The 72,089-nt window shown below is 44.8% G+C and overlaps 1 protein-coding gene across 1 annotated transcript; it reads right to left on the bottom strand.

The window, feature by feature from the left end:
- Positions 1-12,186: 12,186 nt before the first annotated feature.
- Positions 12,187-38,479, bottom strand: LOC141082430 (uncharacterized). The gene is made up of 10 exons (XM_073566373.1): positions 38,420-38,479; positions 28,241-28,420; positions 28,035-28,158; positions 27,854-27,951; positions 24,681-24,830; positions 24,372-24,551; positions 24,166-24,289; positions 23,985-24,082; positions 23,696-23,786; positions 12,187-13,668 (listed from the first exon to the last, which is right to left on the bottom strand). The coding sequence occupies exons 1-10, from the start codon at positions 38,477-38,479 to the stop codon at positions 12,311-12,313; spliced, it is 2,463 nt and encodes an 820-aa protein (XP_073422474.1). The 3' UTR covers positions 12,187-12,310.
- Between the last annotated feature and the right edge of the window lie 33,610 nt (positions 38,480-72,089).

The following is a 72,089-nucleotide window of genomic DNA, read 5'->3' as shown; positions in this document are numbered from 1 at the left end:
GTCAAAAAGTTTTTTCTAATATCTAATCTGTGTCTCCTTCCATTCAGTTTCATCCCATTGCTTCTAGTCTTTCCTTGTGCAAATGAGAATAAAGATGATCCTTCTACAATGTGACAGCCCTTGAGATATTTGTAGACAGCTATTAAGTCTCCACTCAGTCTTCTCTTTTGCAAGCTAAACATTCCCAAATCCTGCAACCTTTCGTCATAAGACAGGGTTTGCAGACCGGTCACCATTCTGGTCGCTCTTTTCTGAACTTGCTCCAGTTTGTTGATGTCTTTTTTAAAATGTGGCGCCCAGAACTGGACACAGTATTCCAGATGAGGTCTGACCAAAGAGGAGTCGAGGGCAATAATAACTTCATGTGATCTAGACTGTATGCTTCTGTTAATACATCCAGAATTGCGTTTGCCTTTTTTGCTGCTGCATCACACTGTTGACTCATATTCAGTCTGTGATCTATTAGTATACCCAAGTCTGTTTCACATGTGCTGTTGCTTAACCCTATTCCTCCCATTCTGTATATGCTTTTTTCATTTTTATTGCCCAGATGTAACAAAGTAACATAGTTTCATAGTTTTGAAGGCTGAAGGAAGACCTTATGTCCATCTAGTTCAGCCTATTTTTAGTGCAGCTGTTCTGCATTGTTGATCCTGGGGAAGGCAAAAAACCCACAGAGTAGAAGCCAATTTTCTCCATAGGGAAAAAAATTCCTTCCCCTAAGCTGGGTCAACCATCTACCTATAATATTATATTATTCGTAACCTTCTATACTACTGTTACTCACAAGAAAAGCATCCATTCCTTTCTTACATTCATTCAGTGAGTTGGCCATCACCACTTCCTCAGGAAGAGAATTCCAGAGCCTCACTGCTCTTACCGTGAAGAACCCTCTTCTATGATGGTGCAGAAATTGTCTTTCCTCCAAACGAAGAGAATGCCCCCTTGCTCTTGTCACAGTCCTTGGTACAAACAGTTCATTGGAGAGATCTCTGTATTGCCCTCTGATATGCTTGTACATATATATTAAGTTTCTCTTTTCTCTTTTCTTTTCTAGAGTAAATAGACCTAATTTTGATAACCTTTCTGGGTATTGTAGTGAACCAACTCCATTTATCATTTTAGTAGCCCGCCTTTGAACCCTTTCTAGTTCAGTAATGTCTTAATTACATTTCTATTATGCACTATATATATATACACAGTACAGACCAAAAGTTTGGACACACCTTCTCATTCAAAGAGCTTTCTTCACCTTCATGACTATGAACATCGCAGATTCACTCCGAAGGCACCAAAACTACGAATCAACACACGTGGAACTACACAATCAACAAAAAAGTGTGAAACAACTGAAAATACTGTGTGTCCTATATTCTAGGTTCTCCAAAGCAGCCACGTCTCGCCCCGACCACCGCCCTGCACACTCTCGGCACTCTCCCGATGAGCCCCAAGAGGCAGTCACCGGAAATGGTCTTCACTTCACAGGTGTGCCCTGTCAGGTTTAATAAGTGGGATTTCTTGCCTTATAATTGGGGTTGGGACCATCAGTTGTGTTGTGCAGAAGTCTGGTGGATACACAGCTGATAGTCCTACTGAATAGACTGTTAGAATTTGTATTATGGCAAGAAAAAAGCAGCTAAGTAAAGAAAAACGTGTGGCCATCATTACTTTAAGAAATGAAGGTCAGTCAGTCTGAAAAATTGGGAAAACTTTGAAAGTGTCCTCAAGTGCAGTGGCAAAAACCATCAAGCGCTACATAGAAACTGGCTCACATGAGGACAGCCCCAGGAAAGGAAGACCAAGAGTCACCTCTGCTGTGGAGGATAAGTTCATCCGAGTCACCAGCCTCAGAAATCGCAGGTTAACAGCAGCTCAGATTAGATACCAGGTCAATGCCACACAGAGTTCTAGCAGCAGAACTCTGCAGATACCAGGTCAATGCCACACAGAGTTCTAGCACCAGAACTTCTTGAGCACCGGCGTCCAAAATTGCACACAATACTCCAAGTGTGTTCTGATGAGTGATTTGTACAGAGGGAGAATTGTGTTTTCATCTCGTGTCCCCAGACCTCTTCTATGTAGTACTTGGCATTTTTCCCTGTTAAAAACCATTCCATTAGTTGCTGCCCACTGCTCCAGTTTATTTATATCTTTTTGAATCCTCTCTCTTCTCTAGTATTAGCTATCCCTCCTAGCTTTGTGTCATCAGCAAATTTAATCAGTTTACCCTCAATTCCTTCATCTAAATCGTTGAAAAAGATGTTGAACAATACAGGGCCCAGGACAGAGCCCTGTGGTACCCCACTTGAAACATTCTTCCAACTGGATGTGCAGCCATTTATGACCACTCTTTGGGTCCGATCACTAAGCCAGTTATGAATCCACCTAACAGTTGCCGTGTCCATTCCATACCAATTCATTTTTTCAATAAGGAATGTGTGAGATACTTTGTCAAATGCTTTGCTGAAGTCAAGATATACTATATCTACAGCATTTCCCTGATCCACCCAATCAGTGATTCCGTCATAGAAGGAAATTAAGTTAGTCTGACATGACTTATTAGTAACAAACCCTTGCTGACTCTGTTTAATCATTTCATTCTTATCCAGGTACTGACATACATGTTGTTTAATAATTTGTTCAAAGATCTTTCCTGGTATAGAAGTCAGACTCACCGGCCTATAGTTGCCTGCGTCCACCTTCTTCCCCTTTTTGAAGATAGGAACATTTGCTCTTCTCCAGTCTTCTGGGACTTCTCCTGTACTCCAAGAATTTTCAAATATTATGGAGAGGGGTTCAAAAATTTCTTCTGCTATCTCCTTCAGTACTCTTGGGTGTAGTTCATCTGGACCTGGAGACTTGAATTCATTTAGGTTAGCTAAGTGTTTCCTCACTATCTTTCTGTTTATAGATATCCTGGATTCCTCTATTCCCTTAATAGGACAGTGAAGAACAGTTGATGTTACATTTCCTTTCTGAGAGAAAACAGATGCAAAATAGGAATTTAAAAGTTCGGCCTTCTCAACATCCTTTCTTACCATTTCATCATTTTCATCCGGTAAAAATCCTATAGCATCTTTGACTTTTCTTTTACTTTTGACATATCCCCAAAATCCTTTATTTTTGCTTTTGACGTCTCTTGCAAGCCTCAATTCATTGTCAGCTTTAGTAATCTGATTTGTGCCCTGCAAGTTCTGCAGACAGCATTATATTCTTTAGATATGCCTCCCTCTTTCCATTTTATAAACATTTTTTTCTTCCTTTTTAGCATGTGCTTAAGTTCTGTGTTCATCCATCCTGGTTTCCTGAAATGCTTCCTATTCTTCCCTCTTTTTGGAATTGTTAACAATTGTGCTTTGAGAATGTCATTTTTCAAGATTTCCCATCCTTCCTGGACATTTTTGTCCTTAAGGATATCCAGCCATTGGATCCCTCCAATTCTCTTTCTGAATCCCTTAAAATCTGCCTTTCTGAAATCTAACCTTGACGTCTGAGTCTTCACAGGTCTTCCTCCTCTAGTGATCCAAAATTCTAAAATAGCATGGTCGCTACCTTCTAGGGTCCCAGCCACTTTTACCTCCTCAACCATTTCCTCCCTGTTTATAAGGATTAGATCCAAGGTAGCAGTTCCCCTTGTTTTCTCCCCTACCTTTTGGAAGATAAAGTTGTCAGCAAGAGAGGATAAGAATTTCCTTGACCTGTTAGTTTTGCCTGAGAGAGATTCCCAACAAATGTCTGGATAGTTGAAATCTCCCATGACAACTATGTCATATTTTTTGGAGAACTTGGCCATTTGATGCATGAAGAGTTCATCCATATCTTCAGCTTGCACAGGCGGCCTGTAGTAAATGCCTACAATGGTGTCCTTTCCATTGTTCTGTCCTTGTATTCTTACCCAAACAGTAAGTAAGTCCTTGTATTCTTACTCTCAACAGGTAATCCCCCATGACCACCACTCTCCGTTTCTTCTTCACATTTTTCTTTCTCCATCCAGGAGGATTCTGAAGGCGTACAAGGTTGCTGTTTGTGGACAAAGTCTTATCCTGATGTATTGCTTCATCATTCTCCTGCGTAAGAGCCTGGTACTGGCTCCTGAGCAGTATGGGGGCTGACTGCCTCCTGATCCTCCTGCTTCTCTGGGTCACATGTTTCTATTCCTCGGTTTCTTCAGGTGCACTTTGAATTTCTTCTCTTTTTGTAACATGAAGAGATAATTCTGCTCTGTCTAAGAACTCTTCACCTTCCTTAATGATCTTTAATGTAGCTAACCTCTCCTCGAGATTTTGCAACATTTCCTCCAACAGGGACACAAGCTTGCATTTGTGGCATGTGAAGTTTGGTTTTTCCACTGGTAAGTCTGTGAACATGTAGCAAGAAATGCAGCTCACCAAATGGCACCTGGCCTCTTCCATATTGTTATTGTTAAAGAGATTTCAAAGCGATGAAAAATGAGCCAAAATTTACTGATTTCCTTTTTTCAGCTGCAACGGCCAAAATCCAGTGATCGTTGAGCTCGCGTAGACTCTTCACTTATGCTAAAATTTTTACCGCTTTGTTTCCTTGACAGTAATATTTGGCTTTACTTTTCCGTAGATTGTGCTCATATTTGGGTTGGAGCAGTTGGTATAGTTCATACCTTAGTTTCTGTAATGTTTGGAGGATTGTTTGTGTGGCTACGTTTGTGAGCCTCTTCTAGTGCGGCTATGTTTTGATTAATTTCCTCTATTTGGTGTAGTGTTTTTTTTTATTCTGGGACGCTATTTTACCCTGGATGTTGGCCTTGTGGGCGCACCATACTGTAGATACGGACACATCGGGTGTGTTATTAATTGTGAACTATTCTGATAATGATTCCTGCAATTGGGGCCTAATTTTATGGGATGTGATTCAGTAGTTATTTACTCTCCATGGGGAATATGTCGGATAGTTGTGTCCCTCTGTAATTTGACAGGAGAACGGGGCGTGGTCCGACCAGGTTATGTTCCCTATCGTGGCCTTTTGGATGTCCTGTAATAACCTGTAAGTCACCTCTATGGGAGTGTGAATAGAAGATGTAATCCCGCTCGGAGGCGTGTAGAACCCGCCTGACATCATAGAGTTCTTCCGCTAGAAGGGTCTGAGAGTGACCGGGGATTTTCTTTCTTTTGAGGGGATACTGATTTATCAATGTTAGGACAGGGGTGATGGTAAAGTCCCCGCAGACTAACAGAGCGCCTTTTTTAACCTTTGCTACTACCACCAGGGTACCTTTAAGAAATTAAATCTGCTTGGCGTTAGGGGCATAGCTACAGACAATTGTGTAGGTCTCGTTATTTATGGTGCAGACTAGGATGACGTATCTGCCCTCGTCGTCCACTACGCTGGTGATTAGCTGGAAGGCGACGGTGTTCTTTATCATGATTACTACTCCTCTTTTTTTATCAATTGCATGGGAATGAAAGACATTTGGGAAATTTCTATTCTGCAGTCTTGGGGCGTCAGTGCTATATAGGTGGGTTTCCTGAACACACAATACATCTGATTTTAGGGATTTGGCCTCTTTCCATAGAAGGGATCTTCTCAATGGACTATTCAGTCCCTCTACATAAATGCTAGAAATGTGAAGAACCATGTACAGATTACAGATAAAATCTATGTATCACCACTACACAGTTAGAAAAAATGGGGGAATAACAAAAAACAAACTTTAATTTTGTGAAAAAACTGTAGCTTCAAAAATAGAGTTTGGTTCTAAGTGAACCTCCTGGATATGCTCCTCTATCCAGTATATAGTGGGGGCATTGGGGGCTGATATGCTCCTCTGTCCAGTATATAGTGGGGGGCATTGGGGGCTGATATGCTCCTCTATCCAGTATATAGTGGAGGGTATTGGGAGCTGATATGCTCCTCTATCCAGTATATAGAGGGGGTATTGGGGGCTGCTATGCTCCTCTATCCAGTATATAGTGGGGGCATTGGGGCTGATATGCTCCTCTATCCAGTATATAGTGGGGGGTATTGGGGGCTGATATGCTCCTCTATCCAGTATATAGTGGGGGCATTGGGGGCTGATATGCTCCTCTATCCAGAATATAGTGAGGGGGTGAAGAGAAAGAAAAAACCTCTCCTCTCGTGCCTCCGCAGACCACGGTGAAAAATAGTCTTGTATTCTCTTCTCTTGTTCATGTCCACTCCTTCATCAGGGTGGGCAGCATCTTCTTCTTCAGCGGGGAGCTGGTATCCTCGTCCACCGTCACCAGCGACCACTTCTGCAGAAGAGGCATGGCCTCTCGGGGGGAAGTCAGGAGCTGCGTGGCTCCATTCTTGGTGACGATCACCGTGTAGCCCCACTTGTACATGATCCCGTTGTCCTGTAGGATCTTGGTGGCTGTGGAAATCTCCCGCCTTCTGTTCAGGGTCATGGCGGATAGGTCGGTGAACACCATGATGCTCTAGAACCTCTGGGAGCTCCGGTCCACTCGCTGCAGCTTTGCTAATGGCTTATTTAAAATGATAAAAATAGAGCCTGCAATTACATCCCTGAGCACAGAGGCGGGGGCACTTTTGGGTTTTGGGATCCTGTGCGCTCTATTATGAGGTCTCGCTGCTCCGCCTCAGGGACTAGTGCGGTAAAGAAATCTGTTAGGAACTCCTACAACGCACCCTGTTGTGAGTTCATTTTCCCCTTCGTCACTGAGGTCTGGTGAACTCCCTATTCTGGTAAGGGAAGGTAATGAGCCTGATTATCAGGCACCTGAGCCTAATGAGGATGACTGGCTGAGTGGAGTCACGGACTGGATATAAGGCTGCCGACGCCCTTCTGCCCTGCGGGTGATTTCTCTGTGGACTTCTAGGACACCAGTCTGATTCCTGCTCCTCTAAAGCTAAGTTTTCTGCTTTGCCTGTCAGCATTTGTGTTTTGTTTTTGTTTTCCTTGCTTTTCTGGATTCTGCCATTCCCTGCTGGGGTGAGCTGAACCTCCTTTTGCCTGTTGCTCTGTCTTCAGAATATTCCTGAGTACTGACATAGCTTTTTTGAAGCCTAGCGTCTTCAGGGCCTTTTTCACTGTCAGTCTGTTGGCTCTTATTTTCATAGGGTTTTTCACGGATTGCAGACAGCAGCCTTCCTGTACTTTCCTATCTAGTTAGCTTGGGCCCCGTCTTTGCTCAGTCTATCTTTCTGTCTGTGTTAGTGTTTTCATCTTGCTTCACCGTCATTATATGTTGGGGGCTGCCTATTGCTTTGGGGTCTGCTCTGGGGCAGTTTAGATTTCCCCTTTCTTTCTTTAGGCCTATTTAATTCTCCGGCTGTGATCGAGGGGTCTAGGGCATCGTAGGAACCCCCCACGGCTACTGTTAGTTGTGTGGATAGGATCAGGGGTCTGCAATCCGATAGCTGCCAACCTCTCTGGTTTTCTGGACTTAGCATTTCTGTTTTTGCCTCCTACGGTGACTCAATCATAACAGAATCACCCGCCATACCGCAGATCCTAGGGTACTCAATAGCAGGAAAGAATTGTGATTAAAAAAAAAGTGTGTATATTCTTTCCTCTATATCTCTGAGGCCGTAGGGGGAATTTTTTTTTCTCTCAATGGAGATAAAGCAATTGTCTGATCGTGTGGAGCAGCTCGCTGCGGAAGTGCGGGGAATTTCCGCCTACCTTGCTCGTTCGCATGCTGTTGAACCAAAGATCCCTACACCTGATGTATTTTTTGGGGATCGATCTAAATTTTTGAGTTTCAAAAATAATTGTAAATTATTTTTTGCCTTGAAGCCTAATTCGTCAGGGAGCTCTGCGCAGCAGGTTAAAATTGTCATCTTTTTGCTGCGTGGCGATCCCCAGGATTGGGCGTTTTCTTTGAAACCAGATGATCCTATTCTGACTAATGTGAACGCATTCTTTCAAGCTTTGGGGTTGTTGTATGACGAACCTAATGCTATTGATCAGGCTGAAAAGACCCTGTTGGCATTGAACCAGGGTTGAGATTCTGCAGAGTTGTACTGTCAAAAGTTCCGAAAGTGGGCGGTCCTTACTACCTGGAATGATAATGCCTTGGCTGCTTTCTTTCGGAAGGATTTGTCAGAAGCCGTAAAAGATACTATGGTGGGATTTCCTGTTCCCTCTGGTCTGGACAATTCTATGTCATTAGCCATTCAGGTTGATCAGCGTTTACGTGAACGCAGGATTGCACGAGAGGTGTTGTCACGGTTGAACAGACATCTGAACCTATGCAATGTGATAGAGTTTTGTCTAAGGCGCAACGTCTGGAGTTCAGAAGGCGTAATAAGCTGTGTTTTTTCTGTGGAGATGCCTCGCATATTATTTCTGTTTGTCCTAAACGAGAGAAACGCTTTGCACACACGTTTTCTGTTAGATTGAACACCACCAAGTTTCTTCTGGCAATTACTCTGATCTGCTCCCTGTCCACATTTTCCGCCAAGGCTATTGTGGATTCGGGAGCAGCGCTAAACCTAATGGACTTGGATTTTGCTAAACGTTGTGGATTTCCGATGACACCTCTGCAGACGCCTATCCCTTTGAGGGGGATCGATGCTACTCCTTTGGCTAAAAGTAAACCTCAGTTTTGGACCCAGGTGGTCATGCGGGTCGCCCCAGACCATCAAGAAAATTGCAGATTTTTGGTGTTGCATGGTCTGCATGATGCCGTTGTTCTGGGGTTTCCCTGGTTGCAAATTCATAATCCAGTTTTGGATTGGAAATTAGTGTCTGTGGTGAGTTGGGGTTGTCGGTGTGCCTTTAGTGAGGCTCCGTTTTTTTCCACCTCTCCTCAGTCGCATGATGTTCCTGACTATTTGGCGGACTTTTATGATGTATTTAGTGAGAATGAGTCTGCGTCCTTGCCTCCTCACAGGAGTTATGACTGTGCAATTGAACTAAGCCCGGGGTGTAAATTTCCCAAGAGTCGGCTCTTCAATTTATCTGTACCCGAGCACGAGGCTATGCGGTCCTATATTAAGGAGGCGTTGGAGAAGGGTCATATTAGACCATCCTCTTCACCCTTAGGTGCCGTTTTTTTTTTTGTGGCCAAAAAGGATGGTTCTTTAAGGCTTTGTATTGATTATCGTGCCCTCAATAAAATTACTATTAAATATCAGTATCCGTTACCCCTGATTTTGGATCTATTCTCTAGAGTTAGAGGTGCTTGCTGGTTTACCAAGCTTGACCTCAGGGGGGCGTATAATCTTATCTGCATTAAGCAGGGGGATGAATGGAAGACGGCGTTTAATACTCCGGAGGGACACTTTGAGTACCTGGTGATGCCTTTTGGGCTCACTAATGCCCCTTCTGTCTTCCAGTGCTTCATGAACGATATTTTCCGAGACTTTGTCGATAAATTTTTGATTATCTATCTGGATGATATTTTGATCTTCTCCAAGGATTGGGATTCTCATGTGGAACATATTCGGACTGTGTTCCGGATCTTGAGGGAGAAGTCCCTGTATGTCAAAGGATCGAAATGCCTTTTTGGAGTACAGAGGATTTCATTTTTGGGATTCATTTTGTCTCCGTCAACTATTGAAATGGACCCGGCCAAGGTACAGGCCATTTATGATTGGGTTCAGCCCACTTCTTTGAAGGCCCTCCAGAAGTTTTTGGGTTTTGCTAATTTTTATCGGAAATTTATAGCAAAATTTTCTAGTATTGCCAAGCCATTGACTGATCTGACTAAGAAGGGTGCTGATGTGTTGAATTGGTCTCCGGAGGCTGTTGCTTCCTTTCAGGAGCTGAAGCGAAGATTTACCTCCGCCCCGGTTTTGTGGCAACCTGATGTCTCACTCCCGTTCCAGGTAGAGGTGGATGCTTCTGAGATTGGTGCAGGAGCTGTTTTGTCCCAAAAGGATCATGTAACATCTAAAATGAATCCCTGTGCTTTCTTTTCCCAAAAGTTCTCTCCATCTGAACGTAACTATGATGTGGGGAATCGGGAACTGTTGGCCATGAAATGGGCATTTGAGGAGTGGAGACATTGGTTGGAGGGAGCTAAACATCAAGTTGTGGTCCTCACTGACCACAAGAATTTGATTTACCTAGAGTCGGCCAAACGCTTGAACCCTAGACAGGCTAGGTGGGCCTTGTTTTTTACACGTTTTGATTTTGTGGTCTCTTTTCTTCCTGGAACTAAGAATGTTAAGGCAGACGTCCTCTCTAGGAGTTTCTTTGCTGATTCTCCTGTGGTGACCAAGCCTGCTACCATCTTAGGCGAAGGGGTAGTTCTTTCTGCCATCTCGCCCGATTTGAGACTTGCTCTGCAAGAGTTCCAGGAGGACAAACCTGAGCGCTGTCCCAGTGGAAAGTTGTATGTTCCTGACCAGTGGAAGAAGAGAGTGATGTCTGAAGTTCATTGCTCTGCATTGGCTGGTCATCCAGGTATTTTTGGTACTAGAGATATGGTGAGTCGCTCTTTTTGGTGGCCCACCTTGTCTCATGATGTCAGGAATTTTATGCAGTCATGTGGGACTTGCTCCCGGTCTAAATCTTGTTCTCGCTCTAGTGGGTTGTTGATGCCTTTGCCGGTCCCCAGGAGGCCATGGACCCATATTTCAATGGATTTCATCTCTGATATGCCGGTGTCTCAAAGAATGACTTTTATTTGGGTGATTTGTGATAGGTTCTCTAAGATGGTTCATCTTGTACCACTCCCTAAGTTGCCATCTTCCTCTGAGTTGGTGCCCCTGTTTTTGCAACAGGTGGTTTGCTTACACGGGATTCCTGAGAACATTGTATCTGACAGAGGAGTTCAGTTTGTGTCTAGATTTTGGAGGACCTTCTGTTCCAAGCTGGGAATTCAGTTGTCCTTCTCCTCTGCTTTTCACCCTCAGACCAATGGGCAGACAGAGAGAACAAACCAGACCTTGGAGTCGTATTTGAGATGTTTTATTTCCGCTGATCAGGATGATTGGGTTTCATTTTTGCCCTTGGCCGAATTTGCTTTAAATAATAGAGCTAGTTCTGCCACTTTGATGTCACCTTTTTTTTGTAACTTTGGGTTTCATTTCATTACTAGCGATATCTCTTAGTGTGACATGCCCTTAACACAATGCATAATTAGCATATCAGCAAATATCACCAGTGATCAAGGATAAGCGCACAATAAAAGTCAATATTACCGGCTTACACAAACAAAAGTTTGCTTTCCTGACCAACCAGAAATCAACACTTAAATTTAAAGCCAACATACATTTAACATTCTATTATTCTTCGTTTGCTAAAAAATAGTCATCTGGTTAATTAAGATACAATGCTGTATGTCTTTACAATGCCAAAAGTAAACAAAGAAATGTTTTTAAAAATATTAAAAAAAATAAAAACGTTCAAATTACCCCCCTTTCAAAATAAAATAAAAAAAATCAAACATACACATAGTTGTTGTAGCGGCGTTCAGAATCGCCCGATCTATCAATATAAAAAAGAATTAACCCTATCGCTACATGGCGTAATGAGATAAAACGTAAAAAATGCCAGAATTACTTTTATTTGGTCGCCACAACATTGCATTGAAATGCAATAAAGGATGACCAAAAGATCATATCAGCACCAAAAAGGTATCTCCATTAATAACGTCAGCTCGGCACACAAAAAATAAACCTTCACCCAACCCAAGATCATGAAAAATGGAGATGCGACGGGTATCGGAAAATGGTGCAATTCTTTTATACTTAACCTAATAAAGAGGAGTTATTTTTACTGATACAGTGGGTATGGAAAGTATTCAGACCCCTTTAAATTTTTCACTCTTTGTTTCATTGCAGCCATTTGGTAAATTCAAATTCATACTATCTATTCCTGACACTGGAGTGGCTTATAAACTTCCGAAGTATATAGTTTGATGTTTGGGATCTGCCAATATGGGGCTAGTTTTCTGACTGTTTCGAATAACATGATACATGATTTTATTTTATTTTTTTTCGTTTAGTCTCGCTTGAATAAAGGTCAATATTACATAGTCTCCTGATGAGTCGTCTTTGGTGAGGACGATGAAACCTGTAGAAATGAGAGGCTTGGAGAGTGAGTGTGTAAATGTCACCTCACCCTATATACTGAGATGTGGGGTACATGTTTTTTCTATTAGTCACTTTCCAACTAACCTTCAGGGGGTGAATTATGGGTATAGTTTTACATTTGCAATAAATAAGGTTAAGTTTTTTCCTTTCATCAGCAAACATGAGGAATGACAAGAGACAACCCATTTAAGAAGGTGCAATTTTGGTTAAAACTATTCTAACATTATAAACATATAAAAGTATACTCCGCTAAGTGACATCTAAGATGTTTATTAACAGTTGATTTCCAAGTAAAATATTTCCCACATTAAGGAAATGAAAATGGCTTTTCCTCTGTGTGACTGCTCTGATGGCGTTCAAGAAGCGCTTTCTGGTTAAAATATTTCCCACATTCTGAACTGGAAGAAGGCTTCTCCTCTGTGTGAGTTCTCTGGTGGATAAGAAAACGTGATTTCTGTGCAAAATATTTCCCACATTTTAAACATGAAAAAGGTTTCTCTCCTGTGTGAGTTCTCTGATGCCTAACACAATGTGATTTAGTATTAAAACATTTCCCACATTCTGAACATGAAAAAGGTTTCTCCCCTGTGTGGATTCTCTGGTGCTTAACACAATCTGATTTAGTGTTAAAACATTTCCCACATTCTGAACAGGGAAAAGGCTTCTCCCTTGTGTGAATTCTCTGGTGGACAACAAAATGTGCTTTCTGTGCAAAATATTTCCCACATTCTGAACAAGAAAAGGGTTTCTCCCCTGTGTGAATTCTTTGATGGGTAACAAAATGTGATTTATGTGCAAAACATTTCCCACATTCTGAACATGAAAAAGGCTTCTCCCCTGTGTGAGTTCTATGGTGCATAACACAATCTGATTTATTCCTAAAACATTTCCCACATTCTGAACATGAAAAAGGCTTCTCCCCTGTGTGAGTTCTCTTGTGGGAAAGAAAACGTGATTTGTGTCCAAAACATTTCCCACATTCTAAACATGAAAATGGCTTCTCTCCTGTGTGGATTCTCTGGTGCTTAACACAATCTGATTTAGTGTTAAAACATTTCCCACATTCTGAACAGAAAAAAGGCTTCTCCCCTGTGTGGATTCTCTGGTGCTTAACACAATCTGATTTATTGTTAAAACATTTCCCACATTCTGAACAGGAAAAAGGCTTCTCCCCTGTGTGAGCTCTCTGGTGTCTAACAAAATGTGATTTCTGTGCAAAATATTTCCCACATTCTGAACAGTAAAAAGGCTTCTCCCCTGTGTGAGTTCTCTGGTGCCTAACAAAATGTGATTTAAGTGCAAAATTTTTTCCACATTCTGAACAGTAAAAAGGCTTCTCCCCTGTATGAATTCTCTGGTGAATAATAAAATGTGATTTCCATGTAAAACATTTCCCACATTCTGAACATGAAAATGACTTCTTTGCTTTAGGAGCAGTTTGTTTTTTAATGCCTCTTTTGTGACTTTGATTTTCCTTAGTAATCGGTAATGAATCAGAAGATGGGACCTGTTTCATAGGATCAGATGACATATCTTTGCTGTAAATGGATGATGGTATATCTGGAGTAATAGCATTCACTTTAGTTGTATCTTGTAGCATCTCAAGATCATCAGATTTAAAAATTGACGATGTCATCCGTCCCTCTGATCTCCTGCTACAGTCATCTGCTAAGATAAAAACAATTATTTTTTAATAAAATATCACTGAGTTTTATAATTTTGAGCATTTCTACTTAAACTGTCCATAAAAATGGCAAGCTATGTAAAAGCTTTAATTATTTACCAAGACAATGACAGTTCACACTCTAATAGAAAACTTTGTTGGATGAACCAGTAGTGTGCAGTGTTCAACTGTTTGTTCATTCTGCCTCTCAAATATCGAATAAAAAGAAACCAATCAATGTTATGTAGGTGAAAATAATACCAATTCTCATCTCACAAAAACAAGTCCCAACTCAGGTCCATCATCTGTCAATAGAAAACCAGAGGTTCCCACACTATTAGTGGCTCAAAGGCTGTTGAAAAGCAACAAGGTTTCCATAAACTAATCCAGCAAAATCCACTCTCACTTCGGAGTCTTGCAGTGTGCGCAAACAACATTTAGGATCCCTGTATTTAGCAATATTATAGTGAGAAGAACCCACTTAATTTGCGGTGTCTCCTGGAGCACAATCTGGGCACTATGTGCTGGGTAAGAAAATGGCAAATGTGTAATTTTCACTCTCCAACATCCACTGCGGATTAATTTCCGGAAAGTGGCTGTGGAGTCAAAATATTCACTCCTCCTAAGGATTATAACCCTCAGTGAATTAATTAATAACATGGAATTACTTTCTGAGGATTTCGACTATTCTGGTTTTCTGTCATTTAGTTATATTAGGGCTTCTGCATATGGTGTGTCCAATCTCATCTGGGATCTGTTCCTGCTGTCCAGCTGGAGTAATCTGCTCCCTACTTCAGCCAATTGGAAAGTACCACACCCTACTAAAGCGCAAAGCACATGGCCGGAATCTGCCAGATACAGCGCTGTTCTCCTCTGGTTCAGTCCTCTGTGCTCAGCTTGTGGCTTGTGTATTTGTTTCCTGCTGTGACCGTGGCCCGTTTACTGACTACTCTTGTGTCTTCTGATTCTGTCCTTCTGGTTCTGACCCAGCTACCTGACTATTTTTCTTGCCATCTAACACCACAAAATAGCAGGTAACGCCATGGTCCAAGCCTAGGGGTCCCAGTGTAAGTCCAGATTCCATGTAAGGGTGTTAAAGGGCGATGAGGAAGGCAATCCTTGGGATATGGGAAGCAGAGAAGATAGAGCCAAGCATGTTCATGGTGGACATCTTTTGAGCTGCCAGGTGACTATGAACAGTGCTCCCAATACATTGTGTCTGCAAACTATTCCAGCTAGATCTGCATTCATATAGCTAAATGGCGCTCCTTCCCTTCTGAACACTGCCATGTGCCCAGACAGTAGCGTACAATCGTATATAGGGTACAGTGCGAAGCTGGAAAATAATTTGTAAGATCCATTTGTTTTCTATTATCCTTTGTGAAGAATTCCAAACTTACCACCACATAAAGTGACACACGTTAGATATTAATAATGGGGCCTGATTAGGAACTACTAAAATGATCAAACTCCACAGTCTTCATCAATAATAAATGAGAAACTAGTGGTGAAACCTCTCTGGTGTAATTAGCGTATGGGTCTCGGAGACTTCACAATCTATACTATCGTAAGGTCAAATATTTTCTGTCAGATGAGTTTCAAGAAGAAATATATCATTTAAAGAGAACTGTGTATAAGGCCGGTTTCACACGTCCTGATATTTCCGGTACCGGAGATGTCCATGTGTGTAATACTCGTGGCACACGTGTGACAACTATGTCAGCATCCGTACCACATGGACGGCCGGCAGGGAAGTAGCGCTACATTAATCTCTGTTCCCCGGTGGCGGGTGCTGAAGACGCTCTCATCATTCTCCTCTACTCTGCCGGCAGGGAGAATGATGAGAGTTATATTAAAGTGAGAATGATGATAGTAGGTGCGGGCGTTTGGGACTATTACTCCCATCAACCTACACCTGCTGCTGCCAAGAACAGTGACAGCAGGAGCGGATGATGGGAGTATTCCTCACCCACTGCCTGCGTTATAACTAAATAAATGAATGAAAAAAACGGTGTGGGTTCCCCTGTATTTTCTATAACCAGTCTGGCAAAACTGACAACTGGGGGCTGCAACCCTCAGCTGTCAGCTTCAGCAAGGCTGGTTATCAAGAATAGAGGGGTCCTCACACTGTTTTTTTTAATTATATAAAGAAATAATTTAAAAACATGGCATGGAGTCCCCCCATTTTTGACAACCAGCCTTGCTAAAGCTGACAGTTGGGGGCTGGTATTCTCAGGCTTGTAATGGGTCATGGATATTGACCCCCCAGCCTAAAAATAGCAGCCTGCAGCTGCCCAGAAAAGGCACATCTATTAGATGCGCCAATTCTGGTGCTTTGCCCGGCTCTTCCCACTTGCCCTGTGTTTTGCTTTATTTCTAATAAAAGACTTTATTCTGGCTGCATCTTTATTTATCATATAACTATAGGATTAGTTATGGATAGGTGTCTTACTTTGATACCTGGTGATGAAATCTTTATTTGTAGCTTTCCGTTAATGAGATTCTCGTGCTCTGGGGCGGGGCTGTGGTGGCCTGTGGGCGGGGCTTTATGAGGTGTGCTGATTACATATTCATCTGTATTGGCTTGTGACAGGTCGCTGATCCCTCACTGACCTGCCCCCCATTATTACATAATACATATAATAGCATTGATATTATTGGTGATAATGCCTATAATATTGTGGCAATTGTGAGGCTTAGAAAAAAAATTACATCCAGCAAAATGTCACCAGCGGCCCCTGTGCAGTAGCCTCTATCTCTTACTTATAGATGCTACTGTGCAGGCGTCGCCATCGCCGGTGTCATTTTGCTGGATGTAATTTCTTTCTAAGCCTCACAATAGCCACAATATTATAGGCATTATCACCAATAATATCAACACTATTATATGCATTATGTAATAATGGGGGGCAGGTCAGTGAGGGATCAGCGACCTGTCATAAGCCAATACAGATGAATATGCAATCAGAGCACCACATAAAGCCCCGCCCACAGCCCCGCCCCAGAGCACGAGAATCTCTTTAACTGAAAACTACAAATAAAGATTAAACAACAACCACAAGACGGATTTCATCACCAGGTATCAATGTAATCAGTATAACGGCGCTGACCTGACAGTGTCTGTAGGTTACTGAGCACAATCCTGCTGACAGGGGCACTTTAAATTTAGATCTTAGGCATTTGGAAGAGGCAATGGAGAGATTTTTTGAAGACTATCAGAGAGTTACAGACTCACATTAGGCAGGAAGGCCGATCCCACCACAATCAAACTATCATACAGAAGGAACAGGTAAAAAAAAGACATAGATAAAAAAAAATATGTTACATCCCCAACAACAACGTATGTACAAGGGGAGAACACTAAACTAGAGCTGACCGGAAGAGTAGAGAAAGTATTAGTGCCCCCATTTCAGGAGAGATTGTGCAGTAATCTGAAATCCTTTGGCTGGAAAAGATAATGGAATTCATGACGTTTAGTAAATCTATGAAACCAGGGCTGGAGTCAACACATCTCCTGCAGGCGGGAATAAATGTATATTACAGCCATCAGCCACGCACAGCTTAGAGATCTATCATGGCACAGGTGGAATGTTTGTCCTGTAGATTATCACAATCCTCCTTGAAATTACTGTATTTTTTGGACTATAAGACGCACCTAGGTTTTAGAGGAAATTAGGAAAAAAAATTGAAGCAAAAAATGTGGTCAATTCTGTACTTAATATCCCCTATCCTGGTATATATGGCCCCCTCATCCTCATTCTGATACACATGGCCCCCTCATCCCTATCCTGGTATGCATGGATCCGTCATCCCTATCCTGGTATGCAGTGCCCCCTCCTTCCCATTCTGATACACATGGCCATCTCATCCCTATCCTGGTATCCATGGCCCCCTCATCCCTACCCTGGTATGCATGACCTCATCCCCATCCTGGTATGCATGGCCCCCTCATCCCTACCCTGGTATGCATGGCCCCCTCCTCCCCACCCTGATATGCATGGCCCCCTCCTCCCCACCCTGATATGCATGGCCCCCTCCAGCCCAACCTGGTATGCATGGCCCCCTCCTCCCCATTCTGATACACATGGCCCCCTCATCCCTATCCTGGTATGTATGGCCCCCTCATCCCTATCCTGGTATGCATGGCCACCTCATCCTTATCCTGGTATGCATGGCCCCATCCCTACCCTGGTATGCAGGGTCCCCATCTCATCCTAGTATGGATGGTCCCATCCCTATCCTGGTATGCATGGTCCCATCATCCCTATCCTGGTATGCATGGACCCATCCCTATCCTGGTATTCAGGGCCCCCATCTCGTCCTGGTATGCATGGCCCCATCTCGTCCTGCTATGCATGGCCCCAACAGAAAACATAAAAAACCCAAAACATTGCACTTTCCTACCCGGCGCTCCCTTGCAGCATCCTGCTCCGGTGCCAGCAACTGCTTTATGCTTGTAAGCAGCGCTGAGAACAGTGAGTATTCACAAATATTAATTTCTCTTAAGTAGTGGCACACGTGACCGCAGGTAGCAGCAGGAAGCCGGTGGCTGACACTGCGCCGTACTGAAGAGCAAAGAATACTCACTGCCCTTTGCGTACACAGTCCTGGCAGCTGTGCTCTGCTTGTGAGCAGCACATGACGTCCCTGCCATGCGCTGCTTACAAGCATATAGCAGTTGCTGGCACTGGAGCAGGACGCTGCGAGGGAGAGTGGGGTAGGTAAGTGTAATGGTTTGTTTTTTAACCTTTTCAGATGCGGCCATGCATACCAGGATGGGGATGGGGATGTGGGTCAATTATAAGGATGGGGCCATGCATACCAGGACCGGGGTTGGAGGCTAATCATATCAAGATACTATTATTAAAGAGAAATGAATATTCATTGCCCTCCAAGCCCATGGGAGTGGAATGCAGTGAATATTCATTTCTCTTTAGCAGCGGGAACAGGAGTTAGTCGCAGCCACCAGCTCCAGCCTCCTGTGACCCGCTGCTCCGCCGATTCCATTCCCCACCTCCCCACCACATCCAGAGCCGATGCATCCGGACTATAAGACGCACCCTCCATTTTCCTCCATATTTTTTAAGGAAAAAAGTGCATCTTATAGTCAGAAAAATACGGTAGTTTTAACACAAATTGAAAAGTCAGGAAAAAGGGAAACTCTGTTATTGTACAGAAATTCACACTTGGCCTCACTGCACATTTACTGTTGTCGATCATAAAAGGGAAGTTTGGCCAGAAAGACTGGACCTGGTCTTGTAGGGACCATGAGACATTCAGCAGCACAGAAGGGAGAGAAGATTCATCCGATAAGATCTCAGGGATCTAGGAAGCCAACAGCATCATTACCCTCCGCTTTCTCTTACAGGCCCAGCATATTTTTCTTCAAGTGATTTTCTAACTTGTCAGCACATTCTACGTACGCTGTCATTTGGCTTTATAGTTACAGATCTGGGCAGGTAACAGTCAGTGTCTCCTAATCCCAGGGGGTAGGTGGATCCTCCAGGTCGTAAGTTCTATATGGGCAGCACGGTGGCTCAGTGGTTAGCGCTGAAGCCTTGCAGCGCTGGAGTCCTGGGTTCGAGTCCACCAAGGACAACATCTGCAAGGAGTTTGTATGTTCTCCCCGTGTTTGCGTGGGTTTCCTCCGGGCACTCCGGTTTCCTCCCACACTCCAAAAAACATACTGATAGGGAATTTAGATTGTGAGCCCCATCAGGGACAGTGATGAAAATATGTGCAAACTGTAAAGCGCTGCAGAATATGTTAGCGCTATATAAAAATAAAGTATTATTATTATTATTATTATAGAAAAGGGCTTTCAATGCCCAAAGTCATGTGAACAGTTTTAGGTGGAGGAGAATGTTGTGGTCTAGAGGCAAAATGGTGATCATGGTAATAGGGCCGGACTACACCACCGATAAAGCAGCCACAGCCGGTGACTGAGAGGAATCTGTGACTTCTCTGTATTCAGTGGTTACTACTTGTGAAGGGTTAATACTAAAATCACAGCTGAAGTTTCGTTTTGTCCATTCTCTGAAGGTTTCGTTTCTTCATTTTTGTTGCTGTAAGATAAATTTTTGTAATTGGCAAGGGTTGTCATGAAACCAGACTGTTCCCATCAGGTGAAAGATAAGGGAACCGGGGGTGTAAAACTCTGAAGAATATGCCATTATACTACTTTCTATGATGGACATATATGTAGTTTCCGGTTTTCTTGCAATATTATTGGCTTATAAAGTGAAATGATGCTATTGGTACTTGAGAACCTTGCATAATTAAGCAAAAGATTATAAAATATGTGACTAAAATAAAGGGGCTTAGTGATCTGCCTCGATCCTCCTGTACAGAGACCCCCATCTCCGTGTGGTCATTTGAGTTGCTAACAACACTGCAATAATTTGGACATCACTGGCTCAACCGTGAAGGGTTAATTAGCCCTCTCTAAATAGCTACCTCGACAGCTTGGTGCGCAACGTGGGGCCCCCGAACAGGGACGCCTCTGCCCCCGGAGGACAACAACACAAAGGACCCTCGGAGCGGACACAGGTGCTGGAAAATTGGGACTGATCACGCCCCACGACAACCACAGTAAGTTGGCAGTTATACTGTTCAGACTGACCCTTGGTGTGGTTTTCCTGTGCTTGTTGCTGCAAAGAGGATCTGAGGTTTATCCCCTGGTGGGGTGATTCATGGGTGAAATCATATAGAGGTGTAGTCCCGTTGGGGGCCCAGTGCTCGAACCGTACCTCATAAGGGACGGACACCCCGGATTGACCAGTGATTGTGACTCTCTTTATAGTCAAAATATCCTGAAATTCCCGATCATTATTAGTATTGGGGGTGGTGATGTGATCGAAGATGGGTAGGATACGTAACTCAGGTATATATAGAAAGATATATATAACCAGAGGTGTCCGGAGGGATAGTCTGAGACGCCCTCCTCCTTTCACTGAGTACCGCAAATTTTGGGCAATCCCAGAGGGGGATTATTGACCCGGTGGAACAGAGACTGAAACGGCCGCCAGATCTGTGCACAATTTAAGTCAGGGTATTTAGCTCTAAAGGAAAGAATTATGTTTCTGTGGAAGAAAAAGAAAAGTTTGGAATTGTGCGAAGGATCAGATACTGTTAGTCTTATGATTCAAAGACGATATGCAAATAAAATGAAAAAAAACCAGACAATGTGATTTTCTGGATTTTTTTTTCTCAGTTTGTCTCCCATAGTTGAGGTCTACCTATGATGTAAATTACAGACGCCTCTCATCTTTTTAAGTGGTGGAACTTGCACTATTGCTGACTGACTAAATACTTTTTTTCCTCACTGTATTTGCATTCACTTAGCAGGGCCAACAGTTAACATGGACAGTTATGCCACAAGGGGCCCAAAACAGTCCCAACCAGTTTGCAAAAAAATATGAGCAGGTGTCTTTTGCCATTGTTGCCACTGTTAGCCTCCTTAAGTATCTGGCAGCACTGAACTGTCGGGTTTCGGCCTCGAGACTTCAGTTCTGCCTTGGTCAAGTGATATTCTTGGGTCACTGTCTCCTTCAGGGTGTCAGACACCTCGCAGAAGAAAGAAAAATAGCTGTCAGCTCCCTTCCTTTCCCAAAAGATGAAACTGAACTCCTTTTTCTTGGACTATGCACTTATTGTTGTCAGTGGATACCGGATGCATCCCGCATAATGCATCCTCTTTACAATGCCTTGAAAGACGCATAATGAACTATAAGGAAAGATGGCAGTGATGAGGATTACCTCCAATATGATTGTTCCCAATTTCTGATAGAAGAAACAGCTACTCCACCAAATGTCAGTGAGAATTCACTCCCAAATCCTGATCTGGTGTTATACACGGATGGTTCAAGATATGCTGATGGGTTTGGTAGATTGCACACGAGATATGCTGTTACCACAGAGGACACTGTAGTGCACACAGCTGCACTCCCGCCCTCACAGTCAGCACAAGAAGCAGAACTCCAGGCTCTGTCTACTGCATGTACTTTGGCCAAGAACAGACGGGTTGATATATACACGGACTCACGGTATGCATTTGGTATTGCTCACGATTTTGGGGCTCTATGGACCAATCGAGGGTTTATTACTACTGCTGGAACCCTAGTGAAAAATGCTGAAGCTGTTAAAACCCTCATGGACTCGATCAAATTACCTACTCAGGTGGCTATTATCAAAGTTAAGGCGCACGGTCCTAGGACCAGTCCACAGACTGTTGGCAACGCGTTTGCGGATATGCAAGCAAAAGCCGCCGCTCTCTTACCCGTTGAACCAACCACACCAACTATGGTGACCACACGCTCTCAGCGTAAACAGTTACAAGAAGCATTGACTCTACAAGAACCTGATGATCTACAACAGACTGAAGTTTTCTGTCAGACCGCTTAATGACGATGCAGAGAATGTCTCCAAAGGAAGAGGTGAAGCAATGGAAGACTGATGGGGAACGAATGGATAATGGTCTCTGGAAAAAGGACCAACTCGTGTGTCTCCCTAAGCGGATGTACCCTGCTATTGCCATATGGGCACATGGACCTACACATTGAGGAAAGAATGAGGCCCTCGCACTGGTGCAAAAATTCTACTGGGCCCCAGGTTCTCCAGTTGGCCGGAAGCATTCCCTGTTACCAACATGACTGCAAAGACCACAGCGAAGAAACTGGTGATGGAAGTTATATGCAGATATGGGGTTCCAGAAGTTATCAGAAGAAACTGACCGTGCTGTTCAATGTGTTATTCAGCTTAGTAAACATCTTACTAACACCTATGTTCTAGTTTTCTTTTCTTTTTTCCAGATTCAGCAGAAACCGACACCTGTTATAACCTGAAACCTGGTGATTTGGTAGTCATGAAAAGGCATGTCAGAAACCACAGACTAGAACCCTTGTATGACGGTCCCTATCAAGTCCTCCTCATCACCCAACAAGCCAATTGCAAATGAAGGGGCATAATGTTTTGGTTTTCCCGCATTTTCCATATTATTATTGGTAGAAGTTAAGAGTTAAAGTTAGAAGATACTCAATGACTCAGAGATCAATACGATAAAGACAATGATTGTAATAGGGACAGTTGGTGGTCAGACACTTTCTCCTTTCTCAATCTAGCCAATTGATTTAAGGGAATAGGGGGCTGGATAACTGGGATCTTACAAAGCTTGTTACACATTGCTGCTTGTATCCTTGTTGTATATGTGATACTAAAACTTGTTCTTTGGTGTATTTCTGTATATATTAGGAAATTCTACACTAAGACAGCTAATGATGATACCAAAAGTGTTGTTGCCCCTGCTCTTCTCTACACCGATCTCAAAAGGCTACTTGATGAAGATGTTGAAGCCAAGCACATGCCTACCTAAAAAAGATCCCCACCACCGTCATCAAAAATTGTTATTCATGAACTGCAGTATACAGGGGGGATGGGTGCGCCGCGACAGCCATGACTGATAACACGGCATCAGCCATGTAAAGACCAGTACCCCTCAAGCTGTTAGCTTGGGATAGCACCTCTGATGCTGCATATGTGTTTAAAAAAAATTTATCTAGGGGGGAATGTGAAGGGTTAATACTAAAATCAGAGCTGAAGTTTCATTTTGTCCATTCTCTGAAGGTTTTGTTTCTTCATTTTTGTAATTGGCAAGGGCTGTCATGAAACCAGACTGTTCTCATCAGGTGCAAAGATAAGGGAGGCGGGGGTGTAAAACTCTGAAGAATATGCCATTATACTACTTTCTATGACGGATATATATGTAGTTTCCGGTTTTCTTGCAATATTATTGGCTTATAAAGTGAAATGATGCTATTGGTACTTGAGAACCTTGCATAATTAAGCAAAAGATTATAAAATATGTGACTAAAATAAAGGGGCTTAGTGATCTGCCTCGATCCTCCCGTACAGAGACCCCCGTCTCCGTGTGGTCATTTGAGTTGTTAGCAACACTGCAATAATTTGGACATCACTGGCTCAACCGTGAAAGGTTAATTAGCCCTCCCTAAATAGCTACCTCGACATACTCACCTGGGTAGTCATATGTGGGAATCTCCTCTTTACACCACTCATCACCCCTCACATATGTCTCTGTAGTATAAATATGGGTCAGATCTTCACCCTGAAACAAATATTGTAAAAGTCACTGACAGATGGAAAAGTCCCATCTATGATCAGCTCTAATCCTGCCATCTCCACCGTTCTCATTACACAAGTATAAAACATATAATACTGGTGGATAAAACAAGACTGAGCACAAGACCTTCACAGCCATCTACACATCATAGGGGAGATCTCCTGACACCTTCTCTCCATCTACCTGATGATCCTGAGGAGCACTGGGATCTTCTTGTTTACAGTCCTGTGGAAGAAGAGGACGGGGACATCTCTCTGGTGTTGACCTCTTACTGGAGAGATCTGGAGGAAACACATACAGGGACTGAATTCATTCTCTACATACAGATAATTATAGGCCGTGCGCATTTAGTCCTGTCTATTACCTGGTGATGTGAGGGGCTGGGGAACCTCCATTATGATGTTCTTGTACAGATCTCTGTGTCCTTCTAAGTAATCCAACTCCTCCATGGAGAAATAGACAGCGACATCCTGACACCTTATAGGAACCTGACACATACAATGATACCGTCATCCCCCGATCCCTTCATAGTGTTACTGTATAATGTCCCAGCATTCCCAGCAGTGTCACCTCTCCAGTCAGCAGCTCAATCATCTTGTAGATGAGTTCTAGGATCTTCTGGTCATTGATGTCCTCATGGATCAGGGGGTGAAGTGGAGGCCCCGTGATTGGGCTCAGGGGTCTTCCCCATCCCTCAGACACAGGGTCTTGACAGGGATCACTAGAGGTCTTCTTCACCACTGTGTAATCCTGGTTATGGAGAGACACATTAATAAATCTCACTACAGACATTTCCAGAGTCCTCACCTCTCCAGTTCTGTCCATCTGTTATTCCCATAGATAAGAATGATGTAATGTGACATCATCAGAATCTCTCACCTCTCCAGTGAGACGGAAGAGGATCTCTAGGGTGAGGTGTAACATCCTCTCCGCTATCTTGTCTCTGTCCATATCCATCCTTGATGGGTAAATCAGGAAAATTCTCTTTTGTAGAAGATCTTCACTGAGAGGATCCGATATTGTAGAGACCTGAATGAGAAGAAGATGATCCGATGTAACATCATAAGAATCCGGTGTAATGATACAATTGCTGGAGATAATAAGGGAAACATATGAGGAGACTTATTATTTTACATATATGTCTCTGTAGTATTAATATGGGTCAGATCTTCACCCTGAAACAAATATTGTAAAAGTCACAGACAGATGGAGAAGTCCCATCTATGATCAGCTCTAATCCTGCCATCTCCACTGTTGTCATTACACAAGTATAAAACACTAGCTGCCCGGGCATAGTAACTAAGTAAAGTTAGATGTAATCATTATAATTTGTTATAACTATCTCTACATATAAAGCTGAGTGTATAGCCCCGCCCACTCCGCTTAGCCACATTCACGTTAATATCCCACATCATCCCATAATCCAGAGCCACCGGACTACTACCCCTAATATCCCACATCGTCCCGTCAGCCAGAGCCACCGGACTACTCCCCCTAATATCCCACATCATCCCGTCAGCCAGAGCCACCTGACTACTACCCCTAATATCCCACATCATCCCGTCAGCCAGAGCCACCGGACTACTACCCCTAATATCCCACATCTTCCCGTCAGCCAGAGCCATCGGACTACTACCCTTAATATCTCACATCACCCCGTCAGCCAGAGCCACCTGACTACTACCCCTAATATCCCACATCATCCCGTCAGCCAGAGCCACCGGACTACTACCCCTAATATCCCACATCATCCCGTCAGCCAGAGCCACCGGACTACTACCACTAATATCCCACATCATCCCGTCACAGCCGCCGGACTACTCCCCCTAATATCCCACATCATCCCGTCAGCCAGAGCCACCGGACTACTACCCCTAATATCCCACATCATCCTGTCAGCCAGAGCCACCTGACTACTACCCCTAATAACCCACATCATGCCGTCAGCTAGAGCCACCCGACTACTACCCCTAATATCCGACATCATCCCGTCAGCCAGAGCCACCGGACTACTACCCCTAATATCCCACATCATCCCATCAGCCTGAGCTACCGGACTACTACCCCTAATATCCCACATCATCCTGTCACAGCCACCGGACTACTCCCCCTAATATCCCACATCATCCCGTCAGCCAGAGCCACCGGACTACTACCCCTAATATCCCACATCATCCCGTCAGCCAGAACCACCGGACTACTACCACTAATATCCCACATCATCCCATCAACCAGAGCCACCGGACTACTACCCCTAATATCCCACATCATCCCGTCAGCCAGAGCTACCGGACTACTACCCCTAATATCCCACATCATCCCGTCAGCCAGAGCTACCGGACTACTACCCCTAATATCCCACATCATCCCGTCAGCCAGAGCCACCGGAATACTACCACTAATATCACACATCATCCCGTCAGCCAGAGCCACCGGACTACTACCCCTAATATCCCACATCATCCCTTCAGCCAGAGCCACCGGACTACTACCCCTAATATCCCACATCATCCCATCAGTGAGAGCCACCGGACAACTACCACTAATATCCCACATCATCCCGTCAGCCAGAGGCACCGGACTACTACCACTAATATCCCACATCATCCCGTCAGCCAGAACCACCGGACTACTACCCCTAATATCCCACATCATCCCGTCAGCCAGAGCCACCGGACTACTACCCCTAATACCCCACATCATCCCGTCACCCAGAGCCACCGGACTACTACCCCTAATATCCCACATCATCCCGTCAGCCAGAGCCACCGGACTACTACCCCTAATATCCCACATCTCCCAACATCCTGGCATCAGAACCAGAGCGCTGAGTGGATTTGCCCTGACTTCCATACGAATGATCCCTTTAATAGAAGCCTGTGGTGAGAATCAGAGCGGAGGGATTTGCCCTAACTTCCATACAGTAGATCCCTTTAAGAGAAGACTGGGGTCAGAACCAAAGCGCTGGATGGATTTGTCCTGACTTCCATACTATAGATCCCTTTAAGAGGGGCCTGGGGTCAGTACCAAAGCGCAGAGTGGATTTGCCCTAATTTCCATACCAATGATCACTTTAATAGAAGCCTGGGGTTAGAATCAGAGTGCTGAGGGATTTACCCTAACTTCCATACCGGTGATCCCTTGAACAGAGGCCTGGGGTCAGAACCAAAGCGCTGGATGGATTTGACCTCACTTCCTTACCAGGGATCCCTTTAAGAGGGGCCTTGGGTCAGGACCAGAGCGCTGAGTGGATTTGCCCTATCTTCCATACCGGGGATCCCTTTAAGAGATCCTGGGATCAAAACCAGAGCGCTGAGTAGATTTTCCCTGACTTGCATACCAATGATCCCTTTAATAGAACCCTGGGGTCAGAATCAGAGCGCTGAGGGATTTGCCCTAACTTCCATACAGGAGATCTCTTTAAGAGAGCCTGGGGTCAGTACCAGAGCATTTGAAGGCAATTGCCATGACGTTCATACCGGAGATCCCTTTAAGAGAGGCCTGGGTTCAAAACTGAAGCGCTGGATGTATTTGCCCTAACTTCCATACCAATGATCCCTTTAAGAGGCAAGATGTGCCTATGGGACGGAGGATGTGTGATGGGTATATGGGCAGGGAGGGGGGGGATTCATTTCTGTCGTGCTCTCTGCTCCTTTCTGGGGGGCAGACAATGGCTGGGAGCTTATGTTCCCGGGGATGCTAGATTTCTCCCACCATGTCAGTGTCTGCTGAGGTGTTGTCAAGTGGGAAAACTTGCTCATATCAACCAGCTCAGGTCAGCTGCTTTTAACCAGCTCTGGTGAAATGAGAGATGCTTAGTGATTGGTTGCAAGGAAAACTGCTGCTGCTCATAGCAGCCAATCACAGCTCAACTTCTTTTGAACAGCTCTGGTGAAATGAAAGATGCTTTGTGATTGGTTGGCGATACACACACACACATTCAGTTTTATATATAGATATAATACTGGTGGATAAAACAAGACTGAGCACAAGACCTTCACAGCTGTCTACACATGATAGGGGAGATCTCCTGACACCTTCTCTCCATCTACCTGAGGATCCTGAGGAGCATTGGGATCTTCTTGGTTACAGTCCTGTGGAAGAAGAGGACGGGGACATCTCTCTGGTGTTGTCCTCTTACTGGATAGATCTGGAGGAAACACATACAGGGACTGAATTCATTCTCTACATACAGATAATTATAGGCCGTGCGCATTTAGTCCTGTCTATTACCTGGTGATGTGAGGGGCTGGGGAACCTCCATTATGACGTTCTTGTACAGATCTCTGTGTCCTTCTAAATACTCCCACTCCTCCATGGAGAAATAGACAGCGACATCCTGATTCCTTATAGGAACCTGACACATACAATGATACCGTCATCCCCCGATCCCTTCATAGTGTTACTGTATAATGTCCCAGCATTCCCAGCAGTGTCACCTCTCCAGTCAGCAGTTCAATCATCTTGTAGATGAGTTCTAGGATGTTCAGGTCATTGATGTCCTCATGGATCAGGGGGTGAGGTGGAGGCCCCGTGATTGGGCTCAGGGGTCTTCCCCATCCCTCAGACACAGGGTCCTGACAGCGATCACTAGAGGTCTTCTTCAGCACTGTGTAATCCTGGTTATGGAGAGACACATTAATAAATCTCACTATAGACATTTCCAGAGTCCTCACCTCCCCAGTTCTGTCCATCTGTTATTCCCATAGATAAGAATGATGTAATGTGATGTCATCAGAATCTCTCACCTCTCCAGTGAGAAGGAAGAGGATCTCTAGGGTGAGGTGTAGTATCCTCTCCGCCATCTTGTCTCTGTCCATATCCATCCTTGATGGGTAAATCAGGAAAATTCTCTTTTGTAGAAGATCTTCACTGAGAGGATCCGATATTGTAGAGACCTGAATGAGAAGAAGATGATCTGATGTAACATAAGAATCCTGTGTAATAATACAATTACTGGAGATAATAAGGGAAACATACGAGGAGATTTATTATCTTACAGGGTTTAGTTTTCTTCCCTGACATCTACTAATAAAACCTATATATTTATTCCACAGACAACAAGCAGTTTCCTCCTCGGAGTCGGCAGCTGAACACGTTCCTCATAGACTCATCTTCCATAACGCTAATTCTCGTCTCATTACCGACACTGGAATCGGCATTAGCAATACTGCAGGAGATATTCATTACACGCGACATGAGAAATAACTCCTTCATGATGAGGACGACATCTTCATCTTCTACTGCGGCTCTAGAGACAGATGTGGCCAGAGTCGGTCACTGCCTCCATCCCCACCGGCCGTCTATATGAAGGTTTCCCGTCTTCCCCGCACTGGAATCTTCTATCACGTTAGATCTCAGCTCTGAGTCACACACAGAAGTCTGAGGCTTTTCTGGAAGAACAGGACAGGAGACATCTGAGGCCGATGTCTCGATGTACAGGGTTTCCCCTCGGGATAAGAGGCTTTTCTATCCCTTTCCCCCAATTAGAGGGGACACCTGTGGATATCAGGGTCTTTACCGGCTGCAGTCCTGGGGGGATTTCCTCGGTAACGTGGACGTTGGAGAAACGTCACCATCAATTCCCATCAGAGTGAAGGAACATCGCTCCTCTATTCAGCTCTATGGATCCAGGATGAAATCCACTGCGGCCCCTGCAAGAAAAGAGCGAAGTCTGGTGAGACCCCCGAGGCCGGAGATTTCTACAGCTGCTCTGTGTAATGCAGGAAAAACCAGAGAGTTATTTTTAATCCTATTACAAGAAATCAAGAAAAAAGTCCAAATGACTCTATTCCAAGACAATTTAAAGATGGACATAGATGTGAATACAGATAGAAGATCAGAACTTATAATAACAGATACACACAGGAGCAGGCGGCAGCGGATCACCTGGAAGCACCGGAGGGTATGAAACATGAGACAAACGAGATCATCTCAATCACTACATAGTAAAGTGCAGATGCTAAAAATCAATATATCATATGCAAAAAATTGGAGGAAAAAGGAGGGGTAGAATGAAGGGTTAAATACCCATATTATATGGAATAAATAGCACTAAAAGGGCCACACATCAAGTAGAAAATCATGTGACCAGAAAAAATAATAATGGCAGCAATCATAAGCCAAGAGCCCCTGTACTCAAATGACACCACATAACCTACCCATATCCAGCACACAGAAGCCCCGAACCTGCAGAGCCGCACTCCACATATATGGCTGCTCTGTGCACAGGACCTGTGATGAGGTCACAGGAGGGGAGGAGTCAGGGGTCACATGATCAGGGGCCTCAGTGTGTGCAGGACTCTGCTGTGCTGGTTGTCATGGTGCTGGATGAGGGGAAGTTTATGTGTGGGGTCAGGAGGGGTTTACAGGGTGGATGTAGCAGAGCCGCCTGTGTACGAGGTGTAAGGAGCGGAGCCGCGTGTGTACGAGGTGTACAGAGCGGAGCTGTGTGTGTATGAGGTCTACGGAGCAGAGCCGTGTGTGTATGAGGTGTACGGAGCAGAGCCGTGTGTGTACGAGGTGTATGGAGCAGAGCCGTGTGTGTACGAGGTGTACGGAGCGGAGCCGCGTGTGTACGAGGTGTACGGAGCGGAGCTGTGTGTGTACGAGGTGTACGGAGTGGAGCCGTGTGTGTACAGGGTGTATGGAGCGGAGCCGTGTGTGTACAAGGTGTACGGAGCGGAGCCGTGTGTACGAGGTGTACGGAGCGGAGCCGCGTGTGTTCGAGGTGTACGGAGCGGAGCTGTGTGTGTACGAGGTGTACGGAGCGGAGCCGTGTGTGTACAAGGTGTACGGAGCGGAGCCGTGTGTGTACGAGGTGTACGGAGCGGAGCCGTGTGTGTACGAGGTGTACGGAGCGGAGCCGTGTGTGTACGAGGTGTACGGAGCGGAGCCGTGTGTGTACGAGGTGTACGGAGCGGACCCGCGTGTGTACGAGGTGTATGGTGCGGAGCCGCGTGTGTACGAGGTGTACAGAGCGGAGCCGTGTGTACGAGGTGTATGGTGCGGAGCCGCGTGTGAACGAGGTGTACAGAGCGGAGCCACATTTGTGCCGACCTATCTGTGTACTCTGTATACCCCATCTTCAGTCACAGACCCCTCTGTGTACGCTGTATACACCCGTATACCCCCAGCTTCGGTTGGAGACCCCTCTGTGTATGCTGTATACATCTGTATTCCCCCACCTTCAGTTGCAGACCCCCTCTGTGTACTCTGTATACACCTGTATACCCCAGGTTCAGTTGCAGACCCCTGTGTGTATGCTGTATACAACCGTATACCCTCAGGTTCGGTTGCAGACCCCTGTGTGTATGCTGTATACACCCGTACAACCCCAGCTTCGGTCGCAGACCCCTGTGTGTAGGCTATAAACACCCGTATATCCCTAGCTTCAGTTGCAGACTCCTGTGTACACTGTATACACATGTATACCCCCAGCTTTAGTCGCAGAACCCTGTTTACACTCTATACACCCATAACTCCCCAGCTTCGGTCACAGACTCCTCTGTCTACACTGTATGCACCTGTATACCCCCAGCTTCGGTCGCAGACACCTCTGTGTATGCTGTATACACCTGTATACCCCCAGCTTCGGTCGCAGACCCCTGTTCACACTGTATACACCTGTATACTCCCAACTTCAGTCGCAGACCCTGTGTACGCTATATACACCTGTATACCCCCAGGTTCGGTGTTATAAAAATTGTAATAAAGTCCTTTCTTTTATGTGTGTGTATATATATATACATACGTGTATGTGTGTGAGTATATATATATATACACATGATTGCATATGCCATTTATTTTGCCTAGACTTTGAAACTCTTTTTAGTTTACGTATTGTGAAGATATGGGTGTTACCTTTGGGTGTTACTTTTTGTGAACGTTAGCTGGCTTTCCTTATCTTGCGTGACTTCTCTGGTAATGTAGATAAGGATTGTTAACAGCTACGCTTATTCTAATTGCATGTACTATTTTTCTTGCAAATGTAGTGTTTTCAACGCCTTCTTTTCCTGCTATTTAAACTCTAAGAATATGTATTGAAGTTAGACAGAGGACTGCCCACACCTGGTGTGGCCGTCATTCTCTCTCCATGCCGGCATGTCCAACTAAAGAAGCATCTTACTTATTCAGGTCTGGACGATTTCTAATTGGAACATAAAAAAATCCCTGACATTTGGTGCATTGGCCGGGAATCCAACACCTTTCCTTCACCGGTGAGTACTGTAAACCGTGCACGGGGGAGTCTGGAACTCCTTAAGCAAGTCCTCCGCCTTGCCATTAGGCATCAACAGGGGCATTATCAGTTTCCCGGACTGAGGGAAAGTGACGGATTCCGTATAATCTAAGGATCTCTGGGAATCGTCTGTATCTGAATACAGGTAAGAACATTTAATAATTTTCATTATATTCGGTAACCTTGTTAATCCAGTATGAATGTTATTCTTGGAATTGAATGGGGACTGTGATTGTAGACTTTTCCAATTGGGGTTTGTGAGAGGCTCCTGTAAGTTGGTAGTTTGCATGCAATTGGAGTTATAATAACTCCTGTTGCTAAGCTCCATAGGAATGGGGTTTGTTTGTTCTTGTAAAATATTCCGAAGAATAATAATAATCTTTATCTTTTTATTTTTGAATGGGATGAATGTTATTTTAGGAACTGAATAGGGAACTTGTGGACTTTTCCAATTGGGGTTTGTGAGAGGCTCCTGTAAGTTGGAGGTTTACATGCAATTGGAGTTATTAAACCTCCTGTAAGTTGCGAAGCTCCATAGTGATTGGGGTTTGTTTGTTCTTTTAAGATATTCCACTGAATAGCAATAATCTTTTTTTTTTTATTATTTATTTTTATTTTTGAATGGGTACAAAGCCAGTGTGAGAAGGCTACTGTGCAATAAAAAACTCCGTGTGCACGTTAAATTGATCTAGATGGGAGAATCGAGGGAGATTCTTGTTAGATTAACCCCTTAATGACAGCCAATATGTCTTTTTACTGACCTGAGATTTAAGAGAATATCATCCCCGTGCAGGTGATGATCCAGCAGCTGTCGGCTGTCCACTATAGCTGACAACTTGCTGTATCCGGCTATACCACTTTGCAATAATTCCTGAAAATCACCTGAAGGGTTAATAAACTACCTGACAGTTTTCAATATGTCAGGGGGTGCTGTTTTTTAAAAAATGGGCTACTAAGGGGTTAAGGAAGCCGGTATAAGATGAATTTTTGCCGGTATTCTGTTTTGTCTTCTGTACTTTGTTGAATGTTGTTTTCTGGTAAGTGTGCTGTTTTGTCTGTCTTTTAAAATTATAGAACTAAAACGCCATAAATATATGTTTTATATTACTCATGAGACTCCTTGAATGTTATCTTGAGTGAATGTATGAGGATTTAAATATAAAATCCTGAGTGTATAAGGGAGTCCAGTAGGCATGGTTAACAGTCATCTGTGGACTGGAGACAAATCATAGGTTATTATAGTGATATAAATCACCTAGGTACACGCGACCTGATCCCCATAGAGAATATTCTATGTTGTAATGTTATATGTTTTTCTTTTAATAAGACAGAGTGACTGAACCCTCCTCGTTTAAAAAGTGGACACAAAGTCAGATTAAGATCTTATAATGATCACTGAGGAGAGTCCGCGCCTGTGGTGCTCTGAATACCTGATATTAAGAACGGGAATGTCTCTGGATAAAAAGAGACAGTGTCATTAGACTTTATCTCAGCACTTCAGGAATAGGAGTACGAGGGAACTTTACTCTCTTGTCTTATATGTCTCTGTGTATGTGTGTATGTCCAGTCCCTAACTGTGGAAGCTGTTGTACCTTGTGTGTTTGCACTGTGACGTTAGTTAAAAGTCCATGAGAGTGACCATAGCCCTTGGGGACCTTTCTTGTTTGTTACACTGTGTTGTCACACTCACCCCTTACAGGCTTTCATTGGACTTAGGTGGCAAGATATAGAGATACAAGCTGGTAAATACCTAGGACATAGTGTAATCAGTGAGGATTATTTAGATCCTGGATATTAGTAACAGTAATTGTATTGTTGCTATTTTATCTTCTTGTTGACTTATGAATTTCACTGATATTTGTCAATCTTCTTGCAAGTGGGTAGAAATCCATTGTGCTCCAGGGTTTATATTGTGTATTGTCCTTATTTTGTTTTTTGTCTTTTTGTGTTTAAGAATTTTACGTAACATCCTTATGGGGCTTTATCCCATAGACATAAAGATATATATTTTAAGACCTTGTCCTCATTGTAGGGCAGGATTGTTACTGACCATTTCATCTGATGGCTGGAAAGTTATTAAGATTGTACCAAGAAGGTATCCCTGGAATGAAGCAGGATATGGTCCTTTTTCATCGAGTACCCAGAGAGAACAGCCTTCAGATCAAATGTGCAATGTGTCCTTATTGGTAACTTATAGGCCTAACTCTTATATATTATAACAAATAGAGTAAAAATTCTATATCGCTGACATTGTCTTTTTAGTCTTGACAAACTAGGAGTAGGCACCACCCAGAGCAAACAGTCCTGAAGTGGGGAGATAAGCTGTTAGCATGAGGATTGTTGTGGAATGTGGTTGTGGTTTTGAGATAAGAAGGGGCCACTAGGAGACCCTGAATGTGTCCCCGGACAGATGGGTTGTATTTTATGATAAACTTAGTTTCATAAAATGTGAAAATTTGGTACAGGAAATGGAAAAGTGTAATGAGAGGAAATATTTAATTTGGCTAAAGTAGAAATACATTTATAAAACACTGTATTTCCAGAAGTAACTGTCCTTGTGGGAAGCCATGAGGTCACTTTTCTTGTTGATTTCTTGTTGATTCAGGAGCACTAGAACCTTAGTACTTCCAGAAGAGATACCGACTATTGGACTGTCTGCTGTCTGCATAGTGGTAAAAGGAGCAAGTGGTAAGACACAGGGAACCATTGTCTATGCCTGTGGAAACACCGGGCCCTCAGCACAGGTAAAAGTGCAATTACACAAATTATAATATCAACTGTGTGGGAGGGATATGATGCAAGCCCTGAGCCTGGGAATAATTCCTACTGCTGCCGGACTATAGGTGAAATCCATGGCTGAGACAATGGTGCTCCAGGGGTATGGGGAATCTAGATACTATTACAGTCTAGATCTAATAACTGAAGGACCATCCTCAGTTACTGAGTCCTTAATCAAGGAAGCAATAGATAAAGGTACACAAATGTAGATGTTCACACACCTGAAGAACTACACAGCACCATGTACTACAGGTATTTCAGGGGTCCTGATGTAAAATATGAGAATTTCCATGCTCTAGATTGTTCATTGCACACCATATACTGGAATTATAAAGGGAACTGTGCCGTCAGTTGTAAACTGTCAGAACAAATTAAATTGTTGTTTTTGCTTTTTAGAGGCACCGAGCCACATGTTTCCCTCTCCAGATGTAAAGGTAGATCATGGAAATTCCTTGATTTTGTTGGAGTGTAAGGAAAGTAACAATGGGAGGATTTGAGTGATGGCTTATTTTGCAGTGCCAGACTGCAGGCATGTTCACAAGTACAAAAAGTGGAACACCATTTCTAAACCCAGTGTCCACCTGCAGCGAGGCAGGGGAATGAGTGAGAAATGCTGATCCTTTCCTAGAATTAGAAGAATTGACCACATACCCAGAATCTTTGTGGTCCTCATGACCTGCAGATGTGGGATTGATAAAAGAGGTGATTATACCCTGTCCAGCTCACCTTGTAACAGAACCTTGTTTCCAGTAGGGAGGGCGCCCCCATCTGTAAACGAGGCTGTGATTCCAAGAGCCCCCACAGGGCCAGACCTCCATACTCTGCTGAATGACTGGAGGCCGGAACATAAAGTCTTTACAGTGATGTCTTCAGCATCCTGGTACATCCAGATAGCCAGGCTTGGTTTGTACTCACATATAAGGGGAGCAGGTATACATTCACCGGAATCCCACAAGGGTACTGTGAATCACCTACTATTGTTTTCCAGGTAAAATTGGCTAACCTAGCTCAATGTGAGTCACCAGAAGGGAGCCAGATGCTCTTATATGTGGATAACATGCTATTGGCATTAAAAAAAGAATAAAAACAAATTGGTAACCAAAGGGGTTATCTTTAAAGATGACCTATATGTATAAACTGCCCAGTGACCTCCTAAGATACAGTGGGGAAAAAAAGTATTTAGTCAGTCAGCAATAGTGCAAGTTCCACCACTTAAAAAGATGAGAGGCGTCTGTAACTTACATCATAGGTAGACCTCAACTATGGGAGACAAACTGAGAAAAAAAATCCAGAAAATCACATTGTCTGTTTTTTTTTTCATTTTATTTGCATATTATGGTGGAAAATAAGTATTTGGTCAGAAACAAGCAATCAACATTTCTGGCTCTCACAGACCTGTAACTTCTTCTTTAAGAGTCTCCTCTTTCCTCCACTCATTACCTGTAGTAATGGCACCTGTTTAAACTTGTTATCAGTATAAAAAGACACCTGTGCACACCCTCAAACAGTCTGACTCCAAACTCCACTATGGTGAAGACCAAAGAGCTGTCAAAGGACACCAGAAACAAAATTGTAGCCCTGCACCAGGCTGGGAAGACTGAATCTGCAATAGCCAACCAGCTTGGAGTGAAGAAATCAACTGTGGGAGCAATAATTAGAAAATGGAAGACATACAAGACCACTGATAATCTCCCTCGATCTGGTGCTCCACGCAAAATCCCACCCCGTGGGGTCAGAATGATCACAAGAACGGTGAGCAAAAATCCCAGAACCACGCGGGGGGACCTAGTGAATGAACTGCAGAGAGCTGGGACCAATGTAACAAGGCCTACCATAAGTAACACACTACGCCACCATGGACTCAGATCCTGCAGTGCCAGACGTGTCCCACTGCTTAAGCCTGTACATGTCCGGGCCCGTCTGAAGTTTGCTAGAGAGCATTTGGATGATCCAGAGGAGTTTTGGGAGAATGTCCTATGGTCTGATGAAACCAAACTGGAACTGTTTGGTAGAAACACAACTTGTCGTGTTTGGAGGAAAAAGAATACTGAGTTGCATCCATCAAACACCATACCTACTGTAAAGCATGGTGGTGGAAACATCATGCTTTGGGGCTGTTTCTCTGCAAAGGGGCCAGGACGACTGATCCGGGTACATGAAAGAATGAATGGGGCCATGTATCGTGAGATTTTGAGTGCAAACCTCCTTCCATCAGCAAGGGCATTGAAGATGAAACATGGCTGGGTCTTTCAACATGACAATGATCCAAAGCACACCGCCAGGGCAACGAAGGAGTGGCTTCGTAAGAAGCATTTCAAGGTCCTGGAGTGGCCTAGCCAGTCTCCAGATCTCAACCCTATAGAAAACCTTTGGAGGGAGTTGAAAGTCCGTGTTGCCAAGCGAAAAGCCAAAAACATCACTGCTCTAGAGGAGATCTGCATGGAGGAATGGGCCAACATACCAACAACAGTGTGTGGCAACCTTGTGAAGACTTACAGAAAACGTTTGACCTCTGTCATTGCCAACAAAGGATATATCACAAAGTATTGAGATGAAATTTTGTTTCTGACCAAATACTTATTTTCCACCATAATATGCAAATAAAATGAAAAAAAAAACAGACAATGTGATTTTCTGGATTTTTTTCTCAGTTTGTCTCCCATAGTTGAGGTCTACCTATGATGTAAATTACAGACGCCTCTCATCTTTTTAAGTGGTGGAACTTGCACTATTGCTGACTGACTAAATACTTTTTTTCCCCACTGTATGTCACAGTATTGAGCCATGGTATAAGCTATGTCTCAACAGGAGGGGTGGTAGAGGTCATATCTTACGTATTTATGATGTATGGCTTTACTATTAAAATTTTTTGTTTAATCTGCATTACTTGTGCAAAAAATAATTCCTAAGGGAATCTGAGACCAAAGAGAGGACAATGTCCTCACCCTGAATACTTATTCCAACACATTTGTATGGATTTTATTGAACAAGTGTGAGGGAAAAAGTCCAGCCTTGTTATTATGGATGCTTTCAGCAGGTGGATTGAAGCTGTCCACCCTGATGCATTAATGATACCGAAGGCCCTTCTAAAGGAAGTCATACCCAGATTTGGGGTTCCAGAAAATATATAGTAAACTAAGTAATGTTATTATTACCTAAAACATTGTCAATTGAGTTGGGAAACCACTGTGCCTGTCATCCTCAGTCAGCCGGACTGGTTGAAGGACACAGTGGGATCTTGAAAAATAGGTTGACAAAGACCATGCAGGAAGCAGGAAAGATTGGTTGTACTGTTTCCTATTGGTTGTACTAAATATGTATGTCACACGGACATCGGTAGTGCTGACAGCCTTTTGAAGTCATATACGGGAGATCTTTTCTGTCACCTCAGCTAAAATCCTTTAAAAGGATAGAGGAGGAAGTTGGTTGTACATTAGCAGAATATATGGCTAAGATATTAACTCACAAAGAAGTTTCTACTAGTAGTTTTGTTCCAGGAAACTCACTAACAAAACCTGAGATTGTGAAACTTGCAGACTGGGTCCTTGTGAAGGTGATAAAGAAGAAACACCAGCACCATCCTAAGTGGGAAGGTCCTTACCAAGTCCTGTGGACTACTCCTACTGTGGTCAAGATTGCTGAGCGCAGTTCCTGGATCCATCTCTCACACTGTAAACTTGTCAGACAGGTAGGGACAGAGTAGGATCTGACTTGCTTGTCAAAGTCCAGCTACAATGGGAGGTTTTCCACAAGGGAAAGCTTGTCTCAAACTGGTGAAGTCTCCCATTCATCCCCTTACCCGGACAAGACGGTCAGATCTAGGATGTGTACATCAGGGTTAGTCACAGGTATATTCTTTGTGACCATAGTGATGGGAGATTGGAGGGTAATAGACCCAGCAGGAGAGGAAAGTTCAGGGTGGTAGAATGGTTTCAGATTTAAGACTTTAAATCCTACTTTTGAAATCGGGCAGGAGGCCACCATGTTAGTGGATTTCTGTCTGTTGTATAAATGATACAGAGACAGGGAACAAGCTATGAAACTAGCAGTCTGATAAGTATGTTTGTGTTATGAGCTCTAATAGCAGAGGGGATGTATGTGTGTGACTGGAGTAATGCAGCATGGACAACTGCAGCCCGAGACTATAGGTATAAGCCTTATGGCTACATAGATTTAAAGCCTGATTCCCCATTAGGAAAGAGGAGATCCCCTTACACAAATAAGAATAATTGTAATCAGCTACTGAGAACTTTTAAAAAACCCTAAGATGAGGGATCAAAGGTTTAGGAGCTGATATGTCAGGAACAGACCCAATAGGACATTTCTACATAGAAGTTCAGAATAATAGCATACATAGACCCAAGGAAGGTACGCCAGAGAGAACCATAACAGAGTCCATAGGGTTCATAGTTAGATTGTCTAACCTAACTTATGAAGATAAACTAGCTCTAGGGAGAGAGGCTGTGAGGAGAAGAATGAAAGGTTAGAATGGCTTAAATACATTGCAAAAACCTTAAAAAAATTAAGTTGTATAGTAAAACTTATGTCTGCTCAGAAAGTGAAGGAAAATGTAAAATGTTATCATTTTTATATCCTCCACTTGAGAAACCGGATATCCCACCACAGGTGATGGCTAATCCTGGTAACTATACTTGTTTTAGTCTTCCAGGGCATGGGCACGACTTCGGAGAGCTCCAAGGCGATTCTTGTAGAGAATGGATCATTGTCTCCCACAGCGCCAAGTACTCAGCCATATGGTCAGACCACACTACCCTGAGAGCGGATATATGGTGGTTATGCGGTGATAAAAGGATAAGAGCCAGACTACCACATGGTTCCCGAGGAGATTGTGCGGTGGTCCAGCCAATCATGCCGTTCCACCTGTTGTCAACAGAGATATGGCCAAAGGTACATAGTGGGAGAGACAGAAGCGTGAAACTCTGCAAGGATCCTTCCATTCTAGTATCTACATAGATGACATTGGAGTTCCCAGGGGAGTGACCACCGAGTACAAGGGTAGGAACCAGGTAGCAGCCGGGTGGGAATCCATAATTTGGTGGGTGATGGATAAACTACTTGTACTATAACCAGCAGAGGATTGCTAATTATACCCGAGATGCAGTTAAAGGGATAGCTGAGCAATTAGGACCAACTCCTCTCATGGCTTGGTAGAATAGGATGGCATTAGACAAGTTCTTAGCAGAAAAGGGAGGTGTATATAAAATGTTTGGAGGATTTTGTTGCACCCTTTATCCCTAATACAGATCCTGATGGGAGTATCTTCAAAGCTCTTGATGGACTGACTGTCCTGTCTAATGAATTAGATTAGAAGTCTGGATATGATGACATATTCCTGGACTGAAGGATGGTTTGGGAAATGGTTTGGGAAATGGTCCGGAGTATTCACTTCTGCGTTGACATCTCTTACCATCGTGGCCGGAGTACTGATTGTTTGTGGATGCTGCGCTATTCTATGCATTAGAGGACTTGTTCAAAGACTGATTGACTCTGCCATAACAAAAACTATGCATCAAGGAATGGAGACCTTGGAATCCAATGAAAGAATGAAAATGTTAGGACTTAATGATAAATATACTGAACATATTACTCTCCATCTATATTATATGAAGATCTTCTGTGAAATCTGACAAAAAGAAATCTGTCCCCAATGTGTACAGATAAATGATTTTATTACAAGATGAGGGAATGTTATGTTATAATTGTAATAAAGTTCTTTCTTTTATGTGCATGGTTGTATGTGTATATATATATATATATGTATGTGTATATATATATATATATACACATACATGTGTGTATGTGTGAGTATATATATGTGTGCATCCACAGTATATATGCACACATGATTGCATAAGCCATTTATTTTGCCTAGACTTTGAAACTCTTTTTAGCTTACGTATTGTGAACATATGGGTGTTACCTTTGGGAGTTACTTTTTGTGAACGTTAGCTGGTTTTCCTTATCTTGCATGACTTCTCTGGTAACGTAGATAAGGATTAACAGCTACGCTTATTCTAATTGCATGTACTATTTTTCTTGCAAATGTAGTGTTTTCAACGCCTTCTTTTCCTGCTATTTAAACTCTTAAGAATATGTATTGAAGTTAGACAGAGGACGGCCCACACCTAGTGTGGCTGTCATTCTCTCTCTCCGTGCCGGCATGACCAAATAAAGAAACATCTTACTTATTCAGGTCTAGACGATTTCTAATTGGAACATAAAAAATCCCTGACAAAGGGTCTTGTGGCTCTGGGGGTCTCTGCCAGTCTTTGCACTGGCCTGCAGTGTTCTTGTGGCTCAGGGCTTCTCTGCCAGTCTCAGCACTAAGCTGCAGGGGTCTTGTGGCTCCGGGAGGTCTCTGCCTGTCTCAGCACTGGGCTGCAGTGGTCTTGTGGCTCTGGGGGTCTCCGTCAGTCTCAGCACTGGGCTGCAGTTGTCTTGTGGCTCCAGGGGTCTCCGTCAGTCTCAGCACTGGGCTGCAGTGGTCTTGTGGCTCTGGGGGTCTCTATCAGTCTCAGCACTGGGCTGCAGTGGTCTTGTGGCTCCGGGGTTCTCCGTCAGTCTCAGCACTGGGCTGCAGTGGTCTTGTGGCTCTGGGGGTTTGTCAGTCTCAGCACTGGGCTGAAGGTGTCTGGTGGCTCTGGGGGTCTCCGTCAGTCTCAGCACTGGGCTGCAGATGTCTTGTGGCTCCGGGGTTCTCCGTCAGTCTCAGCACTGGGCTGCAGTCGTCTTGTGGCTCCGGGGTTCTCCGTCAGTCTCAGAACTGGGCTGTAGGTGTCTGGTGGCTCCGGGGTTCGCCGTCAGTCTCAGCACTGGGCTGCAGTTGTCTGGTGGCTCCGGGGTTCTCCGTCAGTCTCAGCACTGGGCTGCAGTTGTCTTGTGGCTCCAGCGGTCTCCGTCAGTCTCAGCACTGGGCTGCAGAGGTCTTGTGGCTCTGGGGTTCTCCGTCAGTCTCAGCACTGGGCTGCAGTTGTCTTGTGGCTCCAGGGGTCTCTGTCAGTCTCAGCACTGGGCTGCAGTGGTCTTGTGGCTCCGGGGTTCTCTGTCAGTCTCAGCACTGGGCTGCAGTGGTCTTGTGGCTCTGGGGGTTTCAGTCAGTCTCAGCACTGGGCTGCAGGTGTCTGGTGGCTCCGGGGGTCTCCGTCAGTCTCAGCACTGGGCTGCAGAGGTCTTGTGGCTTCACCTTATATTATAGCTGCAAAGTGAATAATAACCATCAGGGAACCTGAACCATCGGCCACGGAGCCAGAGGGGATTAGCAGAGTAGTTTGGGGGACATGTAGGACTTGCTTTTATTCTGCTGTTTGCGAAGTGGGATGTAGAAAAAGATGGCAATTCTGTTTTCTATTTTGTGACTGTACGGCCCCTTCAAACGACTTATCATGTTTTTCACAGATGCCACGTGTCCCCTATTTGACCTACGGTGCTCCTCTCATGTCCGTGTTTCCCCATCAGCACAGATAGGGGGTGTATACAGCGTACACTGAGGGGTCTGCAACCAAACCTGGGGTATACAGGTGTATACAGTGTACACAGGGGGTTGTTACCGAAGCTGGGGGTATACGGGTGTATACAGCGCACACTGAGGGGTCTGCGACTGAAGCTGGGGTATACGGGTGTATACAGTGTACACTGAGGGGTCTGCGACCAAAGCTGGGGGTATACAGGTGTATACAGCGTACACAGGGGGTTGTTTCCGAAGCTGGGGGTATACAGGTGTATACAGAGTACACAGAGGTGTCTGTGACCGAAGCTGGGGGTGTACTGGTGTATACAGTGTACACAGAGGAGTCTGTGACCGAAACTGGGGGTATACGGGTGTATACAGCGTACACAGGGGGCTGTTACCGAAGCTGGGGGTATATGGGTGTAAACAGCTTACACAGGAGTCTGCGACCAAAGCTGGGGATATATGAGTGTGTACAGCCTACACACAGGGGTCTGTGACCAAAGCTGGTGTGATTACAGGTGTATACTGCGTACAGCGAGGTGTCTGACTGAAGCTAGGGGTATACTGGTTTATACAGTGCACACTGAGGGGCCTGTGACCGAAGCTGGGGGCATACGGGTGTATACAGCGTACACAGGGGTCTGCGAACGAAGCTGGGGGTAAACATGTGTATACATTGTACACAGGGGTCTGTGACTGAAGCTGGGGGTATACGAGTGTATACAGGAGTCTGCGACTGAAGCTGGGGGAATACAGGTGTATATAGTGTATACAGGTTTCCACTCCGTACACCTCGTACACACACGGCTCCGCTCCGTACACCTAGCCAGGGCTGTGGAGTCGGTAAGCCAAACCTGCAACTCCGACTCCTCAATTTCCCTTACAGCGGCTCCGACTCCCACATATTGCTTATATTTAAGTGAAAAATTTATTGTAGTACAATGTGAACATCAGACATTTAATCATTTCTATGATCCAATAATCAAGATATTTAGATAGAACATAATATCTATTTATAGGAATACAACTTCAGAACACAAAAAACTGTAATAAATTGTAAATATGTAATATGCTGTATAATATCGATTACATGTATACAGTACAGTCATGGCCAAAAGTTTTGAGAATGACACAAATATTATATTTTCACATGATCTGCTGCCCTCTGGTTTTTATGTGTGTTTGTCAGATGTTTTTATCACATACAGAAATATAATTGCAATCATATTATGAGTAACAAAAGGTTATATTGACAGTTAAAATGAGTTAATGCAGCAAGTCAATATTTGCAGTGTTGACCCTTCTTCTCCAGGACCTCAGCACTTCTCCCTGGCATGCTCTCAATCAACTTCTGGATCAAATCCTGACTGATAGCAGTCCATTCTTGCAAAATCAATGCTTTTATTTTGTCTGAATTTGAAGGTTTTAGTCCACCCGTCTCTTGATGATTGACCACAAGTTCTCAATGGGATTAAGATCTGGGGAGTTTCCAGGCCATGGTCCCAATATCTCTATGTTTTGTTCCCTGAGCCATTTAGTTATCACCTTTGCTTTATGGCAAGGTGCTCCATCATGCTGAAAAAGGCATTGTTGATCGCCAAACTGCTCTTGGAGGACATTCTGGTACCATTCTTTATTCATGGCTGTGTTTTTAGGCAAGACTGAGAGAGAGCCCATTCCCTTGGCTGAGAAGCCACCCCACACATGAATGGTTTCAGGATGCTTGACAGTTGGCATGATACAAGACTGGTGGTAGCGCTCACCTGGTCTTCTCCGAATAAGCCGTTTTCCAGATGTCCCAAACAATCGAAAAGGGGATTCATCAGAGAAAATGACTTTACCCCAGTCCTCAGCAGTCCACTCCCTGTACCTCTTGCAGAATATCAGTCTGTCCATGATGTTTTTTCTGGAGAGAAGTGGCTTCTTTGCTGCCCTCCTTGAGACCAGGCCTTGCTCCAAGAGTCTCCGCCTCACAGTGCGTGCAGATGCACTCACACCTGCCTGCTGCCATTCCTGAGCAAGCTCTGCACTGCTGGTAGCCCGATCCGCAGCTGAAACACTTTTAAAAGACGGTCCTGGCACTTGCTGGTCTTTCTTGGGCGCCCTGGAGCCTTTTTGGCAACAAGGGAACCTCTCTCCTTGAAGTTCTTGATGATGCGATAGATTGTTGACTGAGGTGCAATCTTTCTAGCTGCGATACACTTCCCTGTTAGGCCATTTTTGTGCAGTGCAATGATGACTGCATGTGTTTCTTTAGAGATAACCATGGTTAACAGAAGAGAAACAATGATGCCAAGCACCAGCCTCCTTTTAAAGTGTCCAGTGGTGTCATTCTTACTTAATCATGACAGATTGATCTCCAGCCCTGTCCTCATCAACACCCACACCTGTGTTAATGGAGCAATCACTGAAACGATGTTAGCTGGGCCTTTTAAGGCAGGGCTGCAATGATGTTGAAATGTGTTTTGGGGGATAAAGTTAATTTTCTTGGCAAATATTGACTTTGCAAGTAATTGCTGTTAAGCTGATCACTCTTTATAACATTCTGGAGTTATGCAAATTGCCATTAGAAAAAATGAAGCAGTAGACTTTGTAAAAATTAATATTTGTGTCATTCTCAAAACTTTTGGCCATGGCTGTACAGACCAAAGTTTGGACACACCTTCTCATTCAAAGAGTTTTCTTTATTTTCATGACTATGAAAATTGTAGATTCACTCTGAAGGCATCAATACAATGAATTAACACATGTGGAATTATATAATTAACAAAAAAGTGTGAAACAACTGAAAATATGTCTTATATTCTAGGTTCTTCAAAGTAGCCACCTTTTGCTTTGATTACTGCTTTGCACACTCTTGGCATTCTCTTGATGAGCTTCAAGAGGTAGTCACCGGAAATGGTCTTCCAACAGTCTTGAAGGAGTTCCCAGAGATGCTTAGCACTTGTTGGCCCTTTTGCCTTCACTCTGCGGTCCAGCTCACCCCAAACCATCTCGATTGGGTTCAGGTCTGGTGACTGTGGAGGCCAGGTCATCTGGCGTAGCACCCTATCACTCTCCTTCTTGGTCAAATAGCCCTTACACAGCCTGGAGGTGTGTTTGGGCTCATTGTCCTGTTGAAAAATAAATGATGGTCCAGCTAAACACAAACCGGATGGAATAGCATGCCACTGCAAGATGCTGTGGTGGCCATGCTGGTTCAGTATGCCTTCAATTTTGAATAAATCCCCAACAGTGTCACCAGCAAAGCACCATCACACCTCCTCATCCATGCTTCACGGTGGGAACCAGGCATGTAGAGTCCATCCCTTCACCTTTTCTGCGTCGCACAAAGACAAGGTGGTTGGAACCAAAGATCTCAAATTTGGACTCACCAGACCAAAGCACAGATTTCCACTGGTCTAATGTCCATTCCTTGAGTTCTTTAGCCCAAACAAGTCTCTTCTGCTTGTTGCCTGTCCTTAGCAGTGGTTTCCTAGCAGCTATTTTACCATGAAGGCCTGCTGCACAAAGTCTCCTCTTAACAGTTGTTGTAGAGATGTGTCTGCTGCTAGAACTCTGTGTGACATTGACCTGGTCTCTAATCTGAGCTGCTGTTAACCTGCGATTTCTGAGGCTGGTGACTAGGATGAACTTATCCTCCGCAGCAGAGGTGACTCTTGGTGTTCCTTTCCTGGGGCGGTCCTCATATGAGCCAGTTTCTTTGTAGCGCTTGATGGTTTTTGCCAATACACGTGGGGACACTTTCAAAGTTTTCCCAATTTTTCGGACTGACTGACCTTCATTTCTTAAAGTAATGATGGCCACTCGTTTTTCTTTACTCAGCTGCTTTTTTCTTGCCATAATACAAATTCTAACAGTCTATTCAGAAGGACTATCAGCTGTGTATCCACCAGACTTCTGCACAACTGATGGTCCCAACCCCATTTATAAGGCAAGAAATCCCACTTATTAAACCTGACAGGGCACATCTGTGAAGTGAAAACCATTTCCGGTGAGTACCTCTTGAAGCTCATCAAGAGAATGCCAAGAGTGTGCAAAGCAGTAATCAAAGCAAAAGGTGGCTACTTTGAAGAACCTAGAATAGAAGACATACAGTATTTTCAGTTGTGTGACACATTTTTGTTAATTATATAATGCCACATGTGGTAATTCATAGTTTTGATGCCTTCAGAGTGAATCTACAATTTTCATAGTCATGAAAATAAAGAAAACGCTTTGATTGAGGTGTGTCCAAACCTTTGGTCTGTACTGTGTGTGTGTGTATATATATATATATATATATATACACACACACACATACATACACACACACACACTATGACTTATCTTGGCTAAGACAAAGCCTAGATCCTCAGGCTACATCCACACCATGGGCGTAGCCAGGATCAAACCTGGGGGGGCAGAACCTCATACTGCACACCCCTACACTTGAAAATAAAGCCTGCACCTTAAGAAGATGTGGTGGTGAATGCAGTCTATTTATTCCAACTATCAGTTGATGTTACTAAAGACGAGCAATGCCTGTCCTGGGCGTCCTTTTGGGCAGCTATGAGATGTACCTGACTGGTGCTAAAATAAAAAGGAGTGTTAGTCTGTGTGCTATCCGGCTTTCATTCTTTTTGGTACAGATATGATATGGATAGACAGATATGGATAAATGAATATATAGATAAAAGCAGATTAGAAATCTGCTCTGACATTGAAAACATTATCTATGAGCTCAAAAACCTTTCAAATGATGCAGTTTTTAAAAAGCTGATCTGCTTTTGCAACTGAAAAACGTATCCTCAAAAAACGCAGCAAAAACGCTGTGTGTGAATGTAGCCTTAGATCAGGAATAGAACAGCCATTTATAGGACATTTCATAACTTTCCCAAACTCCTATGAAAAAATATTCAGCACATCCTGCATTGAACTACTGTACCCAATTTATTATATATTTTAGGAGTCGGAATCGGTCCATTTTATACCAACTCCAACTCCACCAAAATGAGCTCCGACTCTGACTCCACAGCCCTGGTGGTAACTCTATTAATGTCATCCAGATTCCAGTCATTACTGTTATATGCAGCCAGAATCCGTCAGTCGCTGTTTGCGGGGTTCTGGGACTTGCTGGTTGCAGTTCAGCCATTGCAAGTGGGAATCATTCCTCCTGATCGTGCTCCTCACGCCCCTTTATTTGTGACTTCACCCAAACATTTATATTCATTCACTCTGAGGGACACAACATTGTTTATATTCTACTATCTTACTAAAGGTTATGTTTTATCTCCCGTCCACCACACTCCAGCTCCGGCTCCGCCCCCCCATGCACCAGCTCCGGTTCCCATCCACCACAAGCCGGCTCCAGCTCTGCTCCCGTCCACCACACTCCAGCTCCGCCCTCCACGCGCCGGCTCCGCCCCCGTCCACCACACGCCAGCTCCACTCCCGTCCGCCACACCCCAGCTCCGGTCCCGCTCCCGTCCACCACACGACACCTCCGGCTCCACTCCCGTCCGCCACACCCCAGCTTCGGCCCCGCTCCCGTCCACCACACGACAGCTCTGCCTCTGCTCCCGTCCACCAAACGACAGCTCCGGCTCCCGTCCACCACACGCCAGCTCCGACTCCGCTCCCGTCCATCACACGACAGCTCCGAGTCCGCTCCCGTCCACCACACGCCAGCTCCGACTCCGCTCCCGTCCATCACACGACAGCTCCGGCTCTGCTCCCATCCACCACACGACAGCTCCGACTCCGCTCCCGTCCACCACACGACAGCTCCGCTCCCGTCCACCACACGCCAGCTCCGGCTCCGCTCCCGTCCACCACACGACAGCTCCGGCTCCACTCCCATCCACCACACGACAGCTCCGCTCCCGTCCACCACACGCCAGCTCCGGCTCCCGTCCACCACACGACAGCTCCAACTCCGCTCCCGTCCACCACACGCCAGCTCCGGTCCTCCACACGCCAGCTCCGGTCCGCCATGCGCAGCTTCTGCCTGTTCCCCCATGCTCAGCCTCTGACCCCCCATGCTCAGCCTCTGCTCCCTCCCCATTCTCTCCCCCCATGCTCAGCCTCTGCCCCCTCCCCCACGCCCAGCCTCTGCCCCCTCCCCCACTCTCTCCCCCCATGCTCAGCCTCTGCCCCCCTCCCCCATGCTCAGCCTCTGTCCCCCCCATGCCCAGCCTCTGCTCCCCTCCCACGCACCAGCCTCTGCTCCTCCCCATGCTCAGCCTCTGCTCCCCCCCATGCTCAGCCTCTGCTCCCCCCCATTGCTCAGCCTCTGCTCCCCCCCATTGCTCAGCCTCTGCTCCCCCCCCATGCGCAGCCTCTGCTCCCCCCCCATGCGCAGCCTCTGCTCCCCCCCCATGCGCAGCCTCTGCTCCCCCCCCATGCGCAGCCTCTGCTCCCCCCCCATGCGCAGCCTCTGCTCCCCCCCCATGCTCAGCCTCTGCTCTCCCCTCCATGCTCAGCCTCTGCTCCCCCCATGCTCAGCCTCTGCTCCTCCCCATGCTCAGCCTCTGCTCCTCCCCATGCTCAGCCTCTGCTCCTCCCCATGCTCAGCCTCTGCTCCCCCCATGCTCAGCCTCTGCTCCTCCCCATGCTCAGCCTCTGCTCCCCCCCCATGCCCAGCCTCTGCTCCTCCCCCATGCCCAGCCTCTGCTCCTCCCCCATGCCCAGCCTCTGCTCCTCCCCCATGCCCAGCCTCTGCTCCCCCCCCATGCTCAGCCTCTGCTCCTCCCCCATGCCCAGCCTCTGCTCCTCCCCCATGCCCAGCCTCTGCTCCTCCCCCATGCCCAGCCTCTGCTCCTCCCCCATGCCCAGCCTCTGCTCCTCCCCCATGCCCAGCCTCTGCTCCCCCCCATTGCTCAGCCTCTGCTCCCCCCCCATTGCTCAGCCTCTGCTCCCCCCCCATTGCTCAGCCTCTGCTCCCCCCCATGCTCAGCCTCTGCTCCCCCCCATGCTCAGCCTCTGCCCCCCCACACACCGTCTCCCTTCTGTCCTCTGCGGGGTGTCGCCGCTCCCTCCTCCGGGTTTCTCGGTGTGTTGTGTCGCGCTCTTCCCCGCTGACAGCTCCGCTCCTCTGCTGCGCGCTCTGCACACTGCTCTCCTATGGTGAATGCTGGACAGTGTGGGCGGGGCCACAGCTTCCTCCCGTCTGTTCTATGGAGGAGGAGGCGCCGCCCCTTCTGGTCACATGGGCATGACGTCACCACAGGTCCTGTGCACTGCACAGAGCAGTCATATATGTGGCAGACACTGAGGCCCCTGATCATGTGACCCCTGACTCCTCCCCTCCTGTGACCTCATCACAGGTCCTGTGTGCATAGAGCAGTCATATATGTGGCAGACACTGAGGCCCCTGATCATGTGACCCCTGACTCCTCCCCTCCTGTGACCTCATCACAGGTCCTGTGTGCACAGAGCAGTCATATATGTGGCAGACACTCCTGCACCTTCTGCTTTCTGGGCCGGTTCCTCCTGTGAGTCCTATTAACCCTTCCGCCCCCTGTCTTCTCCTTTCTGACAGGACAATCTCTGAATTCGGACAGTGTGACGAGAATTTCAGCAATGTGGAAGGAAGAAATGACAATTTTCCTGTTTTCCTCACAGAAATGTGACTTTCCCCCAATGTATCATTGTCCTACAGGTGACAGGAGCGCTGAGGCCGCACAGTGCGCCGTGTCTCCTGAGGGCCGATACCCCACAGGCTCGGGAGGGAAGGGGCGCCATTGTGGCTGGGATAGACGGCGGACGCCGTGTGACGTGTGAAGAGCGCTGACACCAGAACAGCAGAGACCCCACAAGTGGCCCCGTGTTACCCCCTCCACCTCTGGGGGACTCATCTAGGGGGCAGGGAGGATTATTAACCCTCAGGGGAGTCGCTTGTGTAATACACGACTGCTCCGTTTGGGGGTCACCCAGACAATTTTGTGTTTTCCATGAAAACTCTGACTTTTATTCATCCATTGAGTTGCCAAATGAATTTAACCCCTTAAAAGGAGTCTGTCACCCCATTTTAGCTCTATAAGCTGGGGCCGCCGCCATCAGGGGCTTATCTCCAGCATTCTGTAATGCATTCTGTAATGCTGTAGATAAGCCCCCGATGTAACCTAAAGATAAGAAAAACACGTGAGATTATACTCACCCCGGCGTCCGGTCCGATGGGTGTCTCCCATCTTCATACGATGATGTCCTCCTCCTAACTTCTCCCTCGGCTCCTGTGCAGGCATGCTTTATTGGCCCTGTTGAGGGCAGAGCAGAGTACTGCAGTGCGAGGGGCCGGGAAAGGTCAGAGAGGTCCCGCGCATGCGCACTGCAGTACTCTGCGCTGCCTTCTACAGGGCAGATAAAGCACGCCTGCACAGGAGCCGAGGGATAGGAGGAGGACATCATCGTATGAAGATGGGAGGCCCTGGACCGGACTGCAACACCCCCCGGTGAGTATAATCTCACGTGTTTTTCTTATCTTTCAGGTTACATCGGGGGCTTATCTACAGCATTACAGAATGCATTACAGAATGCTGTAGATAAGCCCCTGATGGCGGTGGCCGCAGCTGATAGGGCTAAAATGGGGTGACAGATTCCCTTTAATGAATGGAGCTTTTTACGTTTTTCGCTCCCATTTTTTCCAGAGCCATAATTTTTTTATTTCTCCGTCAGTATGGGCGTGTGAGGGTTTTTTTTTGCGGGATGAGTTGTGCTTTTGAACGACACCATTGCTTCTACCATGTCTTGTACTCAAAACCGGGAAAAAAATTCCAAGTGCGGTGAAATTGCAAAAAAAGTGCCATCCCACACTTGTTTCTTGCTTGGCTTTTTTGCTCGGTTCACTAAATGCTAAAACTGCCCTGCCATCATGATTCTCCGGGTCATTCCGAGTTCATAGACTCCAAACATGTCTAGGTTCTCTTTTATCTAAGTGGTGAAAAAAAATACAAAATTTGCTAAAAAATAAGCACAATTTTCCAAGCCCCGTAACGTCTCCATTTTTCGTGATCTTGTGCTTGGTGAGGGCTTATTTTTTGCGTACCGGGCTGATGTTTTTAATGATACCACGTTTTTGCAGATACATTCTTTTCATCGCCCGTTATTGCATTTTAATGCAATGTCACGGTGACCAAAAAAAACGTAATTCTGTCATTTGATTTTTTTTCTCGCTACGCCATTTAGCAGTCGGGTTAATCCTTTTTTTATTGATAGAGCGGGCGATTCTGAATGCGGTGATACCTAATATCTGTAGGTTTGATTTTTTTTATTGTTTTATTTTGATTGGGGCGAAAGAGGGGTGATTTGAATTTTTATGTTTTTTATTTTCTTTAATTTTTAAACACTTATTTTTGGCATGCTTCAATAGCCTCCATGGGAGAGTAGAAGCATGCCATACTTGATCGGCTCTGCTACATATGGGAGATGAGCAGATCGCCCATATGTAGCAGTAATACAGCAATTGCTATGAGCGCCAACCACAGGTTGGCGCTCATAGCAATCTGACGGCAACAACCATAGAGGTCTCTATGAGACCTCTGATTGTCATGGCAACGCTGACACCCGATCACGTGACGGGGGTTGGTGATACGCTCATTTCTGGCTGGACGCCGGAAGTACTAGTTTAATGCCCGCTGTCAGTGTTTGACAGTGAGATTTAACTAGTTAATAGGCGCGGGCAGATCTTGATTCCACCCGCGCCTATTGCCGGCACATGTCACCTGTTTATAACAGCTGACATGTCGAGGTTTTGAAGTGGGCTCACCGCCGAAGCCCACATCAAAGCAGAGGATACTGACCGCTGATGTACTATCCCGCCAGCGGTCTGTAAGGGGTTAAAATCTTGTCCAGACATTGACAAGGTTCGAAAAAAAGATTTTTATTTGAAATAATAATTTTCTCCTTTAAACTTTGCTTTCGTCAAAGAATGCCCCCTTGGCAGCAATTTCAGCATTGCAGACCTTTGGCATGTGTACCATACGGTCAAGCTGCTCCCACAACTGCTCAATGGGGTTGAGATCTGGTGACTGCGCTGGCCACTCCATTACAGACAGAATACCAGCTGCCGGCTTCTTCCCTAAATAGCTCTTGCATAATTTGGAGGTGTGCTTTGGGTCATTGTCCTGTTGTAGGATGAAATTGGCTACAATCAAGCGCTGTCCACAGGGTATGGCATTGCAAAATGGAGTGATAGCCTTCCTTATTCAAAATCCCTTTTACCTTGTGCAAATCTCCCACTTTACCAGCACCAAAGCAACCCCAGACATCACATAACCTCCACCATGCTTGACAGATGGCGTCAGGCACTCTTCCAGCATCTTTTCAGTTGTTCTGTGTCTCACAAATGTTCTTCTGTGTGATACAAACACCTCAAACTTGGATTCGTCTGTCCATAACACTTTTTTCCAATCTTGTTCTGTCCAATGTCTGTGTTCTTTTGCCCATATTAATGTTTTCTTTCTATTAGCCAGTCTCAGATATGGCTTTTTCTTTGCCACTGTGCCCTGAAGGCCAGCATCCCGGAGTCGCCTCTTCACTGTAGACGTTGACTCTGGCGTTTTGCGTGTACTATTTATTGAAGCTGCCAGTTGAGGACCTGTGAGGCGTCGAGTTCTCAAACGACAGACTCTAACGTACTTGTTACTCAGTTGTGCAGCGGGGCCTCCTACTTTTCTTTCTACTATGGTTAAAGCCTGTTTTTGCTCTAGGAGTAGTACACACCGTTGTAGGAAATCTTCAGTTTCTTGGCAATTTCTTATATAGAATTAATTTCTAAGAACGAGAATAGACTGTCAAGTTTCACATGAAAGTTCTTTTTTTTCTGGCCATTTTGAGAGTTTAATGGAACCAACAAATGTAATGCTCCAGATTCTCAACTAGCTCAAAGGAAGGTCAGGTTTATATCTTCTCTAATCAGCCAAACTGTTTTCAGCTGTGCTAACATACTTGCATAAGGGTTTTCAAGGGTATTCTAACCATCCATTAGCCTTCTTACACAGTTATCAAACACAAAGTACCATAAGAACACTGGAGTGATGGTTGTTGGAAATGGGCCTCTATACACCTATGAAGATATTGCATTACAAACCAGACGTTTGCAGCTAGAATAGTCAATTACCACATTAACAATGTATAGGGTGTATTTCTGAATCATTTAATGTTAGCTTCATTAGAGAAAACTGCTTTTCTTTCAAAAATAAGGAAATTTCTAAGTGACCCTAAACTTTTACATGGTAGTGTGCTTTAATATTAGCCGTATTTCCTGTTGGCAGGTATACCTTTTCTTTTAGGATTTGATTAAAAACTTCCACCAGTGGAGAAGAAACGTCTTCTACTAATGTTTTATAGAACTCCCCTGGCAGCCCATCTGGTCCGGGGGCCTCGCTATTTTTCAGGGAGTTAATAGTGTCTAGTATCTCTTCCTTTCTTATTGTAGAGTTGAATCTTTCTCACCTTCTGAGACTGTTGGGAGGGATAGTCTATCTAGGAATGTCTTCCCCTCTTCTCCATCTACTGGTTCTTGTTCATACAATGTGTTATAGTATTTATGCCAGCTGTCATTTATGATTTTTGGGTCTGTTTGTGGTGAACCTTTGTGGTCATTCAAGCTACCTATAAATCTCATAGGTGTTCGACCTTTTGCCAAGCGAGCCAATAATGAACCAGCCTTATTACCGTATCTAAAAATTCAGACGTTTTTTGGTTCCCCCTTATTCTTTCTAGTCTGTCCAGCTAAAGGTCAAATTCTGCTTTAGCTTTGATCCATTTATGCCTATTTTCTAAATTGGGTCAGTTAACCCCTTAACCCCCAAGGGTGGTTTGCACGTTCATGACCAGGCCAATTTTTACAATTTTGACCACTGTCACTTTATGAGGTAATAACTCTGAAACACTTCCATGGATCCTGGTGATTCTGACATCGTTTTCTCGTGACATATTGTACTTCATGTTAGTGGTAAAATTTCATTCAATAATTTGCGTTTATTTGTGAAAAAAAATGGAAATTTGGCGAAAATTTCGCAATTTTCGCAATTTTCCAACTTTGAGTTTTTATGCCCTTAAATCACAGAGATACGGCACACAAAAAACTTAATAAGTAACATTTCCCACATGTTTACTTTACATCAGCACAGAACCAAAACTTTTTTTTTTAAGGAAGTTATAAGGGTTAAAAGTTGACCAGCGATTTCTCATTTTTGCAACACCATTTTATTTTTACGGACCACATCACATTTGAAGCCACTTTGAGGGGTCTATGTGATAGAAAATACCCAAAAGTGACACCACTCTAAAAACTGCACCCCTTAAGGTGCTCAAAACCACATTCAAGGAGTTTATTAACCCTTCAGGTGCATCACAGGAATTTTTTGAATATTTAAAAAAATGAATATTTAACTTTTTTTCACAAAAAAATACTTCAGATTCTATTTTTTTTATTTTACCAAGGGTAACAGGAGAAATTGGACGCAAAAGTTATTGTGCAGTTTGTCCTGAGTACGCTGATACCTAATATGTGGGGGGAACCACTGTTTCGGCGCATGACAGAGCTCAGAACGGAAGGAGCGCCGTTTGACTTTTTCAATGCAAAATTGGCTGGAATTCAGATCGGATGCCATGTCACGTTTGGAGAGACCCTGAATTACCTAAACAGTGGAAACCCCCCACAAGTGACCCATTTTGGAAACTAGACCCCCCAAGGAACTTGTCTAGATATGTGGTGAGAACTTTGAACCCACAAGGGCTTCACAGAAGTTTATAACGTACAGCGGAACAATAAAAAAATCATATTTTTTCCACAAAAATAATCTTTTCACCCCCAATTTTTATTTTCCTAAGGGTAACAAGACCCTAAAAGTTATTGTGCAATTTGTCCTGAGTACGCTGATACCCCATATGTGGGTGTAAACGACTATTTCGGCGCATGGCAGAGCTCAGAAGGTAAGCAGCGCCATTTGACTTTTTTGGCTGGAATTGAGATCGGACACCATGTCGCGATTGGAAAACCCCTGATGTACCAAAACAGTGGAAACCCCCCACAAATGACCCCATTTTGGAAACTAGACCCCTTAAGGAACTTATCTAGATGTGTGGTGAGCACTTTTAAACCCCCAGTGCTTCACAGAAGTTTATAATGACCGGGCGTGAAAATAAAAAAATCGTATTTTTTCCACAAACATGATCTTTTAGTCCCCATTTTTTTTATTTTCCCAAGGGTACCAGGAGAAATTGGACCCTAAAAGTTGTTGTCCAATTTGTCCTGAGTGCGCTGATACCCCATATGTGGGAGAAAACTACTGTATGGGCACACGTCGGGGCTCGGAAGGGAAGTAGTGACGTTTTGGAATGCAGACTTTGATGGAATGCTCTGCAGGTGTCATGTTGCATTTGGAGAGCCCCTAATGTACCTAAACAGTGGAAACCCCCCCCACAAATGACCCCATTTTGGAAACTAGACCCCTAAGGAACTTATCTAGATGTGTGGTGAGCACTTTGAACCCCCAAGGGCTTCACAGAAGTTTATAACGCCCGGGCGAGAAAATGAAAAAAATCGTAATTTTTCCACAAACCTGATCATTTAGTCACCATTTTTTTATTTTCCCAAGGGTACCAGGAGAAATTGGACCCCAAAAGTTGTTGTCCAATTTGTTCTGAGTACGCTGATACCTCATATGTGGGAGTAAACTACTGTATGGGCACACGTCGGGGCTCAGGAGGGAAGTAGTGACGTTTTGGAATGCAGACTTTGATGGACTGGTCTGCGGGTGTCGTGCGTTTGGAGAGCCCCTGATGTACCTAAACTATTGAAACTCCCCACAAGTGACCCCATTTTGGAAACTAGACCCCCTAAGGAACTTATCTAGATGTGTGGTGAGCACTTTGAACCCCCAAGTGCTTCACAGAAGTTTATAACGCCCGGGCGTGAAAATAAAAAAATCATTTTTTTGCACAAAAATTATATTTTTGCCCCCAATTTTTTATTTTCCTAAGGGTAACAGGAGAAATTGGACCCCAAAAGTTGTTTTGCAATTTGTCCTGAGTAGGCTGATACCCTATATGTGGGGGTAAAACACTGTTTGGGTACATGGCAGAGCTTGGAAGGGAAGGAGCGCCGTTTGACTTTTTCAACGCAGAATTGGCTGGAATTGAGATCAGACGCCATGTTGCGTTTGGAGAGCACCTGATGTGCCCAAACAATGGAAACCCCCAATTATAACTCCAACCCTAACCCCAACACACCCCTAACCCTAATCTCAGCCCTAACCCTAGCTCTAACCCTAATGGGAAAATGGAAATAAATACATTTTCTTTTAATTTTATTGTTTTTCCCTAACTAAGGGGGTGATAACGGGGGGTTTGATTTACTATTTATGGTGGTTTTTATGTTTGGCAGCTGTCGCACGCTAAAAGACGCGTTTTATTATAAAAAGTTTTTGCATCACCACATATTGAGAGCTATAATTTTTCCGTATTTTGACCCACCGAGTCATGTGAGGTCTTATTTTTTGCGGGACGAGTTGACGTTTTTATTGATACCATTTTCGGGAACGTGACATCTTTTGATCGCTTTTTATTCCGATTTTTTTTACGCAGAATGAACAAAAACCAGCGTTTCATGAATTTCTTTTGGGGGAGTGCGTTTACACCGTTCCGCCTGCGGTAAAATTGATAAAGCCCTTTTATTCTTCGGGTCGGTACGGTTACAGCGATACCTCATTTGAGTCTTTTTTTATGTTTTGGCGCTTTTATGCAATGAAAACAATTTTATATAAAAAATAATTATTTTTGCATTGCTTTATTCTGCGAGCTATAACTTTTTTATTTTTTTGCTGATGATGCTGTGTGGTGGCTCGTTTTTTGCGGGACAAGATGACGTTTTCAGCGGTACCATGGATATTTATATGCGTCTTTTTGATCGCGCGTTATTGCACTTTTTGTTTGGCGGTATGATAATAAATCATTATTTTTTGCTTAGTTTTTTATTTTTATTTTTTAAGGGGTTCGCTAAAGGGGTTAACTAGTGGGACAGTTTTATAGGGCGGGTCGTTATGGACGCGGCGATACCAAATATGTGTAGTTTTAATGTTTTTGTTTTTTTTATTTCCAAAAAATGAATTTATTAGGGAATATAGATATATTTTTTTTAACTTATTTAGCGATATATTTTAAAATTATTTTTACACCTTTTTTTAACTTTATTTCATTGTCCCAGGGGGGACATCACTGTCCTGTGACAGATCGCTGATCTGTCACATCACAGATCACTGTGACAGATCAGCGATCTGTCACAGGCATTGAAGCAGACTTCCTCATGTCTGCGCTTTGCAGGCACTGAGGAAGCCAGCTCCCTGCAGGCCCCCGAAGGTCCCCGTCGCCATCTTGGATTCGGGGACCTGCAGGGAAGGAGCCCCCCCGCAGCAGCGCTGCATATTGCGCTGCTGTGGGGGGCTCAGGGAAGCACGGAGGGAGCCCCCTCCCTGCCGATGCTTCCCTTTAACCCCTTTCTGCCATTCGACGTACTATCCCGTCCACGGTACCCGGGCCCGTATGACCGTGGACGGGATAGTACGTCGGGCCCTTTAATGCGATACCGCAGGGCCTGCAGGAGTTGGCTGGCGCGATCGATTAGATCGGCGATCGCGCCAACCACAGGGCACAGCTGCGGTCACCATGTGACCGCTCTGTGCCCTGCTGGTGACCTGGGCATGACCTGCCTAGTAATCAGAGCTGTGAGCTCCGATTCTAGGCAGTTGCCATGGTCACCAAGCAGATCAGGGATTGGTGGGATCGATGTAATCATTCGATCCCACCAATGACAGGTCACAGCAGCGATGTGACCGCTCTGTGACCTGCCCCCTGACCTGCCTCTGACCTGTCTGACCTGTCTGCAGGGGTCCTAACTCTAGCTGAGGATTCCTGCAGAGAGGTCGGACGCAGCAAGAGCTCCTGTGCTGGGTATTGTGGTGCCACAGCTTGTAGCATCACAATCCCTGCAGAAGAAAGAAGAAGAAAGAAAACTACAATTGTAAATGTTAATTGATCCCTGATCCCCTGCCCAATCTATCTTCACCCCCCAATCTATCTTCATCCCCCCATCCCCCCTCCACCCCTCCTCTTACCCCCCTTCACCCCCCTCCACCCCCCTTTTACCCCCCTCCACCCCACTTTTGCGCCACCTCCGTGCGCAGCCGGCGAGCGTTGATCGGTGACGCAGTTCACCGATCAACACTCGAGCTCGCTTTTTTTCCTTAGCCCCCTTTGCGCCACTTCCGTTCACACATTCCGCAGCCGCAAAAGTTGGATAAGTGACACACGTCACTTATCCAAGCTTGTGCCTGCCGTTTTTCATTTTTTTCACCCCCCTTTGTGCCACCTAACTACAACCCTAACTGTTGATCCCTGCCAAATCTCTCTTCATTCACCCCAATCCCCCCATCCCCCTTCCCCCTATTTTTACCCCCCTCCACCCCACTTTTGCGCCACCTCCGTGCGCAGCTGCCGAGCGTTGATTGGTGACGCAGTTCACCGATCAACACTTGAGCTCGCTTTTTTTTTCCTTAGCCCCTCCGTACACACATCCCGCAGCTGCGAAACTTGGATAAGTGACACAGTTCACTTATCAGAGTTTGCCGTTTTCCTTTTTTTTTTTTTTTTTCCACCCCCCCCTTGCGCCACCCCTTGCGCACATCCAGCAGCCTAGTTTTGATAAGTGACACTTATCAGCTAGGGCCTGCTGTTTTAGACTTTTTTCCACTGTACACATACAGTTTTCAATAAAGTGTACACCCAAGCACCATATTTACACAAAAATGTCATCAAATTCATCCCAACAACGCTATTCAGTGGAGGAGGCATATGCTTTACTTGCCTCCGAAACTGCTCCAGGACAGAAGATGAGGCAGCGCCCACCATGCCCGCAGCTGACCCAGTGCTCCCCGTATGGACCTCGCCCCCCGAAAATTATGAGCCACTGATTCCTGATTTTGTGGCAGAATCAGGAATCAAGTTTGACACCACCGGCCTCACAGAAATTGACTTTTTCAAAGTCTTTTTCTCTGAGGATTTTGTTAACCTCATGGTGGAGCAAACTAATTTTTACGCTCGTCAATTTTTGGAGCAAAACCCGCGTTCAACATTTTCAAACTGGTCTCCTGTAGACGCAGTTGAAATGACGCAGTTTTGGGGCCTGGTCCTCCATATGGGGATACTGAAGAAGCCGGAAATTCGGCAATATTGGAGTGTTGATATTTTATACAACACTCCAGTGTTCCGAATGGTCATGGCCCGGACGCGGTTTGAGGCCATGCACAAGTTTCTGCATTATACTGATAATGCAGAGTGTCCCGCACAAGATGACCCCAACTTTGACCGTCTGTTCAAAGTTCGGCCGGTCATCGAACACTTCAACAAAAAGTTTGCTGAAGTGTACGTGCCCCAAAGGGACATCTGCGTGGATGAGTCCTTGGTTCACTTCAAGGGAAGGCTGCGATTCCGTCAATACCTGCCCAGTAAGAGGGCCAGGTACGGAATCAAACTCTATAAGTTGTGTGAGAGTACCTCAGGGTACACCCACAAGTTTAGAGTTTACGAAGGGAAGGACACCCGGATTGAACCCCCTGAGTGTCCTCCTTTCCTGGGAGTGAGTGGGAAAATTGTGTGGGATTTGGTGCACCCACTGCTGGATAAAGGTTATCACTAGTGTTGAGCATTCCGATACCGCAAGTATCGGGTATCGGCCGATACTTGCTGTATCGGAATTCCGATACCGACTTCCGATATTTTTTCAATATCGGAAGTCGGCATCGGAATCGGAAGTTCAGTTGATTGACAGCCTGACGTCATCATGATGCGCGGTGTGTGCGCATCATGATGCGCTGTCATTTCGGGCCTTCCGGGGGTCTCTGCCGGCCTGCCGGGGGGCTGTGCCGGCCTGCCGGGGGGCTGTGTGGACTGCCCGGGGTCTGTACCGGCCTGCCGGGGGGCTGTGCCGGCCTGCCGGTGGTCTGTGCACCCTGTGGGGGTCTGTACCGGCCTGCCGGGGGGCTGTGCCGGCCTGCCGGTGGTCTGTGCACCCTGTGGGGGTCTGTACCGGCCTGCCGGGGGGCTGTGCCGGCCTGCCGGGGGGCTGTGCTGATGTCCGGGGGTCTGTGCAAGCATCGTCCGATGGGACTACAAGTCCCATCTGGCGATGCCTGCTACCATGACAGTGATTGACACATTAGCCAATGATGGGACAGTAGTAGTCCCATCATCCGGCTAATGTGTTAAATGTTAAAAAAAAAAATACTACATACATACTACATGCATGCTACATACATACTACATGCTACATACATACTACATATATACTACATACATACTACATACATGCTACATACATGCTGCATGCTACATACATACTACATACATACTACATGCATGCTACATGCATGCTACATACATACATGCATGCTACATACATACTACATGCATGCTACATACATACTACATGCTACATACATACCACATACATACTACATACATACTACATACTACATATATACTACATGCATGCTACATACATACTACATGCTACATACATACCACATACATGCTACATACATACTACATACATACTACATACATACATACTACATGCATGCTACATACATACTACATGCTACATACATACCACATACATACTACATACTACATATATACTACATGCATGCTACATACATACTACATGCTACATACATACTACATATATACTACATACATACTACATACATACTACATGCATACTACATGCATACTACATGCATACTACATGCTACATACATACCACATACATACTACATACATACTACATACATACTACATGCTACATACATACTACATATATACTACATGCATGCTACATACATACTACATGCTACATACATACCACATACATACTACATACATGCTACATACATACTACATATATACTACATGCATGCTACATACATACTACATATATACTACATGCATGCTACATACATACTGCATGCTACATGCATGCTACATACATACTACATACATACTACATGCTACATACATACCACATATATACTACATACATACAATACATTCATACAATACATACATAGACATACAGTACATATAACATAGAGTAACATACTTACCAATACTTGTCACATTGTTCCCCGAAGCCATTGTCTTTTCCGGAATAAATATTAACATAACAAACCACAAAAATACTCACCCACGATCCGAAGCAGTCCACGAGTGTGTCCCACGACGATCTTGGGTAGAGAACTGCAGCATCAGATGATGCTGCCGTTCTCTACGGGCTGCAGGAATCCAATGACGGAAGGTAGGTATCCTTCCGCACTGTATTCCTCCGCCACTTAAAAAAAAAAAAGTCCCTAGTCTCACTTTATGCCATTGCTGTGTGGGAATTTCCCACACAGCAATGGCATAAAGTGAGACTAGGGACTTTTTTTTTTTTAAGTGGCGGAGGAATACAGTGCGGAAGGATACCTACCTTCCGTCATTGGATTCCTGCAGCCCATAGAGAACGGCAGCATCAGTTGATGCTGCTGTTCTCTACCCAAGATCGTCGTGGGACACACTCGTGGACTGCTTCGGATCGTGGGTGAGTATTTTTGTGGTTTGTTATGTTAATATTTATTCCGGAAAAGACAATGGCTTCGGGGAACAATGTGACAAGTATTGGTAAGTATGTTACTCTATGTTATATGTACTGTATGTCTATGTATGTATTGTATGAATGTATTGTATGTATGTAGTATATATGTGGTATGTATGTAGCATGTAGTATGTATGTAGCATGCATGTAGCATGTACTATGTATGTAGCATGCATGTAGTATATATGTGTTATGCATGTAGCATGCATGTAGTATGTATGTAGTATGTATGTAGTATATATGTGGTATGTATGTAGCATGTAGTATGTATGTAGCATGCAGTATGTATGTAGCATGCAGTATGTATGTAGCATGCATGTAGTATATATGTAGTATGTATGTAGTATATATGTAGTATGTATGTTGCATGTAGTATTTATGTAGTATGAATGTAGCATGTATGTAGTATGTAGTATGAATGTAGCATGTATGTAGCATGTATGTAGTATGTAGTATGAATGTAGCATGTATGTAGTATGCATGTTGTATGTATGTAGCATGTAATTTTTTTTTTTTTTTTTTTTTACATTCAACACATTAGCCGGATGATAGGACTATTACTGTCCCATCATTGGCTAATGTGTCAATCACTGTCATGGTAGCAGGCATCGCCCGATGGGACTTGTAGTCCCATCGGACGATGCCTGCACAGACCCCCGAAGCCTGCACAGACCACCGGCAGGCCGGCACAGCCCCCCGGAGCCTGCACAGACCACCGGCAGGCCGGCACAGCCCCCCGGAGCCTGCACAGCCCCCCGGCAGGCCGGCACAGCCCCCCGGCAGGCCGGCACAGCCCCCCGGCAGGCCGGCACAGACCACCGGAGCCTGCACAGACCCCCTGGCAGGCCGGCACAGCCCCCCGAAAGGCCCGTACAGACCCCAGAGAGGCTGTACAAGGGCAGGAAAGGGTTTTTCTTATTCCGATACCGGAAGTCCCATAGACTTGAATGGGACTTCCGGTATCGGAATCGGCGATACCGATACTTTTTTTAAAGATCGGCCGATACCATCCGATACGATACTTTGAAGTATCGGACGGTATCGCTCAACTCTAGTTATCACCTCTACACTGATAACTTTTATACCAGCATCCCACTCTACAAATCCCTCTCTGAGTGACGTACCGCAGCCTGCGGTACTGTCCGCAAAAATCAGAGAGGCCTCCCGAAGACGCTACTTGGGCAGATGCTCCGAAAAGGTGAGAGCAGAGCCCAATGTAGCGACCACCTGCTGGTGGTCAAGTACAAGGACAAGAGAGATGTCCATCTCTTGACCACCATACACGGTGATGGCAGTACCCTCTGCACTGTACGGGGTACCTCTACAAAGGTCCTCAAACCGACATGTGTAGTGGGGTACAACAAAAAAATGGGGGGAGTTGATCTCTCTGATCAACTCCTCCAACCGTACAATGCATTGAGGAAGGCCAAGGTGTGGTACAAAAAGCTGGCCGTGCACATCATCCAAATGGCAATGCTCAACGCATTCCTGCTGTCACAATGTGCATGCCCCAGCGATACCTTCATTTCCAGGAGGTAGTGGTTAAGGCCATGATGTTTGGCGCTCAGGAAGGAGCGGGCCCCAGTACTTCAGGAACTGAAGGTGCTCGTATTGTCCCAGGTCAGCATTTTCCGGGGGTGGTCCCGCCAACCCCAAGAAAAGGTAAGCCGCAAAAAAGGTGTCGAGTGTGTTACAAAAAAGGAATACGCAGGGACACCATTTACCAGTGCGACACCTGCCCCGAAAAACCCGGCCTGTGCATGAAGGATTGCTTCAAATTGTACCACACCTCCATGCACTACTAATTTACATTAGATTAGTTGGGGGCACATCTAGATTTGTTCATTGGGGGTCTAGTATCCAAAATGATGTCATATGTGGGTTTTTTTCCTGTTTAGGCACATCAGGAACTCTGCAAATGGAACATGACGCCAGCAGACCATCAAAGTCTGCATTCCAAAACAACACTACTTCCCTTTCGAGCCCCAACGTGTGCCTAAACAGTTTTTTCCCACATGTGGGGTACCAGAGTACCCAGGACAAATTGGACAACGACTTTTGGGGTCCAATTTCTCCTGTTACTCTTGGGAAAATTAAAAATTGGGGACTAAATGATCATTTATGTGGGAACAAAACAGGATTTTATATTTTCACGCCTGGGCATTATAATCTTTAGTGAAACACTTGGGGGTTCAAAGTGCTCACCACACATCTAGATAAGTTCCTTAGGGGGTCTAGTTTCCAAAATGGGGTCACTTATGGGGGGTTTCTACTGTTTAGGAACATCAAGGGCTCTGCAAATAGAACATGACGCCTGCAGACCATTCCATCAAAGTCTGCTTTCCAAAACGTCATTACTTCCCTTTCGAGCCCTGACGTGTGCCCAAACAGTAGTTTTCTCCCACATGTGGGGTATCAGGGTACTCAGGACAAATTGGACAACAACTTTTGGGGTCCAATTTCTCCTGTTACTCTTGGGAAAATTGGGGACTAAATGATCATTTATGTGGGAACAAAACAGGATTTTATATTTTCACGCCTGGGCATTATAATCTTTAGTGAAACACTTGGGGGTTCAAAGTGCTCACCACACATCTAGATAAGTTCCTTAGGGGGTCTAGTTTCCAAAATGGGGTCACTTATGGGGGGTTTCTACTGTTTAGGAACATCAAGGGCTCTGCAAATAGAACATGACGCCCGCAGACCATTCCATCAAAGTCTGCTTTCCAAAACGTCATTACTTCCCTTTCGAGCCCTGACGTGTGCCCAAACAGTAGTTTTCTCCCACATGTGGGGTATCAGGGTACTCAGGACAAATTGGACAACAACTTTTGGGGTCCAATTTCTCCTGTTACTCTTGGGAAAATTAAAAATTGGGGACTAAATGATCATTTATGTGGGAACAAAACAGGATTTTATATTTTCACGCCTGGGCATTATAATCTTTAGTGAAACACTTGGGGGTTCAAAGTGCTCACCACACATCTAGATAAGTTCCTTAGGGGGTCTAGTTTCCAAAATGGGGTCACTTGTGGGGGGTTTCCACTGTTTAGGCACATCAGACGCTTGTCAAACGTGACATGGCGTCCGATCTCAATTCCAGCCAATTTTAGGTTGAAAAAGTCAAACGGGGCTCCTTCCCTTCTGAGCCCTGCCATGTGCCTAAACAGTGGTTCCCCCCCACATATTGGGTATCAGCGTACTCAGGACAAATTTGACAACAACCTTTGGGGTCCAATTTCTCCTGTTACCCTTGGGAAAACAAAATATTGGGGACTAAATGATCATGTTTGTGGAAAAAATATGATTTTTTATTTTCACGCCCGGGTGTTATAAACTTCTGTGAAGCCCTTGGGGGTTCAAAGTGGTCACCACACATCTAGATAAGTTCCTTAGGGGGTCTAGTTTCCAAAATGGGGTCACTTATGGGGGGTTTCCACTGTTTAGGCACATCAGACGCTCATCAAACGTGACATGGCGTCCAATCTCAATTCCAGCCAATTTTAGGTTGAAAAAGTCAAACGGGGCTCCTTCCCTTCTGAGCTCTGCCATGTGCCTAAATAGTGGTTCCCCCCCACATATTAGGTATCAGCGTACTCAGGACAAATTTGACAACAACCTTTGGGGTCCAATTTCTCCTGTTACCCTTGGGAAAACAAAATATTGGGGACTAAATGATCATGTTTGTGGAAAAAATATGATTTTTTATTTTCACGCCCGGGTGTTATAAACTTCTGTGAAGCCCTTGGGGGTTCAAAGTGGTCACCACACATCTAGATAAGTTCCTTAGGGGATCTAGTTTCCAAAATGGGGTCACTTGTAGGGGTTTTCCACTGTTTAGGCACATCAGACGCTAGTCAAACGTGACATGGCGTCCGATCTCAATTCCAGCCAATTTTAGGTTGAAAAAGTCAAACTGGGCACCTTCGCTTCTGAGCCCTGCCATGTGCCTAAACAGTGGTTCCCCCCACATATTGGGTATCAGCGTACTCAGGACAAATTTGACAACAACCTTTGGGGTCCAATTTCTCCTGATACCCTTGGGAAAACAAAATATTGGGGACTAAATGATCATGTTTGTGGAAAAAATATGATTTTTTATTTTCACGCCCGGGTGTTATAAACTTCTGTGAAGCCCTTGGGGGTTCAAAGTGGTCACCACACATCTAGATAAGTTCCTTAGGGGGTCTAGTTTCCAAAATGGGGTCACTTGTGGGGGGTTTCCACTGTTTAGGCACATCAGACGCTCGTCAAACGCGACATGGCGTCCGATCTCAATTCCAGCCAATTTTAGGTTGAAAAAGTCAAACGGGGCTCCTTCCCTTCTGAGCCCTGCCATGTGCCTAAACAGTGGTCCCCCCCCACATATTGGGTATTAGCGTACTCAGGACAAATTTGACAACAACCTTTGGGGTCCAATTTCTCCTATTACCCTTGGGAAAACAAAATATTGGGGACTAAATGATCATGTTTGTGGAAAAAATATGATTTTTTATTTTCACGCCCGGGTGTTATAAACTTCTGTGAAGCCCTTGGGGGTTCAAAGTGGTCACCACACATCTAGATAAGTTCCTTAGGGGGTCTAGTTTCCAAAATGGGGTCACTTGTGGGGGGGTTTCCACTGTTTAGGCACATCAGACACTCGTCAAACGCGACATGGCGTCCGATCTCAATTCCAGCCAATTTTAGGTTGAAAAAGTCAAACGGGGCTCCTTCCATTTTGAGCCCTGCCTTGTGCCCAAACAGTGGTTCCCCCCATATATTGGGTATCAGCGTACTCAGGACAAATTTGACAACAACTTTTGGGGTCCAATTTCTCCTGTTACCCTTGGGAAAATAAAAAAATTGTTGCTAAAATATTATTTTTGTGACTAAAAAGTTAAATGTTCATTTTTTCCTTCCACGTTGCTTCTGCTCCTGTGAAGCACCTGAAGGGTTAATAATCTTCTTGAATGTAGTTTTGAGTAGCTTCAGGGGTGCAGTTTTTAGAATGGTGTCACTTTTGGGTATTTTCTGCCATATAGACCCCTCAAAGTGACTTCAAATGTGAGGTGGTCCCTAAAAAAAATGGTTTTGTAAGTTTTGTTGTAAAAATTAGAAATCGCTTGTCAAATTTTAACCCTTATAACTTCCTAACAAAAAAAAATGTTGTTTCCCAAATTGTGCTGATGTAAAGTAGACATGTGGGAAATGTTATTTAGTAACTATTTTGTGTCACATATTTCTCTGTTTTAAGGGCATACAAATTCAAAGTTTGAAAATTGCAAAATTTTCAAAATTTTTGCCATATTTCTGTTTTTTTCATAAATAAACGCAAGTTATAGCGAAAAATTTTTACCACTAAAGTGGTAAATCGCCTAGATCCGTTGAAGCGTTCCAGAGTTATAACCTCATAAAGGGACAGTGGTCAGAATTGTAAAAATTGGCCTGGTCATGAACGTGCAAACCACCCTTGGGGGTGAAGGGGTTAACTCCCGGTACACCACGATCGTGTTTGATCATGGTGTGCAAGGGGTTAACGTGTCGGGGGCGGTCCGTGACCGCCCCTGACACATTGTGCCGGGTGTCAGCTGTGATAATCAGCTGACACCCGGCCGCGATCAGCGGCGCTCACCACGTGGGCGCCGCTGATCGCTGTGACGTACTATCCCGTCCCTGGGAATAAAGTCCCAGGGCTCATGGACGAGATAGTACGTCACATGGCAGAAAGGGGTTAAACACGTAGGTATGAATAAGGCCTTATTCAGAGACTGGGCAGTAATAGAATAGTAAAATCCATCCAGTGATCCTCCAATGTCTGCTGGACATGGGATGGGGAGAGTTTCTAGTTCTGTTAGAACATAGACACCAGACTTCTTGCTGTTAACCAGTTAATGCTTTCTTGTCCACCGCACTGCAGTGTCCAAAGAGGAAGACAGTGAGACAGGCAGCGACATCGCATCAGAGAGCTCGTGACCTCAGAAGATCCCCAGATCCTGGCATTGTGACATAATATTAAGAACAATATTCATTCATTGATATTACTCTATAGAAGGGAACCTGTCGCCTCGTTTTGCCGCTGTAAGATGCGGCCACCGCCTTTAGGGGCTTATCTACAGCATTCTATAACGCTGCAGATAAACCCCCGATCTAACCTGAAAGATGAGAAAAAGAAGTTTTCTTACACTCACCCGGGGGCGGTCCGGTCCGATGGATGCCGCAGCGATTTTTGCCGGCAGTTTTTCCGCCTCTGCCCCGTAACGGATCACTTATGACCACACTGCGTTCGGCCTCATTCATTCCCTGTGGGAATTGTGAACATCTGCTGCACTTGCGGTTTTGAACTTGCAGTGAAACAAAAAATCACAGCTCGCAGCGTTGTTTTCCGTTGCTGCAAGTACAGCATTTGCCGGATCTGCTGCGAATGGCAAAAATGGCTGATGTGACAGTAGCCTAAGTCCCTGACGACAGTGTCTGCATTAGTCATACTCATCAATGGGGGGCAGCACTAAAAGTGCCCAGGGCAGCACAAACTCTAAATACGGCCCTGAGCGGAGGCTCCTGTTTAGGATAATAAGCCAACATGATCACAGCTGCTCCAAATGAAAACAAAATTAGTTTATTATAATGAGAGTTCGTTCACATAACTATATGATATGGGCGAGAACTATCCGATGTCTTATCAGATCGCGCTAGACCCAATATTATACCATGGGGCAGAGCAGAGCTGTACTCTGTATCTTATACTAATTCAGCATGAGAAAGAAAATCACAGCCACTGGCCACCTCCTGATGGGCACCATGAAGAATGTGACGTGACCAGATAAAGTCCATCATCACCCTGCACCTTGGCTCAGCCGGACGCGGCTCTTCTCTAGCACATGATGCTCACGAAGGAGTCACAAAAGCATTTTTTTTACCAGGCAGATATTCTATATCCTGTTCAAATTGTTTTTATTGAAAATGTCCTAATTATTATACAATCCAGGTAATGACGGTCACAGAGGAGCGCCAGCCGTGCCTTCTCTGGGGAGGTCAATGCAGCTCCAGCCGGGTGCCTCCAAAGAGGAAGGAGGTTGCGATGCTGGATGAACCCGGTCGGACGGAGTGCAAAGAGAGGGGAATGAAGATTTAGAATCTTCTTATATTAATCACATTGGACTACATTAATAAAAGAAGATTGTAAATCTACATTCCCCTCTCTTTGCGCTCCGTCCGACCGGGTTCATCCAGCATCGCTAATTATTATACAAAATAGAGTTAAACAAAATAAAAGAAAAGAAAAGGAAAAAAAAGGGGAAACAAGGGAAAATAAAGGAAAATGGGAGAAGGAACTATCGCAAAGCAACAACAGCTATTCTATCTCTGATACATGTACCAAGAGATACTAAGATCAAGGGTAAGACAATGGAGTTATCATTTCTTTCACATTATCTCACCATTTTGATAATGAAACTATCACATATTATGTAAGCTATGTTCCTGATCAGGGCTGCCAAAAGGAATTTCAGGGCCCCATACTGGCAAAACTTTTGGGCTCCCTTGAGACTCCGTCCAGGCTCCACCCCAGTTCCGTCTCCACCAAGCCCCGCCTACACCCCTCAAACTTTCCACAGTCCCACCACCCACTCTTGGAAAAACTCTTCTGCCCCATCCTCACCAATCACACAGTAACTGTTCCCATGGAACCGTATCACATACATAACCATCAGCTTTTGTTTTGACCAACGGATTTTTTAAGCCTGCCACCACGACAAGGTAGACTCTTTTGGCAGGGCCCTACTCTACTCTAACCTATTAAACGTTTCTTAAAATATCCAATCATCTTATTAGGAATATTTTCTATTTATTTTTCTTTAAGGGAATGTGTCACATACATTTTTTTAAACTAATTGAGATACTTTTGTTATAATGTTTTGTATAATCTGTATTTCTGATTGCAGATTATTGCATTCTGTTTCCTGAACATTTATGGGAGCTGCTCTCTTGCCTGTTTGGAGATATGGATATGGGACATATACATGTGTATATATATCATAACACATTATAGGGGACTCTATTTCCTTGGGAGAGTTTTCTATTCATGTTTTCATGTTTAGTTTCATGCAGATGTCATTGTGCAGGAAGGGGGAAGAGGTGAGCTGTGACATTACCTACTGGGAATGGTGTACCCTGTTATCTCTCATTGCAATCCTGCTTGTTATGATAATGAGGTGACTGCTAATAAGGGATCTCTTCTGGAAGTGCCAGTCTATTAGAAAAGTCGTTTCTGTTTATTTATTATTTTATGATCTAAGGGGTTACATACTTTAAACTGAATTCTTGCAAAACTTTATTAACTATGAAGGATTGGCCAAATTCTGGTTATTGGTCACGAATGTGTTTGAGATGATAGGGCTCTTCCTAATATGGCCTTTCTTGAATTACAGCAACAAATATGAAATATGGGAAATAGAAATATAGGCTATGCTGAATTTCTGCACTAAATGCCTTTTAATCATCTCATATAATTGTAGATTGTGAGCCCTCACGGGCAGGGTCCTCGCTCCTCCTGTGCCAGTCGTGACTTGTATTGTTTAAGATTAGGCTACTTGTTTTTATTATGTATACCCCTCCTCACATGTAAAGCGCCATGGAATAAATGGTGCTATAATAATAAATAATAATAATATGCTCATTGGTTAATAATAATAACTAGAGAGTGGACAATGCCCAAAACATAAAACCTTCATAACACATTCCCACTAAATATTTTGCTAACTAAATCTATTTTCATAAGAGTCATTTAGTTAAATCCTTTGGTCAATTACATAAAGTGCAAAATTACAGTGCCAATAACAAAAGAGAAAACAGACAAAACAAAAACAACACATATAACAATAACATATAACACAATGAAAATAAGGTCATTTTGTGAGATCAGAGAAACATAATATAAAAACAACAAAGAGTATTGCACACAATCTAAAGAACTGAAGCAGGTCCGACCCCCCTCTTTGCTTCTGCTCACCGGGCACCATACACTAGTAAGGGCAGTAATGCCCTGATGGCGGCCTTGTCCCTGCCTACATGAAGTATGTAGATAGTCTACATAGATCATGGGATGTCAGGCATCCATTCCTGGCTACCTACAGTTGCATTTCATCTAAGTATTCAGTCAATCTATATTAAAAGGAAACTGTCACCCCGCCAAGGTCATATATGACCTACTAATATGGGCACACATGTAATAGGTACTAGTCCTACCTATATGCCTCATATTAAGGGTCTTGTTGTGGAGAAATGTTATATTCTGCCTTTACGTTAATGATTTCTTCCAGGCTCCGGGCATTCTCTGCCTGGAAGAAATCCCTGCCCCCTCTCCTCATTACAATACTACCCTCCTCCCATCAGCGCCAGTAATAGCCCCAGAATCCTGCGCCTCAGCCATGCACCTTGTCGGCGCGCACACCAGAGATTACTGGAGCAGAAGGCGCCAGCACCTGTGCAGAAGATCCCTGAGTGCAGTACCCATAGAAGGGAGGATGAGATATGTATTTCTGGGGGAGTGCAGGGCGCAGGAGTGGGATTCCAGGGCCAAAACTGCCGTGCATGAGAGGGTGTTAGTATTACAATGAAGAGAGAAGGCAGGGATTTCTTCCAGGCAATGCAAGCCCCAGTGCCTGGAAGAACTCATTAACTTAAAAAAATGTAACATTTCTCAATAACAAGACCATTAATATGAGGCATACAGGTAGGACTAGCGTAACATTTCTATTACCTGTGTGCCCATATTAATAGGTCATATACGTCTCGGGGGGTGACAGATTACCTTTAAAGCATAAACACACATAGATAAGAATTAATATATATAATATGATGACGACAGCCGTCCAGACCTGCATCCCACCACAAGAAACAGTCCAGAGTAATCCCTGGAGAATGCTATCATCCTCAGTGACACAGTGAGGGGCTATGCGCCCCCTTCTGATCTCAGGCTATTTACTCATCTAGGAGTGTCTGCTCAAACTGTTGGGGTGCAGCTGTGGGACCCTATTTTCAGAGATGATGTCCTCCACCCAAGTCTCAAAAAGCTGAAAGGGTCTTCAGGAGAGGTGGGTAGTCGAGCTAGGCTATCAGACGGTCACCTCTGTAGCTGTAGTCATCCTT

This window comes from Dendrobates tinctorius, unplaced genomic scaffold (assembly GCF_039654945.1).
Source record: "Dendrobates tinctorius isolate UK_male_01 unplaced genomic scaffold, ASM3965494v1 ptg000017l, whole genome shotgun sequence".
Lineage (NCBI taxonomy): Eukaryota > Metazoa > Chordata > Amphibia > Anura > Dendrobatidae > Dendrobates > Dendrobates tinctorius.
Note: the sequence above shows the minus strand (reverse complement) of the source record. Positions and strands in the feature narration are given on the sequence as shown.

Coding starts and splice junctions, on each gene's coding strand:
- LOC141082430 (XM_073566373.1), bottom strand. CDS start 38,479: ATGGATCCAGGAACTGCGCTCAGCAATCTTGACCACAGTAGGAGTAGT. Junction 24,290..24,371: donor TTGAGCTGCTGACTGGAGAG/GTGACACTGCTG, acceptor TGTATGTGTCAG/GTTCCTATAAGGTGTCAGGA. Junction 13,669..23,695: donor TCCCACATATGACTACCCAG/GTGAGTATGTCG, acceptor TTATCTTAGCAG/ATGACTGTAGCAGGAGATCA.